Source organism: Silene latifolia, chromosome 2, assembly GCF_048544455.1.
Source record: "Silene latifolia isolate original U9 population chromosome 2, ASM4854445v1, whole genome shotgun sequence".
Taxonomy (NCBI): domain Eukaryota; kingdom Viridiplantae; phylum Streptophyta; class Magnoliopsida; order Caryophyllales; family Caryophyllaceae; genus Silene; species Silene latifolia.
In genome coordinates this window covers 193,606,198-193,668,617 of record NC_133527.1, presented here as the reverse complement: position 1 = coordinate 193,668,617, position 62,420 = coordinate 193,606,198, and the positions used below count along the sequence as shown (strand labels likewise).

Sequence of the window (62,420 nt, the reverse complement as noted above, 5' to 3'; positions counted from 1 at the left end):
CAGGAGGGGGGCGAGTCTCTACGAAGCTATGTGAAGAGGTTCGACGCCAAGGTCCAACAGATTCGGGAGATTAATCCCGAGTTGGCAGCCTTCGCACTGATGAAAGGCCTCCCAAGGGGAGACTTAAAGAACGAGCTCATCAAGTGCGGCGGCCTGAACTTGGATTCCGCCAGAAAATTGGCCGATCAGGCCATTAAGGTGGAAGACTATCACAAGACCTGGGTAGGCCCCAGCGAAGCTGGGCACTCAGAGAAGAAGAGCCACCGGGAGGACAACCCGGATGAAGGACGCCGTGACAATAATAAGTCACCGTCTGACAAGTCTGCCGGGAAACAGATCTCGACGGGCGCCGGGGGGAGTTCGGGACCGTACTACCGAAAGCGGTACAATGATCACACCCCCCTGGTCGTATCTGCCGCCGAGGTCTTCGCCCTGAGCAAAAACGAGGGTCGGGAGTGGGAAAGGCCCCCTCGGCCGAGGAGTGACGGTGACACGAGCCAGTACTGTGAGTACCACGGCCACACCGGCCACTTAACAAACGACTGCCGACATCTAAAAAATGCCATCGAAGAGATGATCCGGAAGGGGAGCCTCGGCAAATACGTTGCCGGAGGCCAAAAAACAGATGCCGACGGCTCAAATAAGAAATCCGTTTTTGAACGGGTAGGAGTAATCAATGTTGTCATCGGGGGCAACGAGAACGGTGGGTCCGCTCATGGGCACAAACGGCACCTGAATGAACTATATCAGGCCATCAACTTTGTGCCCAACACAGCAACCCCCGCTTCCAACATCCCCGATATGACCATTGGGAAGAAGGACTACGAGGGAGTCATCGCTCCTCACAGCGACCCACTTGTAGTTCACCTGGACGTAGCCAACCACTTGGTGAAGAGGTGCCTAATTGACACAGGCGCCTACACAAACATTATGTACAGAGAATGCTTTCTCAGCCTCGGTCTGAAGGTTGAAGACTTGAGCCCCTGCACCAACCCGTTGTACAACTTTTCTGGGGCCGGCCTGGTACCCCTGGGGTCAATCAGGTTGCCGGTGATGTTCGGCGAGGGAAGGGCGGTCAAGAACGTTATGTCTGAGTTCGTGGTCATTGACGGTTCATCTGCCTACAACGTCCTCATAGGCCGAGTCACTCTGAGTGAGGCCGACGCAGTAATGTCCATCCGGGCCCTGACATTGATGTATATCTCGGACCGGGGGAAAGCGCACAAGCTCGTCTCAAAGAACGAGAAGGATGAGGTAGTCAATGTCCAAGTATCTGCCAGAGGGTGCAACATGCAATCCTTCAAAGTGGCGAAGAAATCAGAGAAGGGGAAGAGCCTATCCTTGCAACAGGAGGGCGAACGCATGGAAAACTCCGTCGGCATGGTCGAAGGAGCCGAGACTGAAGAGGTGGAAATTGACCCAGGGCGCACCGTAACTATCGGTGTCAACCTGGAACCAAAATTCAGGGCCGCTCTCCTAGACCTGCCGAGGAAGAACAAAGACGCCTTCGCCTACTCAGCGGCCGAGATGCCAGGCGTGAGCCGGGAGGTAATTATTCACAAGCTGAACGTACTCCCCACCGCTCGCCCTGTCAAGCAAAGGATGAGGAACTCCTCAGCCGAGAAAGATGAGGCCATCAAAGCCGAGGTAGATAAATTACTAGCGGCGGGCTTTATCACGCCTTGTACTTATCCCGAGTGGTTAGCTAATGTTGTGATGGTGAGGAAGTCATCGGGGGCATGGAGAATGTGTGTAGACTTTACCAACCTTAATAAAGCATGCCCCAAAGATTGTTATCCCTTGCCTCGGATAGATAATTTAATTGACGCCACGGCAGGCTACACTATGCTGAGCCTGTTGGACGCCTTCTCGGGGTATCACCAGGTATTCATGGCCGAGGAAGACATGCCAAAATGCGCATTCATCACTGCTAACGGCACATACATGTACAAAATGATGTCGTTTGGTTTGAAGAACGTCGGTGCAACGTACACAAGACTGGTGGACAAAGTGTTCCAAAATCAAAAAGGGCGAAACATTGAGGCTTACGTCGACGATGCCATTGTAAAAAGCAAGTCTGACAGCGAGCAATTGGCCGATTTACACGAGACATTCTGTTCACTAAGGAAATACAAGATGAAGCTCAACCCAATGAAATGCAACTTCGGTGTCCGAGCAGGTAAGTTCCTCGGCGTACTTGTCAGCGCCAGGGGAATTGATGCCAATCCAGACAAAGTCCGAGCGATCCTAGACCTGCCGGAGCCAAGGAATCGAAAAGAGGTTATGATGCTGACCGAGAGGATGACGGCTCTAGCCCGTTTCATCTCTCGGTCAGCCGACAAGAGCACCCCATTCTTCAAAGTGTTGAAGGGGAATAAAGACTTCAGCTGGGGGGAGGAACAGAGCACAGCCTTCAAGCAACTGAAAGCTCATCTTCAGACTCTCCCAACCCTGTCTAGGCCGATGCTGGGGGAGACGCTGTACCTATACATAGCAGTTACCTCGGCCACGGTCAGTGCCGTGATCGTCAGAGAAGAGAACAAGCAGCAGCACCCAATCTACTTTGTCAGCCATACATTGTTGCCCGCCGAAAGAAACTACCCGCTTATTGAAAAAGCGGCCTTTGCTGTCGTCGTTGCCGCAAGGAAGTTAAAACCCTACTTCGACGCCCATCCCGTGACGGTCTTAACCGACCAGCCATTGGAGAAAGCGTTGGAAAAATTTGAGCAATCCGGCAGACTCATCAAGTGGGCAGTAGAGCTATCCGGCTTCGGCATTCAATACAAACCGAGGCCTTCGATAAAGGGGCAAGCACTTGCAGATTTCCTGGCCGAATGTACATATCAAGAAGAGATACACCCCGGTGTATGGGAGGTATTCACCGACGGGTCCTCCACAACGAACAGCGCAGGCGCCGGCATCCTTATCATCAGCCCAAACGGGGACGAGTTTGAATACGCTTTGAAATTCACCACCTCCCCACAGACGGCGCCAATTGTTCCGGGTGTAATTCCGAAGCAAGTATTTGTTACCACCCGTGGCTTGTAGAATGACGTCTTTGCTTGAATCCTCCTTGCGGTCTCCTGAAACGATGAACAAACTGAGGGCTCGGCTTTGGCCGAGCGTACTCACTCCGACGCTCAAGTCAGTAAACTTAGAGGGATAAGTATGTATTGTAGAGAGATAAGGAAGATATTACCATATGAATAGTGATTCTTAGGTTAAATTGTGGATCCTTTCCTCAATGAGGGTTGAGGAGTATTTATAGACTTTCACCTTTTGTCACGTAGTGGCCAAGTGGCCAAGTGGCTAGCAGGCGTAAAGACTGTTCTACCCTCGGCCGAGGGACCAATGGCAGGCCGACGGACCTTGCTCACTTCAAGGGAGAGGTTCCAACGGTTAATTTATTCCGTCGGCTTCACCACCTTCGGCCGTCATTTTCTGGACGCGTCGGATGGTACAGCGTGCAAATGGAGTCGGGTTACGTCTCCGTTGACAAGCTCTCTTCTTGCAAAGGCTGGAAAGATCGGTGGGTGTATGTTGAGGTGCCAAATGACTATCCGCTGCCCCGGTCTTTCCAGCACCAAGTTAATTTGCGGTGCGAGACTAAGGCGGAGCATGACAGATGGGTCACCCGGAAAAAGCTTAAGATAGACGCCAGCAAGGTCCCTCTTAAAGCGGATGAGAAGCTGGCGATGAGGCTTTTTGAGGCGGACAAGAGTGGGGTGCCGAAAAGATGGATTCCCCCAACGCAGATCATTCTTCAGGATGAGCCGCTCTGCCATGTCGGCCTCATACCGGCCCTAGCGCAGGGTGAGTGGGGTCGGTGTGAGGCCCATCTCTGCTCTCAATGTTTCTGTTTTTGGAACCTCGATTTATTTCTTCTACTTAACTCTTGCTTTGTTTCCTTTGCAGATCACTTTGGACCGGACCTGTCTGAGGATATTCTTAAGAGGATGGGGCTGCACAAGGATAAGACCGTTGCTGATTTGCATCCTAAGGCCTTAGCCCGTGACCGCAGAACGTCGCCGAATGATCTCATGGATCAACAGCTGAAAGGCTTGAATATGGAGGCGGCCCAGGCGAAGGTTGCTAGTAACATAGCGCGCCGGACGCGGAAAACAAAATCTTCGGCGGCGACGGCGTCGACACCAATTCCACCTCTCATCCCCTCCGTCCAGAAGGAGACGGTGGAGATCGTTGATATTACTAATGGGGGGGACTCCGATGCGGAGGAACCTCCCCTTGTCCGTAAGAGGAAGGAGCCTGCTCCTGCTACTGCTGAAACTGCTGCCGGCAAGGAAATGCGTCCCCCAGCCAAGAAGGCCAACTATGGTCCTAATAGCCAACGGGTGTAGTTGGGCCACGGCAACGTTCATGGCTCTAATGATGGCCATAACATGTTCATTCAGCGGGAACCGGAGCCCGTACTCCAAATGCCGGATGTATATGCCGGTGCAACCCGGTGGAGGGCAACAAACGGCTTGACCCTCCTCAGGGATAATAATTTTGTATCCCCTGCCAAAGAAGAAATGGCCCTCGAAAAATGTCTCGCCGGAACAACCGGCGAACTTATGGGTCCAAGCACGGTCAAGGCGGACCTTACAGGCGTCGCCGTGATCCATGACGTACTGCCTCCCCTCATTAGGATGAGCCCTTTCAGCATCATCACCGAAATCGTCATCATCATCATCATCATCCTCCCATTCCTCCAAAATTTGAGGATCAACTTCAGGAGAAGGAGACCTAGGCCCCCCAGACCTTATCGGGATGGCGTCTAGCATCTCCTCCTCATCAAGACGCGACGGGGAACCCCCCGGCGCCGGTTTACTAGTCCCGGCATCAGCAGAAGACATGTTTACAACAAAAACTTACAAAATCAAAAAGTTGAGAAAGATTTGTTTATTACCTTGAAGAAAAGCACTAGCCAAAGTAACGACTCTGAAGATTAGAAGAGAAAGAAGCCCTTGAAAGTTTAGAGAGATGAAAATTTTGGAGAAAATGAAATTGGTGGCCAATTTTACGGAATAACTGCCCTATTTATAGGGGAAAGCCCATGAAGAAGGACCAATCAGGGCCCAGCCCATGAAACGTCAGCCAATCAGCGGACAGACACGTGTCAGACATGCAACCACGGAATGTCAATCGTTGTAACAGTTGAATGTCAATCAATGCAACAGTGACCAAGCGTCTTCAACACGCCCCTTCATATCTCTTTGCCTATTCATCTTCCTCAACAAATTCCTAAGTATCTGCTCTCTGTCGGCCACATGATCAACCAAGCTAGGTAGCACCGGCCGGGGGCAATCAAGAACAACCGGCACTCTCAACCCTGGTCTCGGCCAGCGTCACTTTCTTTTCCACATCGGATGCCCTTTACACATCCATGTGGAGGGGGGATATGGTACGGCCTAAGCAGAACCAGGCCGAGGTAGAAGAAGCCGATACAGAAAATTTTTTACAAATTACTTGCGCAGAATATACGCTCAACATACATCGGAGCCCATACCACGGCATAGACTACGCTGGGGGCAAATTGATGGGGCATATTCTGCACCGCTGACCGAGTCAACAAATTGAGCAAGGTCAAAGATATCCACAGCAAGTCAACGACTTGGACAGCCTAGCCGACTCAGCTACGTCGGCCTGTCACTTGGGTCTCGGCCTGGCAACCAGCCAGCCGGGGCACATATCCGCGTACTCATATCCAAGACCCCTCGGCGGCGAGTGAGCAAGGTCCGTCGGCCTGCCATTGGTCCCTCGGCCGAGGGTAGAACAGTCTTTCCGCCTGCTAGCCACTTGGCCACTTGGCCACTACGTGACAAAAGGTGAAAGTCTATAAATACTCCTCAACCCTCATTGAGGAAAGGATCCACAATTTAACCTAAGAATCACTATTCATCTGGTAATATCTTCCTTATCTCTCTACAATACATACTTATCCCTCTAAGTTTACTGACTTGAGCGTCGGAGTGAGTACGCTCGGCCAAAGCCGAGCCCTCAGTTTGTTCATCGTTTCAGGAGACCGCAAGGAGGATTCAAGCAAAGACGTCATTCTACAAGCCACGGGTGGTAACAATACTTGCTTCGGAATTACACCCGGAACAGTATTTTTGGCATATATTATAGATATGAATCATATGAATATATGATGAGTTATAAATATGTTTAATTTTTTAAACGTAAATATTTATAAAATTCAATATTTTATATTCTCCACAAATTAATCTTCAGTATTTTAATTTTATGATAAAGTTCTTTTTAAAAAAAAAATACGATAAAAATTCATTGACATTTTAAGGAGTTGCGGCTAAAAAGTTTTATTAGTAAAAAATTACAAAATAACATCATTATTTTTTCGGTAAAAGAAATTTTTTCATTAAAAATACTCAATTCATAACTTCTTAAGATTTTAATTTAAGTTTTTCAAATAAAAATATAATGATAAGAAACATGAAAAATAAATTGTCAATGTTAAATCTATAAATAATACTCTAAAAAAAAGTAAATATCTATATTTACCGTGCATATATTGCACGGGGTCTATACTAGTTATAAATTAAACCGAATTATGATATGGAGTTAATCATTCCTTTTTTTTACCCATTTCTCTTAAAAACAACTCTATAAACCCTAGAAAATGAACGCATCTCAATATCCATGTTTTTATGACCGTCGTTCTTGATGTCTTCTCTCACTCCCATTGCTCTAATATATAGTCCAACATATCTATTACTTTGTGATCTAAGACATGTCGACATTGTTATCTTTTCTTTAAAATCCAATTACTGGATGACTAACCTAGTAACCTGTACTCCATATTGCACTATGGTGTCATCGACGATCAGTTGCCCAGCAAGCAAATAAACAAATAATAACAAATGTATAAACTATATTCGTCAGTTGTTATTATTAACCATGGCGGTAGATTAAGTTTATTTATTCAATTTGTTATGCAAATTCCTTCTCATGCACATCTTACTTTATCTCTTTAGAATTTACTACGGAGTATATTTATCTCTATCTAAAACAAAATAAACTATACATATTTCCATTTGACAATGGATGGGGTAGTACCAAACTGGTTTTAAAAGTGGTGTGATATTTTTCCATGTTCTCAGTGTTGTTGGAAGTTGTAGCTGAAATTGAGAAAACAAAAAAAATGCTTGAAGCTCTTTTGTCAGCAGGAAGTCAATTTCTTCCGTAAATAAAATTAAGAAATTCTTAACAAAAGACTCGAGGTTATCCATTTAATGAATACTCTATATTATTATTTTCTTACGACGTAAATGGAAATATGCTTTGCGCTATATATTGTTCGAAATCGCACATTCGCTCCATATGGATACTCGAGCTTTCACCTCGCAGTAAACCTCACCGATTTAATTTTGTTGGAAGTTTTTTTCTTTCTGTTTTCGCTTTGTTTTCGTTTTCCTTGTATTTTCGTTTGGGTTTCTACCTGCTTCTTTTCAAAAATAAAATAAAAAATGGAGTAGTATTTCACTTTGGGTTAAATTTAAAGGGCTTAATTACAACAAATAAAATACGGAAATTTTCCATGGTACCCCTTGATTTCGTCAGATTTTCCATGGTACCCCTGTTTTTAAGAATCTGCTTAGTATGCTTGAGATTCCATTTTTGTGCCCATGGTACCCCTAATGTAACGGTCGTTAAATGGAGGTTAAGTTTTGATGATGTGGCGATAAATTAGTAATTAATTTCGTGGTACCCCTTAATTTTATCATATTTCCCATGGTACCCTTGGTTTTCATTTTTATTTCATTTTTATTAATAATTTTTAATTACTAATTCATTGCCACATCATCGCCATTTAACGGCCGTTGCATTAAGTGGTACCATGGCCACAAAAATCTGACAAAATTAAGGATACCATGGAAATTTCCGATATAAGAGACACAATCCCACCATTGAACAAAGTTGTATATTGCATCTTTAATGTCATCAATTATAGTTTCTTTAATTTTGAGAACGTTTTATATCTATCATTTCCATGATCAGTGTATTATGAACTGAGATACATACTCCTCGTTGTTGGGATCATCATATATATTTATTCAATTGTGGAGGTCGATTAAATTATTAAGACGGTATTAATTGAGAATTTGTGGCATGCATTTGTATGTTAAGATGAATCGTTTTATAAATTTTATAAGTTGACTATCCTCATAAAGTACGTGGTCAATTTTTAATATTTGTTAGTGCAATCTATTTGAAACATTGCACTGCAAATTTGTTTAATATTGTATTATATTCACTTATTTTATCTATTGAAGTTATTACTTTATATTTAAACAAATAAGTGTTTTTGTTTTATGAACATCAATATTATGTGTGATAAAACTTGTGTGTTTCAACTTTTTTTTAATAGTGAACAATGGTCGAGAACATTCGTATTCGTTAACACAAAAATTTCGGAGAGACGATCTCTCAATAGCGTTATTGAGAGACCTCTCACATGATGGGGTGAGGGACCCACTGAATTTCTTTTTTCTCTATTATATCTCTCATTATATCTTCAAAAATAACTTTTTTGGATTTATAAGTTGAAGATGAAGTTGCCTTACTTTTTTGGTGCAAATTTCCAATTAAAACTGTGAAAATTGAGATACTTTTATAAAAGATAATAAGATTTATTTGCAAATAAACAATAGCTATCTACTTTATTTTACAATGAATGAAAACAATGACAATTGTAAAATAACATTTATGTTAACTATTTTTATTTATCCCATGTATTTTTTGTCTTCAATATTGAGTCATCATAATATCATTATGCAATTCTTCGATTCTTCAAATGCCACCTGCCATTGAAAATATACGGAGTTAAATTTAATATTTTTTTTTTATATTAAAAGAATGGTAATAATTTAAATTTAGGGAGCATATTTTATCTTTGTAGTCTTGATGAACACTTTAATATGCACATTACAAATGGTTCGGCTTGCATCTTCATCTACATAGAAAATATAAAAAATAAAACAAAACAAAAAGAGCTGTGAGGATTAATTTTCTCTTTATATGATACCTCGATTTGCATTTTTCAACTATTTATATGCAATTTTGTTCAATGCACTAATTACACTAAAGTGTAAATGTGAATCAATTCAAAGAATTACAATGAATAATAGTAATACACTACCCATGAGTAATATACTGCACTACTCGGTCAACACCTATTAATTGCTAACATTTATGGAATAGTTTTCCATTGTATATGGTTAACTAGTTTTGTGACCCGTGAAATTCACGGGTTGTTCTGTTTCTAGTGTAATACTTTAGTGATTTAATACAATAACATACTACGATCAATTCAATTTACGGTTTTCATGTTTTAAGGTTATCATAAATTAAAATTTCATACATTAGATATACTAAGATACCCCTATCAAAACTAAAGTAACTCAATGCAAGCTAAAATGAATTAATAATATAAGTATTCATATAATCAATTTAAACAAAACTATATTATCAAACATAGATCCCCAAAGATAGAGCACCCTCACAAATTAGATATCAAAATTTTATCAAAAATTCTATAAATAACATAAAACACACAATTAGAAATGTTATGACAAAACTAACATTTCATACTCCCCAAAAAATTGAAGCTAATACAATAATAAATTGCGAAACTAAAATTTTTAAAGCAGCAACAACTTGAACAACAATTGGATCATTATTGCCGAATACTTCACCTATTAAACAATGTTATACAACAAATGATATGTCATCCCCTCAAATTTCCACCTTTTAGCCATATATTTCAACAGTAGGTCTGATGAGAGATCGTCTCCCACTAATTTAGTGGGAGACATAATAGGGAAAAAAGAAATTCAGTGGGTCCCTCACCCCATCATGTGAGAGGTCTCTCAATAACGCTATTGAGAGACCGTCTCTCTGGAGTTTTTGTGATATTTCAAAATATATATAATAGATGCTCAAAAAATTATTAATCATCCACGATTCCACGTTGATGTCACCAATCTTTAGTTAGTATGTAAAATATAGTTGTTTAAGCAATCTTAGTATTTTACTTCTCTTTATAATCTTCTTTCTTCAATAAATCATACCTATTATAAAAAAGTAACACAATAATAGTGGAATTTGTTTTATGCAATATTATCGTTATTAACTTAGTTTCACCTTAAGTAATGAAAAAAATGATAATCAATCGTAGAGATGTAAGTATATTTACCTTGGAAGAGCTTAACACAATAAATAATCTTGATAGCACCTAAATGAGAACAAAACAAACACATACGCGAAATTAAAAATGTGATGAACACTTCGATCATAACCCAATGAAACTTCCAATAAAAAAATAAAAAAAAATAGTTAATAATATCGGTGACACATACCATTCTACTAACGATAGAGTCATAGAGATAAGAAATTTTTTGCTTACAAATTTTGCCTTCCACAAAAAATATATAAACAATTGAGGATGCGTTTTATGGCTATTAAATATTATTTTTTCATTATTATCAAATTTAATATAGGTATAAATAAAGATCAAGTTCATGACTTTTGAGCATCCATTTTTCATTATTATGAAGTTTAATATAAACATAAATATGGGAAAATGAGAAATGGTATGTAAAAGGTTTGCATTATTATTATTATTATTATTTTTATTTTTTTTTCTTACAAACTCCACTTTGCATGAAAGCCGTTTAAAAATTTATCTTGTATATGTAATTAAAATATGACATATTGATGATGATAGATATTTTGGTTTTCCTTTTAATTATATTTATAAATTTGTAGATATTAGTAGCTTTATAATCCAAATTATTAGATTTTTTATGTACTACATATCAGACCTTTTAGCTACTATCTTTATGGTTAAGGAGGAGTTAGATGAACAAATTGAATGATTTAAATGATGAGAGTAAATTCTTAATTTATTTTTATAATTTAAATCATGATCTTATGGTTTCCACACAAAAATAAATATTACTAAACCTTATAATGAGTTTTAATAAATTTATTAAAGTAGCCTTAATATTAACAATATATATTAATAGAATTTAATTATGATAATCCTACATGGCAAAAAAATTAAATGTATTAAGTTGCCTTTTAAGTATATAGTTAAAATATGACATATTGATGATGATAGATATTTTGGTTTTCCTTTTAATTATATTTATAAATTTGTAGATATTAGTAGCTTTATAATCCAAATTATTAGATTTTCTATTTACTATATAAGACATTTTAGCTACTATATTTATGGTTAAGGAGGAGTTAAATGAACAAATTGAATGATTTAAATGATGAGACTAAATTCTTAATTTATTTTTATAATTTAAATCATGATCTTATGGTTTACACAAAAAAAAAATATTACTAAACCTTATAATGAATTCTAATAAATTTATTAAAGTAGCCTTAATATTAACAATAAAAATTAATAGAATTTAATTATGATACTCCTACATGGCAAAAAATTAAATGTATTAAGTTGTTTTTTAACTATATAGTATAAATTATATAGTATAAATTATATAGATTTATAGATGTGGCATTGGTAATGCACGAGTGGCTTTTTCTTCGCCTATGTGGCTTTGTCTACGTGGCCTTTTAAGGTTACCCTTTTAATATAGTTTTATAGATTAGTAAATAAATTAAATAGATAATTAAAATGTATAGAAAGTAAATTGATTACTAATCCTATGTGGAATTAAATTAATTGCTAGTGACATGTGGAATTAAATTTATTGCTTTTGCCTAGCCTTTTAATTATATAGTATAGATATATAATGCATTTTGAGATCTTAACCAAGATCATCAAATATTACGTACATATTTAATCATAATGCATGAATTCTATGCATGAATTATTTCATTCAACATAGCCAATTATAAGATGACAAATGTCGAATCCACACGCTTTCAACCCAGTTTTATATATATATATAAGATTTATGCCTCCCCTTAATTACTTTTGATACGGTTTTCGTGCTAGTTTATATCATTTACATGCCTTTTATATTAGAATGTCGATACTTTCGCCTTTTGATGTTTAATGCAGGAATGATGCATTTGAGGAGCAAAAGAATGAAATGGGCATCGCGGAGTGAGCATGAAGGGATACACGAAGCATGACACGAGAATCCATAAGAATGAAGGAAGAGAAGTTAAGAAGAAAACACGAAGAAAAGAGCTTCTTATTACAAGTGCCTACTTTTAAGAGCCATATCTCGAGTTCTACAACAGATTTTCAAGTGATTCGAATTGGAGGTGAAAGCTTATCTTCTTAGCTTTCCAACGCCGCAAAAATCGCTTGTTTCTGACATGTAACGAAGAAATGGCGGCCGTTTGAAGTTCAGTGCGCGAAGCAGGAAATTGGTGCCTCGATCGAGTCAACCTTGGCTCAATCGAGGAACTTCATGCTCGATCGAGTCACTCTAGACTCGATCGAGGAACCAAACTAATAAATAAACTTTGCAATGTCGAGAGTTGGGGTATCTAGGAATTGGTGCCTCGATCGAGTCAACCTTGGCTCGATCGAGGAACCACTAGTTTCCAATATTCCGCAAATTTCCTTAAGTCGGTTATGACTACTATAAATACCAAAACTCGTACTCTAGGTTATTTTATGCTTTATTTTCAGTAGGTTTAATATAGCTACCTTAGAAAACTCTCTCAAATACTTAGTTTAGTTTATTTATTGTTCTTCCTTCCGGATCTATTGCCTTTAATTACGGTATTGTTCTAATCTTTCTTCAATTATTATTTCAATTACTTGTTTATCTTTATCATTGTTCATCATGTTTTCCATTACTATTATTGTTATTCTTTCTATTATGCGTAGATAATTTCCTCATCTAGGATGAAGGGGATCTAGGTTAATTAAAAGGGGAAAATTGATTAATTGCTAGGGAAATCATATAAGTTGTCGTTTGATTATTGTTCTTATTCTAGTTAATTAACTTAGGCCCGAGTTGTTAATTAGTGTAGCGAATTAATCCTTTCACCGACCGGGTTAGAATTAATATAGGCTGCGATAATCAAATAGATTGTATCTAATTATAGCGACCGCATGTTAGAATCGATCTAAAGGGCATAATAGAGTCGACCGATCTTATGACCTTAGACAACTTGGTAGATCTAGCAATTGATTAATAGACCCCATATAATTGACCTAGTGAACCGGAAATCCTAGACTCTTTAATATTATTGTTATTCGTCTTTATTTACTCGTTATTAGTTAATTAGATAACAAACAAAACAAACCCCCAAAATTGGTTACCTTAAGACGGATTTAAATATAAACAAACTAGATAATCACCGCCTCCCTGTGGATTCGACCCTGACTTACCGCTAGCTATTTTGTTAGTAGTAGTTTAGGTTTACTTTGATTAAGGTGATACGACTTTAGCCTTATCACACGATTTCTATTGATCTTATTCACACCATTCTTGAACCGAAACTAACGGCTCAAAAGGCCTGGGAACGCTTGGAAAATCTCTTCCAGGATAATAAAAATTCCCGAGCCGTCTACCTCGAGCATCAATTCACTACAACCAGACTTGAAGATTTTACGTCGGTGGCTGCCTATTGTCAAGAATTGAAGAAACTCGCTGACCAATTGGGCAATGTTGGTGCCACTGTCACTAATCAGCGTCTGGTTTTACAACTCGTGGCTGGGCTCAATGAAAGCTATGACGGAGTTGCTACACTCATCCAACAAAGCTCTCTGTTACCCTCTTTCTACGAAGCTCGAGCTCGTTTAATTCTTGAGGAGACTCGCAAGGCCAAACAGGTGTCTTCCGCTGCCACATCTGACAACTCTGCCTTATATACGGCAGTATCTACCCCATTGGACTCCTCCAAATCCAAAGGGAAGGGTCGCAACAACGACCGCGGCAAGGGAAAAGGCAAAGGCAAAGGCCGCGGCGGTAATAGCAGCAGTAATTCCAACAATCAGGCCAACAATCAGGCTCAACAGGTTGCGTCCTCCAACGTGACATCCTCTGCCGCTGCTCCTGTTTCTGCCGTACCTCAGTGGCCCTCTTACCCACCATGGACGGGATGGAACGCATGGGCACTCCCTCCTTGCCCTTACCCAACGGCTGCCTGGGCAAGGCCACCAGCATCTCGCCAACCCGGCATCCTCGGTCGTGCCCCACACGCATATGTTGCTCAGTCTGCTCCTTCTACTATGCCTACTGGCATTGACCAAGCTATGCACACAATATAATGACACTTAATCCCCCTGACGGACCTTGGTTCATGGATACTGGCGCAACCTCACATATGACCTCCACTCCACGTAATCTCTCGTCTTATTTCAATTTGAGAACAAATCGTAATATCATCGCTGGCAGTGGTCAGGGTATTCCAATTTGAGGCTATGGTCACGCAACTATCCCAAACTCTGACCCACCTCTCAAATTAAATAATATCCTTCACTCCCCTCACCTAATCAAAAACTTAATATCCGTTCGGCGTTTCACTATCGATAATAATGTAACTGTCGAATTTGACCCATTCGGTTTTTCTGTGAAGGATATCCAGACGGGGACTCCAATACTGAGATGTGAAATTCAAGGAGACTTATATCCACTATCCACCAAAGCCACCAACCGTGTGCATCCGCTTGCCTGTTTTACAGCCCTATCACCAACCGTATGGCACAGCCGGTTAGGTCATCCGAGAGAGTCTGTTTTAGCATCCCTTAGGCGTCAAAATTTAATTTCTTGCACTAAATTGTCTAGCTTAGCTAAGTGTCAGTCTTGTGTCTTAGGCAAGCTTGTTAAATTTCCGTTTCATGATTCCAATAATGCTACTCTCTCGCCATTTGCTATAATTCGTTGCGATTTATGGAGTTCTCCGGTTTTGAGTGTTTCGGGTCATAAATATTATATTGTCCTCTTAGATGATTTTTCCAATTTTTTATGGACATTTCCAATTGGTAAAAAATTTGATGTCTACAACGTATTTACTACCTTAAGACTACGGGAAGTTAGCTATATCTAAGAGATATGATAACAATATGATAATAACAACATGATAATATTAACAACTAATTACATTATCTAAGAGTAAATAAGTAGAGGGTAAGTAGTATTAGCCATGATCCTACAATCCTCCCAAATAAGGCAAAGATTATGAAATCAACATAATTAGCAAGACAATCAATCTCCTCCTCAAATCAAGCAATATCAATCATTTTATGATTCTCCATATAATGTAATTATAGTAAATATATATCTATAGGCTTAGCATTCATCTTATATAAATACATAGATCATCACCTTGTATATTCATTCAGTTTTACATTAATAATACACCTTGTTTATATTCATCTTATATAAGTAGAGGGTAAGTTTGCTTTTCGGTTTGAGCTTTGCTTGCGTTGTTATGCTTGTCTTTGAATGACGGTCTTCATGTGGTGTTTAATGCGTGATTATTTATTCCTAAAATTATTTATTTTCGAAACAAATCTTACGTACTCGTGATCGATCGTGTTAGAACATGGAAGTGTGGTTACTCGCAGCTACTTAAGGACATAACCATTATTTCTTAATACAAAAACAGAAATACTGTATTAGTCATTTCGTCTCATTGTAGACGGATATATCCGTCTAAAGATGTAGACGGGTTAAATGTCACCATTTTCATAATAAGACAACCCTCACCATCTCACTTGTTGTTTGTCTTATTATGAAATTGCCTCTAATTGTAACAAGAGAACTTTGTACAAAAAAACGAGTTAACCATTTGGTACTTGCCGTCTAATATCATTTTGTTCTTATTTTTCGGGTGCTATAACTTTCAATGCTAGGTTTTTCTCCCCTCGAAACCTTTTTGCCTATGAGTTGCGATACTTGCAATTATTCCTAGGACGGTAGATTATATCACCTTGTCATATGATGATGCTTGAAAATATTTAGACTATATAATATGCAACTTAATCTATTTACTTTTAACTTGGTAAATTGGTAATATAAACCATTAACCAATGTACTGACCACTATTTGTGATAAATCACTAGACTGGCAGGGTGTCTGAACACATTAGTCAAATATGATATATAAATGTGGTGTGTTCATATTAGTCAACTGAGTCGTTGTAGTATAGTGGTAAGTATTCCCGCCTGTCACGCGGGTGACCCGGGTTCGATCCCCGGCAACGGCGCTTTTTTTTTTTTTTTTTTTTAAACCATCATGTGTGACATTTCCGGTCTTTCTGCTACGTCTGTGCTAACACATGATCTAGCTACTTCAACAGCTTTCCACACGAAGTCATGATTTACATCTCCTCTACTAACCCTGGAATCCAATGTATGTTGTAATTATTTTGAAACATTTCTATAATATTATCGTTGGAGCTTGGTACTTTGCCTGTGATTAGTTGGATCAGAACAACCCCAAAGCTATAAACATCGACTTTCTTGTACATGCATTGTATATTAAATTATACTCTATCCATTTCCAACTAGGCCGAAATTTTGAGTAAGACAGTTTTATTGGATTTTAGTGAAGCTGAAAGTTGAAAACTTACCCCTAAACACGTTTTACCATAAAACCGTCTTAGTGTCTTACTATTATCTGATATAGAATCAAATACATTATCATAAACACTGAAGTAGTTGCAGTGGACAGTGGACAGTGGACTTACTCAGGAGCAGCATATCCAGGGGTACATATGACCCTTGTATCTACAGTGGTAAAACCTTCCGGAAATATTTTAGAGTAGCCAAAATCTGCGACCTTTGCCTGTAGTTTTTCATTTGTTTGATGTAACAGTATATTTGCAGGTTTCCCATCTCTGTGAACTATAGGCGGGTTGCAATGATCGTGCAGGTAAAAACAACAGAACATGCACCAGTTAATTAACAGTACACTGTGTGACTAAGGGCTTGTTTGGATTGAGAGAATATCGCAAGGTGTAATGGAGGGAAAAACAAGGATGAAATGTAGATGTAGAGAATTAATGCTTCAAATGATTTGCATGCTTCTATAGAATAAATTTTCAGAATGAAGCAAGTCAAGCAACTACAGTTGGTCATTGAATCATTGCAATATTACAAATTCTCAGTGACCCGTCACAAGAGAGACCAGTTGTTGCAATATAAGTATACTACTCTTTGTCGGAAATCAACAAGGACTTTGAGTTTATATGATTTATATATCCTACTGAGTAAATATTCCAATAGACTTCTGCTATTCTAATATGCTACTTGTTCACATAAACACTCGTTCAACTGTTGAAGTCGCTCTTTTATTTTCACCTTTATTTTAATCAGGTTTTAATTAAGATCGTTTTAAACAAGAATTGCGAATAAGTTTACCTAAAATGTTTAGTTCGTGGTCTGAATTGCACTACCCAGAAAGTTGACCGAAATATTAATCATTGAGGAAGAATATAAAATAATGAGACTACCTCCAATCCGCCATGTTACTTTGTCATACTTTCCCAGTCTCCCTCTTCCATTTCTCTTGTATTAGTAGTAGTTGTTATTATTGTTTGCTGGACCCTTTTGTAGATCAACTGTTTTATATTTTGAGCGCTCCCAACTATCAACTACGTCGTTGTAGTATAGTGGTAAGTATTCCTGCCTGTCACGCGGGTGACCCGGGTTCGATCCCCGGCAACGGCGTCTTTTTTGCTTTTTATTTTCCCACAAAACTAGGCTACTACTCGTACTTTTTTGAGTGAAAGTTATCACTGCCGAGTGCGGAGTAATGGGGCTTCTCTGCCCTTGAGTCAATTTGTAATCGTATATCGGTCGAACCCAAACACGATGTAGTGCTTGGTTTACATCTATATTCTATTTATACTAGTTTTAAACCCGTGCAAAATTGCACGTGTTTGCATTTAGGACGGTATGAATGTTTTTTGATGAATATTTTATTTTTACATTTCTATTGTAATTATCTAATAGTTCTATATCAGTGATCTACATGTTTAGTGTAGATCGGTGATCTAACTGGAAATGAACATTCTCTACGTAAATAGGATGCGTTAAAACCACAACTATCGGGTGAATGTTCATTTTCAGTTACAGACGGATTAACATCAGTAAGAGTTTCACCATATTCGGCACATAGATCTCTCACTAAGCGCTCAACAACATCGTACTATCTAGTTTTAAAAATTATTTAAGTTAATATAATTTATTCGTAATAATTAATTTCATTAATTTATGTAATATATTCTCATTATATGTAATTCATTCTCGTAATTAAATGTAATTTATTCTCGTAATTATGTAATTTTATTATTAATTATGTAATTCATTCCGATTATATGTAATTTATTTCATTTATTCCGATTTGTAATTCATTCCGATTACATGCAATTAATTTCATTTATTCCGATTGTATGTAATTATTTCATAAATTTTTTTTAAAGACGGAATTGTCGCATGGTTGTATTGGCAAACGATTTGAAGAAATAAATTCTTTGCACACCAACGGGACCCACCATAACCTGAATTTCTCAAAAAAAAAAAATTGTACAAATGACGTGGCGCATTCTTCATTCAGCATTGTCTTCTGAATTAATAAAGATAAAATTGTACTCATTTAACTTTACTGACATGTCGATTTTGACAAATATCTTCTCACTTTATACGAATTACTAACATATTAGTGTTACCGCTAACACGGTGATATGAAACTACTAACATATTAGTGTTACCGCTAACACGGTGATATCTTGTCACTATATCCTATTCTAATGTCTCAAATACCGTTCACTGATCTGTCTTAAGTCTAAGTCATGAATACTGTGAAAGCAGCAGTTGGAGAGAGTCATACATAATATAACAAATGTCATATGAGACGATCTAATAATAATCGAGATAATTAAATGGTGCCCATGATATAAAAACAAGCACCAAGTTAAAAGAGAGTTATCAAATTATAAATTGGTTTCTAACGTTAAAAAGTTCATCAACATCAGAAGGGCTATAAAAAAGAGTTACTACTTCGAAAAAAATGATCTCATATACTCCGTATAATCTTATCACGAGATCTCGGAAATTTGGCTACAGAATATTTGTTTCAGTACCTTGAACCAAATGTTAACACAATTCTTTGCATTAACAACACTACCATAACTGTACATGGGTTGTCATGCCATTAGGCCACACTTGTCCTCCCGCTTCTTTTCGGGGTTGGACAAGTGTTCCGCTGAATTATTAAAAAGGGCAGGTAAATCCAACCCTGCAAATAAGAAGGGCGGTATTGACACCAAGAAAAGCTCATGATCTCAGACCGCTAGTCGGTTATAGACTAATAGCTGAATATTAAACGTCTTGTTGCTAATTGCAGATGACTTTGTAAATCTGGTTCACAGCATGATGTGCCTGTTGCCAGTCACTGGCTAGTGAATGGAAAGCACTGTGCGAAAAGGTAAGCAAATCATATTTACCTGGACCAGTGTTTGGGTTGCAGTTTCACAGTACAGTTTCTGGGCTTCAGCTTTCAACAACAATATAGCCTTATCTCAAGGGAATTAGGGCCGCTTAACATAAATTTGCATTGCTGACACAGGTAGGGGGGAAGAAAACAAAAGAAACGAACACAGTCGAAAAAGGTAAAACAAAGTTAAATTAAATACAGTAAAAAAAAGGGAAAACAATAGAAATGTGGCAAAGTTGAAATCACACCGAAAAGAATTAACATCAGTAACCCGTTTACCAGCAAAGAGTGGCTTACACGAATGGAACTTACCATGGATTCTACTAAGCCGATATTTGGGTATAACAACGGAGAAAAAAGGATGGTAGTTCATTTCCTTTTTGAGAAGAAATGAGAGTTCCGTAAAGCTAGAACCAACAGAAAATCTTTGAAGTGTTGTTATTGAAGTTGATCAAAATAGAACTAAAGTCTTTTGAAGGAAGCTTTATTGAATGTGCATATGCAAACATAAAGACTTGTACTTTTCTACAACTTCCAAAAGCATTAAGTCGACGAAGGCTACCCCTTACTAGAACCACAATCACGAAAACATGAATTCTTATTTCTTAGCATTAAGGTATCAATAAAAGAAGGGAAGATAATGCTGACGTTTCTAATCAGGAAAACATAAATATTAGGGTTGGTCTCATACGTGACACCGCCTCATGCAAGACTCATCGTGCCCTCTTAACCGTAATAGACATGCATAACCTACAAATACAGAATAGCTCTCAATTTAAGTTCACCGAAGTTAGCTGAAAAATGTATTCCTCTCTGCAATAAAGGAAGAACATGCTCATATTTTCTCTCAAACACATGGTACAAATTGGCAAAATACTCCGAGCTTGTAACTTGTTCCCCTAATTCAACTAACTAGAACACGAAAAGAAATTGATGCAGACGGCAGACCGCATTATCTGACAGGCCTCAGCCTCTACTCAATAACTTGTTTATAAACGCAACTTATCCGTAAAAATCATGACATATTCCCTCAAGAACATTTTGAAATGTATGACCCTGACTATCAAAGTGGTTAGCAACTAAACTAAGGTCGAAAATTTAGAATTAAGAGATGAGGTACATTAGTTGGCAGCAGGCTTGGATGCATCATCAATGGAAGTTTTAGTATCAAGTCGATCAACGGAAGGGAATCCGGAAGCTTCAGCTTCCAGGAATCTACTCAACTGTTTATCTTCCAAGTGTTGCTGAGAAAAAAGCAACATACATACATTAAAACCTAACCTATTATCCATTCTTATTATCTTAGTTAATATCGAAATATAAGAATGAAAATCGATGCAGAGAAGAGAACATACAGAAAGACAGGTAGAACAAGTTAAAAAAAAATGAAAACACAGTCGGAATGGTAAAACAAGTTAAATTAACATACAATAAAAGAAAAGGCAAATCAATAGAAATGTGGCAAGTTTGAAATCACACTAAAAAGAATTAGCATCAGTAACCCGTTTACCAGCAAAGAGTGGCTTACACGAACGGAACTTACCATGGATTCTACTAATAAGTCGATAATGGAGTCAGCTTATGGCAAGGATTTGACAGTCAAGTTGACAGTATATTGAAGGACGTTCATTTAAGCGGTGGAGCTATTTGGGTATAACAACGGAGAAACGTAAAGACTTGTACTTTTCTACAACTTCCCAAAGCATATAGGAAGACGAAGGCTATTCCTGACTAGAACCACAAATCACGAATTCACGGTAGCCTAACCTGAATGCTTAGGATTAAGGTATCGCTAAAAGAAGGGAGGATAATGCTGAGTTTTCTAATCAGGAGTACATAAACATCAAGGTTGATCTAATATGTGACACCGCCTCATGCAAGACTGATTGTGCCCTCTTAACCGTGATGGACATGCATCACCTACAAATACATGATAGCTCTCAATTTAAGTTCACAACCCCAGCGGGGTTAGCTGAGAAATATATTCCTTTTTGAAATAAACGTAAGAACATGCTCATATTTTCTCTCAAACACATGGTACATATTGGCAAAATACTCCAAGCTTGTAACTTGTTCCCCTAATTCAACTAACAAGAACACGAAAAGACATGCAGAATCCAGACTACATTATTTGACAGGCCTCTCCTCAGCAACTTGTTTATAAACGCAACTTATCCGTAAAACCCATTAGATATTCCCTAACTATCAAAGTGGTTAGCAACTAAACTAAAGGTCGAAAATTGAGAATTAAAAGATGAGGTACATTAGTTGGCAGCAGGCTTTGATGCATCAAATCGATCAACGGAAGGGAATCCAGAAGCTTCAGCTTCCAGGAACTTACTCAACTGTTTATCTTCCAAGTGTTGCTGACAAAAAAACAACATACCATACATTAAAACCTAACCTATTCTCCAATCTCATTACCTTAACTAACATCGAAAAATAAGAAAAAAGAGAAACATACAGAAAGACAAGTCCTGTATTTCTGCCATTCAGCGACACACTCTTCGTTTTGCCATTGACCCTTGACGAATTTCTCAGAATACCAATTGTTAAAACAGTTATGGTAGGCAGTTCTAAGATGAGCACAAGGAGAAGTTGTTGAACAAGGAGACGACGTTGGAGATTCAGAGGCTTTCTTTTTAAAAATCCCCATTTTCAGATTCTCACTTTTATTTTCCTCCTAAACTTTGATGCTTCAGCAGTTGCAATAAACCCGACCTGGGCGGGTTTCAAACCAGACGGGTAATGAGGTAGTACGGTCCAACTGTGCCCCACAAGTCAATTACTAGCAGCTGCGGGAGTAGTGAAGGTAACAATAATAACAGCGTAAGCTTGATAATTCCAATTGGCAGCAAGATTACTGTTTATAATATGAGAATTGATTCATATTATTGTCATTATTGATTTCTGGTAATCATTGATTCATCCGTAATTATTGCGTGAGACGGTCTTATTCTATGATTTGTGTTGATTCATTGATAATAATTATCAGCCATATTAATTACCCAAATGAAAAAAAAATCAGATCTTTTGAGTAAATTGAAGAAGAAACTACAAAAATAATGAGCATTCAAAGAGTAAAAGGAACGAAAATAATACCAGATAAAGATGGTGGCGATCGTCGGCGGGTGGAAGAAGTAAGGGTGGCTGACGGAGGACGATAAGTCGACGGTGATAATGTGGGTTTCAGTCTGAGAGACTTGAGATACGAGGGAGGAATGTGATTAGGAAGAGTGTCATCTGGTTCGGGTCAGTGAACCGTGGTTTTTGAAAAGCAAAACGGAAACGAATCGGTTTTTGTATAGGCGAGCTGGTTGACTTTTACGGTTTGGTGCACTTAGCCTTAAAAAAATGAACGTTTTTGGTTTTTCGGCCCGGGTTTAATGATTCGGATACGGATGAATAGACCTGACAAACGTGTTATTCGGTTCAATTTTGGATCAGGTTAAATCAGTTCGATTTTATTTGGGTTCTTTTCAGTTAACAACTTTAATTGGTTTTTGCTATTTTGAGTTGGGTATGATCCAAGTTGGGTTTAATTCAGTTCAGTTAAATTTTGGGTCATAGTTTTCTTGAGTTGAGAGTAAAAGATTAGCTTAAATGAGTCTTATTCTTTTCAATTTGAATGTAGTGATTCATAATAGTATTAAATAATAAATAAAAAAATCAATGAAAAAACACCTAAATTTGAGTTTATGAGGAAATAAACATTTTTCATTCAGGTCAATCGGATAAGTTCTTATCGGTTCAGATATATTCAGGTTCGGGTATCATTGGGTTATTATGGAGTTCGATTCAGTTTTGGTTCGATTTGGATTGAGTCGGGTTTCAGGTGTTATTTAATTTATTCATATCGGGTGTTTGATCGGTTATCAATTCAGATATTTTTAATCGATTTTTCGAGTTCGATTTTATTTTACCAGGTCTAAGCATGAAGAGCCCTAACTCCCTAAGGACAAGTCTTGTAGCTGAAATTATTTTGTTCCGAATGACCAAATACTTCAATTGTAATAGAGAATTTTGTACAAAAAACCACTTTGGTACTAGCCGCTTGAAATTATTTTGGTATGGGCGATATTTGTCACAAGCTTGTGACGGGTCAAATAAAACTCACTTGGGTAAATAAAGACAAGTCATTTGTGATCACTAGACACTCTTACTTTTGTCTCATCTACCCAACTGAGTGATACTTGATCCGTCAGAAGCTTGTGACGGATATACCGTTCACAAGGGAGACTTATTGATGTTCCGGTTGATATAATTTTACATAGGTCTTACTAGGGGTGCTAACGAGCCGAACCCGAATTTGGCCTTGCTCGGCTTATGCTCAAGAACTAAAACTCGATCTCCAGCCGATCTCGAGCTTACCCGAGCTTGTAGAAAATGTGCTCGATATCAAGCTTGCGAGCTTAACGTGAGCTCAAGCCAAACTCGAGCTCAAATCGAGCCTATATATAATGGTTAATTTTTTGATTTTTTTTTCTTCCGATATTTTCAATAACAAGGCTCGAAGGTTAAATGTAAAATATTTGGCAAATTTGTGAGACATTTGATATACGTGATACAAATCATGATAATTTTTTTTTTATAAAATATGTGCAATAACTTATATAATCACACAAGTTCGAGCCGCTCACGAGCTTTTCGAGCCGAGCCAGCGTTTGCTCGGCTTGACTCGTTAAGCTCTCGAGCCAAGTCCGAGCTCGAGCCGATCTCGCACGAGCCGAGCTTTGACCGAGCCATTCTCGAGTTGCTCGCGAGCTGTCTCGTTTCATTAAAACCCCTGGGTCTTACCTATTATTAAACCTTAAATTTTGGCTTCGGCGTATGCGGACATGTGTGTGATACAGACCTCTATACAAGGATATAAAAAAGTATTATTGTTCATATTTGCCAACTAAGTCGTTGTAGTATAGTGGTAAGTATTCCCGCCTGTCACGCGGGTGACCCGGGTTCGATCCCCGGCAACGGCGCATTTTTTTCTCTTTTTACCCTGTGGCAGTGCTCTCTATTCTTCAGCACTTTTTCTTGTAGTTTTAAAGGTCAACTGAGTCGTTGTAGTATAGTGGTAAGTATTCCCGCCTGTCACGCGGGTGACCCGGGTTCGATCCCCGGCAACGGCGTTTTTTTTGCTTGACTTAAGGCTGTCAGATTGCTCAGGTACATGTTTTTAACCATTATACTACTAGTCTACTAGTTGCAACTGTGCAGGTATAAATTAGGCAACAGCCTGTTGTTTGATTACTTCATCCTCCTATTCTAATGTCTCATGTACCTTTCACTGTCCGTCTTAGTTCTAAGTCGTATGAATACGATGAAACCATACAGTTGAAGAGTCGTACATAATACTACCAATTTCCTATGAGACGATCTAATAATAATCGATATTAAATTCCTCATTGGCCACTTTCTGATGTTACATTTTTCAAGTGATGCTCATGATGACCTAATATTAAAAAAAGGCATACGTAAAAGAGGCATTATCGATTATAAATTAATTTCTAACAACGTCAAGAAAGTTCATCGACTAAAAACGGTTATTGATCTAATACAGTCATATAGAAAAGTTAAAAACTACTCTGTATTCGTTTTATTACCTTTGATCGGTGATAGGCCGAAACAGCTTAGGACCATGTCAATGGTATCTCAACTTCATGCCAGTTCTTCTAAGGTTGTGATTAAGACAAATTTGAAGTAAACATGTCTTCCAATAAAAGGGTTTTTAATGAATGGCTTAAGTGCATAATCTAACTAAACAAAACACAAGTAACATAAAATAATACAGGAAGAAACATTCTTCTGAATTTCCGATATGAAGTCGAAGAACATTTCTAATCCACCAAACTATAAGGAAGTCAGCCATAAGACAAAAGTCAGTTACCATTATTATTTACACAAAGATGGTTAATATCCAACTGATATTACTCATCTTTTCCTTTAAAATATCATCTACATATGGCGCGACTGCATCGACTAAATCTCATTACATAAGCAACAGCTGCCAGCAGAACAACTTGAGCACCCTCGCGTTCCAAGCTGAACTGAATAGCACCCTTTGGAATCAACTTCTTCCTAAGGCGTCTAATCTTCGCTTTTATAATTTCACCAATGGCACGAGTGAAAATCAAGTTTACGCTCTTTTTTACTGCAAGGGCGATATTGAAACGCGCAGCTGTCAGGGTTGCATTCAGGCTGCTACCAGTAAAATAACAGATTCCTGCAAAAACCAGAAAGAAGGGATTGTCTGGTTCGAGGAATGTACTTTACGATATGCAGACAGAAACATTTTTGGCATTGATGAGGAAAATCCTAACTTTCTATATTACAATTACAGTGGGATTGCGAGCCAAGATCGTCTTGGGTCATATCAAGACAGATTTGATACCACAATGGCTGCCCTAATACAACAGGCAGCTTATAGTAATGAAAAATCTGGCGGTTTTGCAATCAAGGAAATCAATCTATCCTTGTCTGTGAAACTACGCGGTTTTGCTCAATGCACTCCTGATATTATTGGTGACTCGTGTTACAAATGTCTGAAGACTGCTCTCAGGGTAAGGGACACATGGGCTAATACTATGGTTTTCCTTCCAAGTTGTTTTTTAAGGTATGATGTGTATGGAACAGCGGAGCCTCTATCTCCGCCTCCTCCTCCTCCTCCATCTCACAGATCCTTACAAGGTGAAATACTTGTCGTACTGTTGCTTATTTAATTTAGCAGAGTTTTAATATCGTAAACATTCATACTTACGTTCCTGTTACCTTTGACAGCGCGCAGCATTATTCCCATTGTCGTTTGCTCTGTCGTCTTCATTCTACTGGCTGTTATTGGAGGCCTATGGTTATGGAAAAGAAAAAGCCGTAAACAAGGTAAATTTGAACTCTTTTCACCACCTTGGGCACCTTCATTTCTGACAGGATAAAAATATTATTCTGTCCCCGCCTTGTTACAGGAAGCGAACCTGTTATTCCAGATAGCCCTTCTATTGTAAACGAGGAGAAGGTGCAAGGATTCCGAAAGTATAGCCCTCCTATTGTTACCGAGGAGAAGGAGCAGAAGGTGCAAGGATTCCGAAAGTACACCTTTTCTCAATTGCATCAAATGACTAACGGTTTCATGGACCAACTAGGTAAAGGTGCTTTTGGAGTAGTCTACCATGGTTACTTATTAGACGGCTCGAGAGAAGTTGCTGTCAAGGTGCTAAATGAGCGCGATGCTCCTAGGCAATTTCACAATGAGGTTTCATAACTAAAACTAATTCTGAAATTAATGATATATAGTATATACTCCCTCTGTATCAAGTATATTCAAGCAAACCGTATTATTTTTCATGCAGATTGATGTGTTTGGTAAAATTTCTCACAAAAACTTGGTCTCTCTACTTGGGTACTGTGAAGATGGACCTAAATTGGCACTAGTTTACGAGTTCATGAACCAGGGCGACCTGAGAGGTCATTTGTCAGGTGAACTCGGTTTTTATCACTGAACCTCTCACTATCTCGAATCATTGAAAACTAATTCAGATGTCACAATGAATAGCCAATGCAGGTTCTTTAAGCTGGGCAAAACGACTTGAGATAGCTATTGGCACAGCTGAGGGTCTGTCTTATGAAACTCGTTCAGTTTCCGCTTGTTCATCAGAGCGGGTTTTATTAAACCTTTGTATAACTTGAACAATGCATTGCAGGATTACATTATCTGCACGATCACTGTGAAGAACATATAGTGCATAGAGACGTGAAACCCGATAACATACTGTTAACCGGAGAAGGAGAACTCCTACAGGCAAAGGTGGCCGATTTTGGTATAAGTAAAATCTTCCCGGCTGCAGATGTTACCACTTTACAGACGCGGATCATGGGTAGCCATGGTTACACAGCTCCTGAGTAAGTGTTTATGGACTCCACTTTACTGTCAGCTGACGTTTACAGCTTCGGAGGCTTACTGATGTTTCAATTGTATATAGGTACTACACAACAGGCCTGTTGAATGAGAAAGCTGACGTTTACAGCTTTGGAGTTGTTCTACTTGAACTAATCACAGGCATATCGCCACGCTTAGGGTTTAATTTGGTGGCATATTTCGACAAGATGATCAATGCAGGGGATATAGAGAAAATATTGGATACAAGGCTGATGAGAGATCGGGATCTGAATTACAGTTCTGTATGGGGGGCAACAGAACTAGCTAGAACATGTATTGAAGCTGATCAGAACAAAAGGCCAGGCATGGGGGACATCGTCGTTAAACTAAAACAGTGTTTGGATATGCAGATGAAGAATGTTGGGAGTTCTAGCACATGGTCTTCCTCTATGGAGATGATGCCTGTAATGAGTCCATATACTACTACAATGTACCCTCAGCCGCGATAATACGAGTGCTAAATGCATTCATCACTACATCTTCATGGCTTATCTCTTCTTCTATCAAAGTTTGTTCTTGAGTTCTGTTTAAATGCTGTTAACTAACTGCTGGCATGGGTTCTTTTATCATTCTTGTTCCTTCTTCTATTTATACTCTGCTCTTCATAATTTTAAGAAATGAATACAGTTCTAGATTTATAATTCTTATTCGTTAACTATGAGTAGAGAGACCTGGCAAATGGGTTAATCGGGTCAGGTTTGTGTCGAGTCAATTTGGGTCGGGTCAAATTCGGGTTTGCAAGAGTTCAGGTCAGGTAGGATTCGGGTCACTTTCGGGTCAACTATTATCAAATTATTTATGGATAATAATCAGTGTACAACAATATAAACATTTGGATCGGTTTATATTGGGTCACGTCAATTTAGGTTCATGTCAAGCTCGGGTCTTGAATTCGGGTGTCAGATCAGGTCAGTTTTGTCATGTCTATTATGTTCTACTCATACTTAGCCGAAGTGTCAGATGCAAATGTGTGCTGATGTATAAAATTGTACTTTTCTGAAGCAATAAGTCTCTTTTAAGATGAATATATCCATTTAAGATTAAAACGGGTCAAATACATGTCAGTTGCATAAATAAAGACGAGTCTTTTTCTAATATCTAGGCATTTTGTTTTTGTCTTACCTATAAAAATGGTAGCTAATTCAGGTGTGTTAATTAATGTTTATGTTTTGTTGATCAATGCAAACTTTTGACAGAACCGAGTAACAATTCAATTTACTGTAAAATCCAACGAAAAAGGACCCTTTGTACTGTGCTGATCCTAATGATAGAATTTTAGGATGCAAAATTGTTTCCAGTACTATAGAAAACGAATTATACAATTTAAGTTTCAATTTACTGTAAAAACAAAACAAATAAAGTTGGAACATTAAAATACAATTTACAGGTAAAACAATAGGATTGAAAAGAAGAATGGAGACATAACAGTACAATTTGCAGTAAAACAAATCTTACAAAAAAGAGCTTGCAAATTAGAGTACATGACCAAACACGAACCAAGACCCAAGACAAGGTCGCACTGGCCAGAATCAAGCATCCTAGCTTAAAGCCGGATAATATAATTCATACACGATGCTTCAAGCCTAATATACTTGAAATAATACCTTAAGCCAAATGTGTGCAGTGGATGCATAAGCCAGAATACGAAACTAGCAAGTCGTCAGGAGTCGCCTGCTACAAGCTTGATGAAGCATCACACGTCCTACTAAGAAAAGAAGTGCCAGGGATGATCTCCGGGAAGATGCTCCTTAATTTTTTCAAGTCTCTTAAGTATTTCCAAGAAGGAAGGCCTCTGAGTCATGTCAGCGGCCCAGCACTGCTCTATTAACCTATTATATTCATGAAAAAAAAAATCAGTTTCAACAATGCAAAACAATCATTTGCAGTAACTTGATGCTAAATGAAATCTCTAATGACTTTTTTATTTAATTCTTCCTCCTTTATAGTAAGACTACAGCAGGATCCAACCAGTCAAGTGTAACTTTTTTACCGATAGGTTCACCGTTCACCTAGAGAACGATCAAACTTTAGTGCAATGGACAAGAAAGATCGGTAGTCAAGAGTTAAATAAATATCAACTTTAGATGTGAGATTCTACGTAATTAGCATATGCATATATTGGGATAAACATATTCAACTTACTCTTTCAGTTCAGGAACACATCCCTTGGATCTAATATTAGGTCGGTGGCCTTCTGCTACACATTTTGCGGCCTCATATGGTTCATAGGTCGACATTGGGGGATCTCCCTCAAGCATCTGAAATGTATCAAAACAATGAGAAATAAAACGGAAAGACTAACCGCTCAAAACCGTGATTATGCATGAGCTCACCTCATATAATATCATGGCGAAAGAGAAAACATCAACTTTTTTGTCATATTTTCGATGCTTAAATACTTCAGGAGCCATATAACGGTCTGCTTTCACAAACAGTAGTAAATCCAATAATAATGAGTACAGTACAGGTGAAAAATAATATCCCATTTAGTTCTATAGTAAGATGACCACTTACAGCTTCCTGTTTCACCAGTCATTTTGTAAACATCATGAGCATGCTGAACCCGAATAAGCTTGCTAAGTCCAAAGTCACCAACCTTTAAGTGGTCTGCACTTGAGTTGACTAAAAGGACATTCCTGAAATTATTTCCCACAAAACAAGAACAAAGTTGGTCTAAGAGAGTAAGACACATTTACTTTCAAGTTGAAAGCGACTGCAAACATGCAGACCAGCTATATGTAGCATAAATTTGAATTGGTGCATGCAACTCTACCCCCTCGTTTTTTATTTCCTTTGATAAAATATTTAAAAACTATAAAAACAACAACAATGCACTAACCTTGGCTTTAGATCGCGGTGGATGATGACATTCGGTTCATTATGAAGATAAGCCATGCCTCTGAGAAGAAAAAAAATATAAGCACATGATTGGATTAGGTCTGTTGAGGTTAAAAAATAATCTTAGCATCAGATAGAAGAATTAATGATAACCATCAGGTTGAAGAATTAATGACAAATATTAACAACAGCAGCAGCAAACACCAAAGTGCCTCGACAGTTTCTGCCTACGGCCGGGAAGGGAGGTGTATTTATGCAACCTTACAGCATGATATTTAAAGCAAAATCAATAAGTATAACTCTCAGCAAAGTGGACTCCAAAATACCTTGCAATGTCCATCGCAAAATTGATTGCTGTGGCCGGACTAAGAGCTCCCTTTTCCTTCAGGTATTGATGTAGATCACCCTAACATATCAGTGAGAACACTCGGTAAGAATAAAAACCAACCTTAAAGAAGCGGGAGAGAGCACTAAAATTCAGCTGAATACAAAATCGCTATACCCCTCGTAAGTACTCAGTAATCAACATCAAAGGCTTCTTCTCAGTAACAGCTCCAAGGAATTGAACAATGTTAGGGTGACGAAGCTTCACCAGCAAGTTGACTTCATGCCTGAAATCCTGACTGAAAAAGGAAATAATTGGGAGAAAACTCAGCAGGTAGTCTGCACATGTTCACTGATGCTAGCAATTAATTATTACATCACTAGCTGGTCTTTAAAAGAAAACAAAGATTACCACAAAGATAAATATATCCAACTAAGCTACATGAGGTATCTCTTAAGCCTACAGCTTTTTTTTTTTTTTTTTTTTTTTTTTTTTGCAACCTTAGCCTACAACTTAAACACCAAGTATCTACTATTCTACTCTTTTATACAGAGTATTAAATATAGCACAAAACTTCCATTATCATCCTATTGACTGAACATGTCCCCTAACATGTATAAAGCTGATGCATTCTGAAAGTCAATGGCTTTACAATGTTAACTGTTACATATTATATCTCAAGAAGGGAATACTGGAATATAAGGTGATTAAAATAAATAGCTCGCATCCAGAAGTTAACAAGGAAGGTGATATATTTAAGTCTAAAGTTGTGTAGTTGATAGAGACACGGGATCATAGCACTAAGGAAATACGCTACAAATGAAGTTTCATCTTACGTAACCAGTTTATCATCCGTAAGGGATGGGAGTATGCGCTTGACTGCAACTGGAGTTCCCCGCCAAAAGGCTTTCAAAATTTCACCAAAAGACCCCTGCAAACATTGGAGATGTCATCTAAAGCCGGAATTGAACAGAAAAGCTCAAAAACTGTCCACATGATTTACAAAGTCATTTCAGAAGCTACAAAGCGTAGAGCTGCCAAGTAGGAGACACAATCAGAACAGGACTGCAGATATAACCAGAAATTCGGAAAGCTCAGAAAATGGAATTGTTTGCCATACGTGTGCAATCATGTAAAAGGACCCATCGAATAATTTATTACAAGAACTTCTCATAGTCAGGGAGGGCAATTCCTTAAACTCATATTGCTTCCAGGGCATGATCATTCTCATCACTGTGAGGGACTTGGGAAAAGAAACTGGAATTAAACGTGTTTAAATCAGAAATAGTAAGATGTATCACACCTTTCCGATTATTGACGAGTTTGAAAAATCCAGTTCAGATGGCTCTATTTCCCAGTCACATTTGTTTGGCAGAGGAGGGGGCACAGCTCTTGGTTCAAAATGGCTACCATTTTGCCCCTGCAGAAAAAAGTTACTCAGAAAATGTACAAAGCAAAAGTTATTACACTAACAAGATGCAAACACTAACATATCAGAGACAATAACAGGTGCAAGATTGAATCTAGCAGCATACAACAGCACATCTACAGATTCATAACAAGGCTACAGCCTACAGGTGTATGTGTTCGTTCTAAAGAATTGTACTCCGTAGATATATAACTCTCAGAACTTCGCCATAATCTCTTGATTATCAACTTTTGACGTCAGAAGGAAAGGGAAAATTTCATGAAAAAGACTACTAAAAGGCCACATTCATACAATTTGACACAATAAAATGAATGATGTACCTTGTTAACACCGTATTCTTAGTTTCTTACAAGTTATCATATTTTATTATGCTTACAAGTTTAATCTCACCAGTAGATTATGCACAGTAGTCACCAATTATCAGTTATCAGTTGCAATATTTAAGCTATACAGCTAAATATTAGATCACTGATCACCGAAACAACAATAAATCACCCAAAAAAATGAAAAAGAAAAAACATATAGAAACTAGTAGAAACATGGTCCATTTGATTAATGATCACAAAATATAATATGGGCAATAAATCATTGCACAATTCCAGTGAGAAACATGTGTACTAATTGTTGAGAGACAACGAAACGAAGTTACAAACTGAGAATGCTGCCATCAGGGAGAACTTACATAAGACAAGCCACCATATGTCTTTAAAAGTTCAATCATTCCATGTTTTTTTGCTCCTTCTGCATCAGCTAGAGGCTATTACATAGTGAAAGGACATCATCAGTTTTAACCCTGACAGTTGCTCGATGAAACAGTCGCAAAGAAAGGGAACATGAATACCATTGTTACTCCAAATGTAAATGACAAATAAGGCTATAGCAATCAATCAAGGATTTAACCCTAAAAAACAATATAATAGAAGTGTGAATTAATTGTATCTTATGTATAATGAGCTACGAAGCTCCTGTTAGCCACATTATGCTAGAAAGAAACCAGCTCTCCACGATGCTAGAAACACCAGATACTGAAACTGGTCAGCTTACCCTAATTTTTTTTTTCTTCCAACTAAATTAGATGTTTGCTTCACCATGTATAATGCTTTCTATGCCACATAGCAGAAATCTAATAAATATCGATCATCCTAATGTAGAAGTTGGCCATCTCCACTAACAGGAAGCATGAAATTTGCTGAAATTATTTCCCTATTCTTTAAGCCAAATGAAACAATGATCATTAGTTTTGCCTATGTGCGCTCAAGCCGAGGACTATGTCTCAAGATCTGCTATGGAGTATGAACCCACCATATGTGAGACATCATAGAATCTTGAAGGGTCATCTCTCATCTGTTCTCTATCATGTTCATGGCAGAATCTATCATGTTCATAGCAGAATCTATCCAGAGTTAATACCGAAAAAACTAAGTGATATAGCATCAGATCAGTGTCCATGTCATTGCTGATCATCAGCAACACTGGCATTCATTGAAAGAAAGCACAAGACTACACCTTTTCTCAGATTTCAAGCTTTGTTTTCCGAACACATTCATATTTTTTCATAGAATTGATAAAACCATTAAGAAATGAATTTCAGGAAACAATTGAACTCGTTTTCTAAGTGCTAAACATGGTCCTTTCTAATAAAAAGGCATTCAGTCAGACGATTGAATTCACTTGTCATGTATATCCAATCAAGAAAACCAAAACTATCGATAAAAAACCAATCACCTAGCTCTATCAAATAACATCCTGAATTACACATTACAATTTACGTCAATGAGACGAATAGAAGCAAGATTGTTCAATCTGTTAGTCTTAGTCCTATCTACTGTATCTCTTTGGATCAACTCCGCAACTAGCAACAAAATCAACCTTTCTTTGATCGACTCCTCGATACTAATAAACCCTAGCTAACAAAATGATCAAGAAAACACAAGTTTAATCCAACATTAAACTCAACCGAGTTTCCTCCGCTTTCGTCTAGTTCATCAATTCAATAACACTACAATCAATCAACAAGTATGAAAATTGAACACATATAATCATAACAAAATCACTAGAAACAACAATTAACATCATAATATCATATCAAATCAAAAATTAACACAAAAAAAAAAAAGAGAATTACAGTGTTTCTCCAGCGATCTTGAGCGTTAACATCCGCACCGAACTCAATCAAACATTTAGCAACGTTAATCCAACCGTGAAGCGAAGCAACGTGAAGCGGAGTGCGATTATCGTAATCCCTAGCATTGACTAAACTCGGATCTTCCTCAAGAAGCTTCCGGACTGCAACGGCGTCGTTTTGATGCGAGTGCCATAGAATCGCTGACGTTTTGCTCACTCTCGCCTTCTCCTTCTGCTTATCCGCCTTTTTAGTCGCAGTTGCGGTTTCATCAATGGCGGAATTCTCCGTCGAGCTGTCTCCGGTATCACTCATTATCACAATCAATCAATCAATCAAAACAATTGAATCGAATCGAATCGGATGGAACTGAATTGTGAATTATAGATTGAGGGAGTGATATGAAAGAGGAAGAAGGCGCGGAGGAAAGAGGGTGTGGGGAAGTTTGTTATTCCGTTTGTTTGTTGGTTTGTTCGATTTACGTTAAATGAGACACAAGTTCGGTACAATATAGTAGGACGGAAATTTGAAATACGTCTGCTATTCATGATATCTCAGTTAAATGAGTTATAAGGCGGTGTCTATTATTCAGAATACTTCCGTCTAAGTCAATTAGTTAAAGAAGGTTCGGTTAATAATATTAGTCAGCAGAATTGCATTCTGAATTTGTGATGCAGTATGAGTTGTTATTGAGCTGTGTACTGAATGTGGAAAGTGTTGGTTGACTGAGTGTGCAGAGAATGTGAGAAAATGGAAAAGTAGATTGTGTGAACTGTGAAGGATACTTGTTTTGGCTGATTTATGGTTGTTGAATTGGATGTATACTCATGTATAGATGGATGGAATAATTACGTAGTAGTTGTTATATTCCTTACATTTATTACTATGTTACACACATTTTATTCTTTATTATTCTATAACTATTTTTTATCTTAAAATTAAATTAAAAAAAATTCTCCCTCTCACACCGACACACCCTAAACAATTCATCAATAGTTCGACAATTATTGATCTTAATTCGCACATATCATCACAAGTAACTTCCCGTTCATCAACAATTTTATTAATACGTGTTTTGTAATTGATTGAATGAGTGTATTTTTATTTTATTTTTATTTTAAAAAAAAATTACAATTAGGGTTTGGATTTTGGTGTACATAATTTTACATCATCAGCCATAATTTTTTACATGATTTGGTTTCTCGGGTGAAAAATAATAATTTCGATAAAATATTCATAAAAAAATTTATCGAAATTATTTTAAACTCGAAGTTTTTACTGCGAATTCTTTTGAATATAAATTATGAATGGCCTTAGATTTCATTTTTTAAACCAAACTTGTAATCAAGAATAGTCAATTTCCTCGTACACGTAAACTCGTAAAGCCAATGCTTATGCAAAGGCAGTACCGTATTCAACCCACTAGAGGCTAGAGCCATTGATCTACAACCACCTTCAACCGAAACACCGTGATAGAATACCATTAAATCTCAACACCACCAAACACAAAAACCAGGATACATTATCGAGCACAAGGCTTAACCCAACAACTAGGTGGGGGGAAGGCATCAGACGGTGACAACGTGGATGAGGAGGGCGTAGTCGCGTAGAGCATATAATTAGAAAAGGCTCTAATATAGGAAAGGTATGTCGGCTTTTTCCTCTATACAATTGTCTAATTTGCATAAAAACATCGGTCATAAAATTCGTGTTCAAAACAACCGAGAAAAACTACCAAATTGACGTACATTCATAACTAGTAGGAATCACTTCTAATACACCTCAAACTACAAAAGCCGACAAACAAGGGCACAAATTATCGGGTAAAACTTTGTATTTCAAGTTGATTAAGAACAAACATCATCAACTCATTAAGAATTCTTTCTCCGCTTCATTCTTTCCAAAGCTCCAAGACGAGATTGAACCCCATTGGTCTCCTCTCCATCTTCACCAATTCCGGGCTCCTCCCGTTTCTTGCCTAAGCCACCAAAAACAGCATCCGGTACATCTTTTTGAGAAATCTCGACCTGTTCATCATCTTCGTCTTCACCGTCACTCTCGTCAGGTAACTCAATTTCCTCCTGGTTTATATTTTTCCTCCCGACATCACTTTGAGACTCGAGTCCAGCACTCACAAAGCCAACTGTCCTAGACTTATCTTTAACCGAGACATCTTCAACTGGAGGAGGAGCAAGCTGTTTTTCCAAAGCAGCCATTTCATCTACTCCGACTTCTCCATCTTCAGCCTTGTTGGCCTTTTCAGTATTTGCCTTCAGGTGGTCAGGAAGGATGAAATGTGTCTGCATGGTGAATTAGAGTCAGCACCAGCAAAGAAAATTGCAGATATAGAAACTGAACTATTAAAAACAATGAGAAAGAAAAGGGGTGCATTGATTTTGTTTTTGTTTGACAATCTAAATTTTTACTTCTAAATTATGGAAACTGGCACAAATGTTTTGAAATTGGGATTTTGTAGGACTTACATACATAAAGACTCAAGATGGAGAAAAAGAAACATGAATAAAAAGAAACATCTTCCCAAATTACACTCGAGTTATAGGTAAGGGTCGGGTCAAGGGTGTACAATTTACAATTTGCCAAATGAAAAGTATTCTGAGCAAGGTAAAGGTTCAGGATGCACTATATCATTCTTGGACTCATATGGGATGAGACAGTTCTTAAAATTTACAGCGGAAGTTGAAAGAACCAATATAGTACCTGACTGAAGGATGCAGCAACAGTTCTCCTAATACGGAGCATTTCTCTGAACGTATCCTCGTTTCCATGCTGAACCTCAAATTCATTCCACTTGTTCCAAAAATCAGGATCCGTCCTAGGATCTGCGAACTGCGAGGCATAAGTGTATATAGCCCGAGAGCGATCAATCTCTCCAAGACTCTTCTCAAGCTCAGCATACTTCATGCACATCGCCTTCACATCCTTGTCTGGGAGACCAGATGAAATAGCTTGCTCATATATTTCCCTGGTTTGTGGCACTCCAAATATTTCCGCTGCACGGGCTATGTAGATTTCGTACATGCTTAGCTTCTCATTAGCTGGAACAGCTTTTGTAGCCCTATCATAGACATTCATTGCCCGCTTAGCTAAGCCATAGTTCTCCTCCAACTTAGCATATTGCAGGAACAATTGCTTCACACACTCTGCAGGAGCCTAATAAACACAAGAATGATAGATGCTTAAACTTCAGTAAATACCGTATGTTCATATTTCAAAAGATACAAACCCAGCATTTATAGTCATGTTCATGTAGATGTTGCATAATAACTCATAAGTCAAAAAAATTGTTGTAGAACAGCAGATATAAGCCTTTTCCAAGCAATAATATGGTAAGAATTAATGTACTGTTCATTTCAGTGTGAGTCAGTCATAACTAATATCACCGACCTTAAAGGCATAAAGTTAAAGCCACACTATCTTTCTGTAACGGGACAATTAAACCATGATGCTTGACCATAGACGAAAGGATAATCAACAAATTTAAGGTGAACACATAAAACTATTGGAGAGATGCAAGTTCAGACAGAAATGTTAAATCAACAATGAATCAATATTGATAAGAGTGGAATTGGGACATACCGTTTCAACAGCATTGTCAAAGAGCTCTCTAGCTCGTTCTAACTTAGAGCTTTTATATCTCTTCACAAACTTTGACAGATAGGTAACCCATATATCTTTTACATGTGGGTATTTAAAAATCTTCACACCTCTTTCATACACCCTAAAAGCATCTTCAAAATATTTGTGCTCCTGTAGAAACAAAGAAAAAAAAATTATGAGTTTGTCAAACAATAGCATATAACACAGCACAGGTTTAAAGTTTGTAACATAAAAGGTACCTCCAGAAGCATTGCATAGTTTATAATAATTTGAGGAGTGGCAATCCTCAAGTCCAATATCCTCTCATACACAGCACGTGTGGAATCCAAATTGCCAAGGCTTTCCTCCAAATCTACATAAAATGTCCATAACTTCAATGACTTATGCACCTTCATCTGCACGAGTTCCTGACCATCAGCGGCAACTGCGTAAAAGAGAAATTGCAAAAGTTAGTGGTGTCAGTGATTTGTGAATAGCACGGCAGCCTTAAGGCCCTTAACCCCCATAACGATGTAGAGTAAATAGCTTGTTCTAAAAGATAGTCTGAATAACAGGAAACGCCCCAAAAGATATTTCTTTGGTACTAGAGTGTGGTATGACCAAAATCTAATCCAAAGAAGAAATCACTTTAAGCAAGTGAAACAAAGTTATTTATTCGCAAAATTATGTGTAACTTCACCTTTATATTTAATTTGATGCTATTTTCATAGGTGATTATGATGAAAACATCACGTTTACATTAACATTGCTGTGAAGTTTTACAGGTTAGTTAAAGAAGCAGAAGCTAACTCATTTAAGCTTTTTTAGTCATGCCAGGTTTTGAAGAATGGGAGTGATAGGATCATGCTAAGTTGCTAAAATGACTGAAATACACAATTAGCATGAAATATGAATAGAAACACAGGCGGTCTGATCAAATGTATACATTGCTACAACAACAAAATAAAAACTAGGGCAAGACATACCTCGCCTCTTAACTTCAACAGATGGCTCAGCGGTCGCACGACGCATAAGGTCAAGGGATCCTTTAAAGTTCTTGTGCTTTAGCTCCATCTCAGCCCACTCACACCATACACTGGCCAAATGATCAACGGCCTTATAGTTTACTTGCACAGCTTTGTCAAATATGACTCTCGCATTAGCAAGATCATTATGATGCTCATAAAGTTTAGCAAACGCTACCCATAAAGTATGAGGCTTTCCCACGGCCTTCATTGGGTCCACGGTCCTCACAGCCTCCGTGTAAGTCAGAATTTGTCGGGTAGGATTTCCCTCAAAGAGCTTTACTCGCCTATGCCACTGCTCCACGTTGTGAGGATTCTGTCGGAGTAAAACACTATTGGCAAGCTCCGGCCTTCTGTCCATTAAATACTCCAACCTAGCCAATCTCATATCAACGTCATTGTCATCGTGCAACCAAAAGCCCTTGAAAATCTTCTTCTCGAACTTTGAGATTGAAAGATCAAAGTCCAACCTCACATCCTCCTCACTCTCGTCGTCTTCGCCCTCCTTCTCCTCCTCACTTTCTTCTAAATCCATATTCTCCATTTTCAACGCCAACATACTCTCCTCAAATTGTGAATACGCATCAAAAATCACGCTAAAATCTCTAACTGTTACAACAGTCATCATCCCTTCCTCAAACACGTCCCTAGCCTTCTCCGGTAACCTCCTCCTAATATAATAATCCGCAAGAGATGTCCACAATCGACCAACCTCATCCGTAAACTTCCTAATTCCACCCCTAATAATGGCATCAACATTCAACCCCTCCACTTCAGTTGCATGTTTAGTCAACAAATCACACAACTCCAACCACAGCCTATGCTTCGATTTTCCCTTAATCGAGAAAAACCCGTTATCATTCAACACCCCTGCCAACCTCTCAGCCGCCTCCTGCCACCTCTCCGAACTAACCAAAAACTCAATAAAATCCTCAATATGATTCGGGTCATAGGTCAAATACCTCCTATACACCCTCAATGACGTCTCAATCGGAATCCCCTTTTGACTCACAAACCCCAAGTAAATATCCCAAATTCTTTCATGCTGTGTAACCGGCAACGAACAAAGCGCCCTATCAAAACACCTCCTAGTTCTACTAATCCACTTCTGATTAACTAAGATTTGCAAATACATAACCCAAATCCTCGGCATTTTATGCATTGTAACAAGCGCTCTTTCAAATGTATTATTTAGGGTTTCATACTGAGAATGATTAATTGGCAAATTACGAACTAATTCTAATCGTTCTCGAAGATATGCATACCATAGTTTATAGCTTCCGGGTAAGGCTTTGAGTGCTCTCTCGTAAATGATTGCGCGCTTCTTGAAAGGCGCGTCTGTGCGTGCGACTAAATAACGCCACCATAGCCGTAAGCTGAAGGGATTGCGGAGGATTTCTTCCTCATATAAGAGGTCGTCTGCTGAAGGGTAGAGATCCATCGCCATTATCGCCATTGTTGAAAGGAGAAGCTTCTCAAGGGTTATGTGTTTAATTTTCGAGTGTAGCGGGGGTTTTTTTTTTTTTCGGGGGAATTGATTAATGATGATGAGAGGCGTAATAAAATTTACAAAATTCTTATTTATGATGGATATATATATATCCTTTTCCGTCTCATAGTAAGATTCATATTTCCATATCTTGTTTAAAAATTGAGTTTTTAAAAAAAAAAAATTACCTAATATTTTATTTCAATAAGTATAACCTAAATTTTTAAATTTTATTACAAAAGGTTACCTAATATTTTTTTAATTTTTGTCGAACTACCAAATTGAAATTTATGAGCAAATTCGACAAAATGTTTGCTAAATTAAATAAAATTTCGACAAATAAGTCAAAATGCCAACCAAATTGGTCATAATTTCGTCCAAATGAGCCACAATCTCAGCCAAACTTGTCAAAATTGTAGTAAAAAAATGAAGTAAAGGAGTTATTAGGTAATCAAGACAGTTGACGGTGGTTAAGTATAGTAAAGAATGTATGCACAGTGTCAAAAATTTAAAACTTTAAGTGGGAGCTGTAATGGCGAATTTGTCGCTGGCGGAATTTGAACTCAGGTTATGAATACAACCTTCGTAATTTTACCAAATATGCTATTTGACATTTGTCGTCTAGTTAACTTGTAATGATAATGAACTTGTATAATATTGTTTGCCGAATTTGAAGGTACAATTGTTTCTTTTCGTGTAATAAATAGTTATCTGAATATTGGTAAGTAATTCGTTTGGAGGGTTGGAGTGTTTTGTGTATATAGTTATACTCCGTATGTAGGATCGATGAATCATAGATTTTATATTTTAGATTTAAATTTTAATTGAAATATTTTGCCAAATAATTGGGGAATTCTAAGATATTATTGAAAATTATATTTTGTTGGGATTGTCAAGTTTGTAATAATAAATCCAAGGATAAAATTAATTTAATATTTTTCATTAATAATACACACTCTATTTGTTAAGATAAACTTGTAAGAAGTCTTCAAAATTAACTCGTATTCAGCTCCTAGAAAGAGAGTGATCAATCTATCAACAGACAATACTCCTTGAAACAATATTACTCCGTATATATAAGCAGAATAACATTCCCGATTAACTTGCATTTTTCATTCTAGATTACAAAAAGAAAATGCCATCGAATTTGTTTATTCCCAAATTCCAATAACATAAACTGAAAATTCAAATTTCAATATATAAAAGAAAAACTTTGCGATTTAAGACAAACAAAAAGGAAAAAATCTAGTCCATGGCCAATGACTTCATTGACTGTGCAATTGTAAGTCTGTAAAACACTGCCATAGAAACATGAATGCAAAACCGGCAAGACAGTACATCGCAGTATCGCACTACTACCTAAGTAGCTTACAACAGTGGTCTCGGAGCTACAGACTGAGCTATTTCATTGTTTGTTTCGCTAAACTATTAATATCATGGACGATTCCTTTAATATTGGTAGAAATCTTATCTTCTCCAGCCACCTGCAATATCAGATTCAGATAATCGGAATAAAGGTCAATATGAAGATGACCTTGCTTGATAGCCCAATCAAGCGTTTCTTTTAACAGCACTTGCTTCAGCTTGCAATGGAGTTGGCCAAAATTTTCCACTTCTTGGGGATCGGGAGTTGCCAAAGCTTTTTCCTGAAAAATGCCGAGTTTTTTTTCATAAGACCACGTTCACCACCTTGGTAGAGGAGCTTAATATGTCGAGAGGGGACCCGACCCCTCAATCATTTAAGTCCGTATATATTTCAGTGAATAATTGATTAACTACTCCGAATTTACCAACAATCTAACACTAACTCATGCTGTCATAGCCTCAAAGTTAGTGGGTTCACGTTTAGTTCAAATTGTTAAAACATCCTTGGGATTCATAACCTTTAAATTTTAGAGTCAGATGGCCATGAAAACGGCTCATGGAGTTCGCTGACATGAATCGTGTTATAGAATCATCATTCGGCAAACACCAGCTCACATCCAACAATTCAACATACCAGTTTAGAAAAGTTCAAATAATAGCTAGAGATAACGATATTTACCTTGATAGACGTATGTATGCTTGTTGCCATGACAACATGGCTCCTCGAGTGTAGATAATATCAAGATTTGTTGCCACCACCATATCCTCCCAACTGAGCAAGACAAAAGGCGACCTTAGAGCCAATAATGGCATTATTTTTCACAAGAGCAATGTCTATAAATAGGTGAAGGGAAGTACAAGAAGAATAACACGCAGATTAGAGACTCGAATAAAAAAGCTGCACAATAGAACACGAATCGACAGAAGAAAAGTTGCATCCTTTTTTTTTTTTTTTTGAAAAGTACTACGGAGTACATTATTAAAGGCAGTAGTAAAAGCATTTTACAAATTGATCGGATTTTTAGAAAGAAAAGATCAACTGAGTCTGAAGAGTAGTTGAAATTGATTCACATCATACAAGTTTAGTGCACTGACACTTAAGTACACTCAAATGCAAATATCAGTCAGTCATCCTACCTGATAAACTGGTAAAGTAATTCAATATTCTTCAAGACTTCTGAAGACATGGATATTGTGATTGCAACTCCTTTTACACTAAGAAATAGGGACCCTTGAGATTATAAACATGAAAATAAAAATTGGACAAGAAAAGGCAGGAAGAAGAAATGAGAAGATTGCAACTTTTTAAGGTGTCAAAGAAAGGATACTAGAAGCCAATGAAGCTCCTCCAGTTAATTCACACATATATAAGCTTAAATCAAGTAGACACGTCAACGTCAACGTCAACATTAACCCAGTGCCTCGATGGACAACACCTGTGGTAGGGTGAGATGGGGTCAGTTGTACTGTTGTACACATCCCTTGATCCACTACCCACAAAGGTTGACCCTGGGTGATTCATGACGAGAAATGCATCTTAAAATGCATGGACACTTCATTATCTCACGATACAAAAGGGTTACCTAAATAAAAAGGATCATAAGAAACAACTAAATGGCCAAAGTTTACTAGCTTAGAGGCCCATACCGTTCTTCCTACGAACATATATGGGCTGACTTCACTTTCTAAGTAAACTGGTTTTACAGTAAAGGAAGCTGAAAAGTTTCAAGAAATCGACCCAAAAGCAGAAATTGGAAGGTTCAGAATTAAGAGGCCCATAACATCCCTAATTTCTTACTGAAACATTAAAAAAAAAAAAACCTAGATATTTTACTAATTACTCACATGATCAAAATTTAAATTATTTTAAAATAACTAGGAACAATCAAGAAGATTCCACATCTCTATTACTCAGGAAACAAGATTTTGACTACAACTAGGGTTTTTGAAGACAGATTCATAATTCTTCAAGCTAGGTTTCACTATAAATAGCCTCCTACCCCCCTCCATTCATTCATTCATTCAATCCTTACTTCCTTCATTCATTCATTCAAAGAAATTCTACCATGGCTCGCACCAAACAAACCGCCCGCAAATCAACCATGATGAAGGCCTCTAAGAAGCTGGCCTACAAGGTAACACGTAAGTCTGTCCCCGGCACAGGTGGAGTGAAGAAGCCCCATCGATACAGACCCGGTACCGTCGCACTCCGTGAAATTCGAAAGTATCAAAAGAGTACTGAGCTGTTGATCAGGAAACTCCCCTTCCAAAGGCTTGTTCGTGAAGTTGCTCAAAACTTCAAGTCTGATCTTCGCTTTCAGACCCATGCCGTCTTAGCCCTTCAAGAAGCTGCTGAGGCTTTCCTTGTTGGTTTGTTCGAAGACACCAACCTTTGTGCCATTCATGCTAAGCGCGTCACAATTATGCCAAAGGATATCCAGCTGGCAAGGAGGATCAGGTGTGAACGTGCTTAAGCATGAAGTCTAGGTTCAGTTTGTTATATGATATATTATCTAATCTATATAAATAAGCCGTTGAAGGCATATTAGGGTAACTGTTGAGTCTGAAAGACAGACATCAAACAGGTTTATGCTTCTAAACTATTATAGCTTGTAAGCGTTTATTAATTCGTTTCATATATTTAAGCAATGAATGAAATTGGTATTTAGAGTACATATAGTACAAAAGGTTGCATCATCAAACATCATCACAGATGATTTTAAATCACATCGCAACTTTTGAGTTTGTTTATGTACTTTTTTAAATAAGTTTAATCATAAGTTTTCAGGATAGCCTCGTAGGAACAAATCATAATAGAGAACACAGTATTCTTAAAGGTATCATATCATCCAAAATCAGGACAGGTAACAACCCAAAAGGCATACAGCTAGCACTCTTCATACATAGAAAATAGTTGCAAGGAAGAAAACAGATGAATTTGCAAATAGACTCCATGATCCCAAAACCCTATTCCCAAAATAGAGGAACAGTAATACAGAAAAGATGAATTCAACATCACGTTAAGGGTAGACACCAGTTCACCACCGGAGTTTGAAACTATTTTCTCATAGCTAAATCTTTACATATTTAATTTTTGAAGTTAAGAAAAACTACTATGAGAGAGAAGTGGCCATTAGACACCATTATACAACTTTCTTTGGGGAGGTGGAGGGCTTTACAGTGATCTTTATTTACAAAAGCATGCAATTTGAAACAAAATATAGACAGAACACATTCTAAATTTCAGTCATAAAGATGAGGTGAAGGTAAGCAATGATGGTAAAAGCCAAATAATTATGATCACTTACTACAGCAACTATGTCGCATTGAGCAGTTTTTCGGATTTGGGCTCCAAACTTTGCAAGCCACTCCAACTCCTCGATGTGAAGACCTAGCCATTAAAGTGAGTAGGTCATTAGGAGAACAAGCAATGGACTTGGAAGTATTGTCCAGGTTTAATTGAATATGATATGAAGTCACAATTTCATCATTTACGAGGAACATACATGATTGTTAATGATCTTGCTTTCTTTATCTCTTCACTCTTTATATGAGACCATTAAGCATGCAAAACTCGATCACCAGTGGTGACAATTCAGGGGTAAGAATGCAGAAATCCAATGCCCTACAAATGTAGTCAACATCTAGCAAACAAAGGTTCCACTAGATCTGCAGTCTACTGATTAAAATGCTTTCAATTTCAAAAAATATTACTAACAAAGTTGGATTTTTTACTAATACAGACCTAAATGAATATTGTCATCAAGTTATTTTTTGAGAAGGTATTGCCAACAATTTATGTTGAACGTGATCACAGATTCTTGTGATTTCAGAAGTTAGTATGATATCAAAGAAAGTGCTTCAAAATAAAACTGAAGAAATCATAATGTCCAAACTCCAAAGTGACCAGTCGTACTCATATTACAATAGGTCAAAGGGAACGAATTTGAGCACCTATGTATGGGACTCCATCCAGTATGGCAATGGTTGCCGGAACAGCTCCATTTTTGTCTTATTATTCCTTCAATCTCCTTGGCGGTTTCCAAATTCTGAGGAGAAGGCATTAGTAAATGTCATAAAACAATGGAATGAATGATTATGAAAAAATGACTGGAATAGATCTCAATTTTCAATTTAGGATGTCTAGGAGATGAAGGCCCATTGGTGCTCTTTCGGGATGGTTTAAGGTCCCTTATTAGAAGGATGTGAAGCATAGAGTTATGATGACTAAGACACCTAACCACATTGCTCTCACAACTAAGCACATTGCTTTCTTCCCGGAGTGTGTATGGAAAACTTGAAGGTATAGCTTTAACTAAAATACTTTTGATTAAAATTTGTTTACCTTTGATTAAAGTACTCCTCACAAAAGAATATAAAAGGTAAACAAACGATTGGGGCAGAGAGAATACAAATCTAGCTATTTCAACACAATATCATCTGTAACAGCAGGTTGAAACAAATTTTCAGGTCCTGGTTCCGCTATAATTTGACTATAGACCATGATTTGGAGGAAGGTAAATAAACTTTGCAAATAGTACTTCCCACACTTTCAAATGATTGCAGCATTATAAATTGTTTATGCTTCAAAAATGTATCTTCACAAATAGACAACGAGAACATGATGCTGAGAAGAGAAATTAATTAATACAACAGTAATGAACTCCAGATCTTACCTTCGTTGTCTGCTCTGAACTCATCCTAAAGTACCAAGATGCACGTTTTTCAAGCTCAATCATACTCAAAGATAAGCCAATAAGGATACTTCAGTTTTGCTTGTTTCTTAGCCTCTGTAAGATGTTGTCACCAATTTGCGAGCAATTGAGGTCCCTATTCACAAGCACCAACCAACTTAAACATAAAAGTACAAAGAAAGCTATAAAAAAAAAATTGCCGCTAACATAGCAACTCGTTATTTATGTCGGCATAATTTCTGCACAGAAAGCTATTATTATCCAGAATATAGAATGAAACCTCCATCATCAATCCAAGCAAACTATTAGTTTGGAGATAACTAGTTTGCAGCATTTCTGATTGAATGCATGGATTTCTCCATGAACTGAACTCTTAATGCTCGAAATTCAAATTCCACGTCCATAATTTGTAGATCTCGCAGTTGCATTAATATTTTACTTTTATTTTATTCCACAGAAATTCCATTCAAGGGACAATCTAATCACTAATTACTAATATCTTCTTTAAAGACAGGTTTCACTGGTCCAAATCAAGTTTCAGAGATTGTCTAGTGTAGGCTCTTCAATAAAAGTCAATAATATATGTGGTATAAGTATTTCCTTACAAGCCTAAGGTCTAAGGACACTAAGAATCAGACAAAAAGCCAGCGAAACAACGCATAAATACCTTGCTAGGTTGCTGCAGCATTTTGATACGTCTAGCTTCTTGAACCTCCCTTCTTGAACCTCCTATATTAATGCCACAGTCCTGAAGATATGTAAAACAATTGGTGAGTTATACAAGTAAACCAAGTATTAAACCACCTTTGGTAATGACTAAACCCGGTTGATACCCCAATAATGTATTAGCTTAAAAAAGATCTAAATAAGATCAGCTTGACATAAAAGGTACTTGATAGTTAGACTTCAAATACAAAATAAATAGGCCTAATATCACCAAAACATGCAATTATCACTCTGAACTTCAAAAGACGAGATGGAATGAAGTCGAATAACATGCCCTAATAATGACTCCTATTGAACTCGAATTGATCCGACTCGAAGAAGACTTCTTATGAAATGTGACATTAACACAGTAAACCCAAATTTCCGATACGGCCTAAACCACATTGATTCTAACCTATGACTCAGTGACCCCAATTGCCATCTCTACTCCATTCTAGTCTAATTTTAAAAAAAAAAAACTCTTAAATGAACCACACAAACTAAAAAGTCAGTGAATAGCTTATGAAGGCGAAGAAGGATAATCTTTCATGAACTATACAGTGGGAAAATAATATACATGACTTTCATCACATGGTACAAAGAAGGAAAGTGTCAAACGAATATGATAAAGACGAGAAAGTTTGAAAGAATACAGCCTAAATAAGACAAATCAATTAAAAACCAACAGAGGGTCAGATGTTTGCCGCCTCAGTTTTCTTTACGGTTGAACTCGGTGTAGAAAACACATAGAAACTGTTTCCGAATAACCCATAATGAATATTGCATTGATCGCATTACCCAGTTCCTAGTTTACAAAATATTTTACAAAATAAGAATCGCAAATAAAACAGGGGGTACAATAAACATCCGTAGATTCTAAAACAAATAGGACTTGTCCTCTATGGCTCTACATGTGTAGCATATCTTTTAAAACATGAATCATGAATGTCCTTACTGAATAGAAATCTAATACATATTTGTTGGATCTGACGATATCCACCAAGCTCAGCTTTGGGAATTTCATGGACAACTCAAAATATTATCAAGATCACACCTAAGTTGGACATAAAACCAAATGTGTCCCTACAAATTACCCGAATGGATATGATTTAGCAAAGCTGTCCACAATCTAACGCTTGATCTTGTGTGGAGGTGGCCTAACAATTCAAGACAAGCAGATAAACTATTTCCTCTTTTCCAGCAAACCCACACGAATATATTTTGTAAAATGGAAGTAGTAATATTACTAGTCTATTTTCACGGTCAGGCTCATTGGTTACCGGGTGGCTAACTTATACTCCCTCCTAGTCGTTATAAACTTCCTCTTTGTCTTTGGCACGATACTTAAGGAATACTATTAAAAATGAATAAAGGACATTGGTGGGGTTGGTGATAGGAGAGAGGGATGGATTATTAGAAGTTAAATAAGGAGTTGTGGCGCCAAAACATTAAGGAAAGTAATAAAATAGGAGTAAAAGAGTTGTGTGGGGTTTGGTGATAGGAGAGAGGGATGAATAAAATAAGAGTAAAAGTTACCAAAAATAGAAAGGGAGTATATCTTTATGTGCAGACTATCATGTAATTACGTATACCCTTTGAGTTCCTTTGTGCGCGCTGAAGGTAATGCTGCAAATACCCACATCCTTCCAAAAAAAAAATTATAGTAGTGATAGAAATGCTTTCTCTGTTACCTCAGAAAAAAGAAGTAATGCTTTCTCTAATGCTTTGAAAGATTGCAATAAAAAAGGATGGGAGACTTTTAGGAATTAAAGTAGATCACAATATTATCCTTCCACTTCTCTCTTACCCTTCCTTAACCACTTCCTCCTCCCCATCTCTATTCCACTACCTGATCAGCATTGACCCCTTCTTTGCTTTCCCAGTCTAGCTAGATCAGGTCAAACTCACGGACAACCTCCTCAACCCCCACCCTCTTCTTTGCTTTCCAATCTTCCCTTCTTCCTTCCCTTATCTCATCATATCTTCTTTCCTGCCATAACCTCACCATGATCCTGAACTACTCGACCTCCTCAACCCCCTTCCTCTTTTAACCTCTCTAAACGCCCCTCACAAATTTATGCGAGGAAGCTCGATTGATGGGGTTAAGTAGTCATCTAAGATCGGGTGGGTCGACTGGTGGAGGATGGTGGTGGGATTGAGTAGTGCAGGCTAGTAATGTGATAAGTGTCAAAGTGTTGGTATTGCATGGTATTAAATCAAGGCCCTGACATCAAAACGTGACCATTTTGTTTTGGTTCTGAGGATTACCAATTTACCACGACCACATTTTAAGACAATACATGGCAGCGATATCCCTAATGCCAAACACCTAGACATGGACCGTGATCCAAAACTGAGATTTAACACTCTGGCTAGTATTGAGTCTGGTGAGGCCAAGCAGTGAAGGCAGGTGGGGATTCCAATGGTGTTGTATGGTTATGTTAGGTAGTGGAGGTTAGTTGTAGGCTTTTAGTGGTGGTGTTGGCTATGGTGAAGAAAGACAGAGTTAGGTGTGTGGGTAGTGTGGTCAGTCTGGTCACTTCAGTGAGGGGAAGGAGAGCAACGAGGGGGTGTGAGTATGTGGACGTTTACCATGAAAATAGTGGTAAGTCTCTTAAGAGATGGTCTTACACTACATCAACATGAAACCAATTTACACCTGATGTAACTTGGTCACTAAAAGCTGAAAATGGTCACTGTTGATATAAAATGGTTCACTGAATAAAAAGGATCATAAGAAACCATTAAATGGCCAAAATTTACTAGCTTAAAGGCCCATACCGTTCTTTCTACGAACATATATGGGGTGACTTCACTTTCTAAGTAAACTGGTTTTACAGTCAAGACAACTGAAAAGTTTCAAGAAATCGACCCAAAAGGAGAAATTGGAAGGTTCAGAATTAAGAGACCCAAAACATCCATATTTTTTACTGAAACACACAAAAAAAAAAAAAAAAAAAAAAAAAAAAAAAAAAAAAAGATATTTTGCTAATTACTCTCACATGATCAAATTTTAAATTATTTTAAAATTACTAGGAACAATCAAGAAGATTTCCAAATCTCTATTACTCAGGAAACAAGATTTTGACTACAACTAGGGTTTTTGAAGACAGATTCATAATTCTTCAAGCTAGGTTTCACTATAAATAGCCTCCTATCCCCCTCCATTCATTCATTCATTCAATCCTTACTTCCTTCCTTCATTCATTCAAAGAAATTCTACCATGGCTCGCACCAAACAAACCGCCCGCAAATCCACCATGATGAAGGCCCCTAAGAAGCTGGCCTACAAGGCAACACGTAAGTCTGTCCCCGGCACAGGTGGAGTGAAGAAGCCCCATCGATACAGACCCGGTACCGTCGCACTCCGTGAAATTCGAAAGTATCAAAAGAGTACTGAGCTGTTGATCAGGAAACTCCCCTTCCAAAGGCTTGTTCGTGAAGTTGCTCAGAACTTCAAGTCTGATCTTCGCTTTCAGACCCATGCCGTCTTAGCCCTTCAAGAAGCTGCTGAGGCTTTCCTTGTTGGTTTGTTCGAAGACACCAACCTTTGTGCCATTCATGCTAAGCGCGTCACAATTATGCCAAAGGATATCCAGCTGGCAAGGAGGATCAGGTGTGAACGTGCTTAAGCATGAAGTCTAGGTTCAGTTTGTTATATGATATATTATCTAATCTATATAAATAAGCCGTTGAAGGCATATTAGGTTAACTGTTGAGTCTGAAAGACAGACATCAAACAGGTTTATGCTTCTAAACTATTATAGCTTGTAAGCGTTTATTAATTCGTTTTATATATTTGAGCAATGAATGAAATTAGTATTTGAAGTACCTATAGCATAAAAGGTATATATCCTCATCAAACATCATCACAGATGATTTTAAATCACACCGTAACTTTCAGTTTGTTTATGTACTTTCTTAAGCAAGTTTAATCATAAGTTTTCAGGATAGCCTCGTAGGAACAAATCATAATAGAGAACGAATGGTTGATTCAGTATTCTTAAAGGTATCGTATCATCAAAAATCAGGAGAGGTAACAACCCAAAAGGCATAAAGCTAGCACTCTTCATACATAGAAAATAGTTGCAAGGAGGAAAACAGATGAGTTTGCAAATAGATTCCATGATCCCAAACCCTACTCCCAAAATAGAAGAACAGTAATACAGAAAAGATGAAGTCAACATCACTTTAATCGTAGACACCAGTTAACCGGAGTTTGAAACTATTTTCTCGTAGCTAAATCTTTACATATTTAATTTTTGAATTTAAGAAAACCTACTATGAGAAAAAAAAAAAAAAAAAAAAAAAAAAAAGCGGCCATAAACACCATTATACAACTTTCTTTGGGGAGGTGGAGGGATTTACAGTGATCATTATTTACAAAAGCACACACTTTGAAACAAAATATAGACAGAACACATTCTAAATTTCACTCATAATGAGGTGAAGGTATGATGGTAAAGCCAAATAATTATAATCACTTACAACAGCGGCTATGTAGCGACGAGCAGTTTTTCGGATTAGGGCTCCAAACTTTGCAAGCCCCTCCAACTCCTCAATGTGAAGACCTAGCCATTGAAGTGGGTAGGTCATTAGGAGAACAAGCAATGGACTTGGAAGTATTGTCCAGGTTTAATCTAATATAAAGTCACAATTTCATCAATTCATGATTTACGAGGAACATACATGATTGTTAATGATTTTGCTTTCTTTATCCCTTCACTCTTTTCTATGAGCCCGTTAAGCATGCAAAGCTCAATGACCAGTGGTGAAAATTTACGGGTAAGAATGCAGAGATTCAATGTCCTACAAAAGTACAAAGGTAGTCAACATCTAACAAATAAAGGTCCCATTAGATCCGCATCACTGAGAGTCTACTGATTCATAGGCTTTCAATTTGAAAACTTACTAATGAAGTTGGATTTATGTGATGCTCAGACTCGGACCCAAGGATCCGACTCGGACACGGATCCGAGTGTCCGATCCTTGAAATCTTAAAATCAAGGACTCGGGTACGAGGATCCGTGAGTTATTTTGGACACGGCATTTTTCTGAAATAATAAAAATATATATAAATATTTTAATATTTATTTATGAACTATAAAAATATCTATGCATATTATGAATCTAGTTTTTTTAACCTATAAAAATAAAAAATAAAATAAAACCCTTAGATAAGACCTGCTTCAATTTTCTATGCAAAATCATTTACTCCTTGAGTCTAAAGTCTAAACGGCTAAACCTTACACTTAAACTCCTTCAACTTCATTGACCCACAACAGCTATCTTCTTCATCCTTTAACCTCTGCTTTCTCCTTCATCTTCAAGTCATCAACAAAACTATTATTTCTTTTATTATTCACTGGCTCCCTCTCAACCAAAAAAAGAAGGGTCCGATTTCACACTTTAGGGTCGGATACGAAATCCATGTCCGGATCCGTGACCGAGTCGGGTCCGCCGGATCCTCAAGGGCAACTGAAGAGTCCGAGCATCAGTAAATGGATATTTTACTAATGCGGACCTAAATAAGTATAGTCATCTAGTTATTTTCTTGCGAAGGTATTGCCATCAATTTATGTTGAATGTGATCACAGATGCTCGTGATTTCAGAATTTAATATGACATCAAACAAAGTTCTACAAAATAAAACAAAAGAAATCGTAATGTCCAGAGTGACCAGTCGTACTCGACACTCGTATTGCAATAGTTCAAAGGGAAGGAATTTGAGTACCTATGGGTGGGATTCCATCCAGTATGGCAATGGTTGCCACAAGTCCACAACAGCTCCATTTTGTCTTATTATTCCTTCAATCTCCTTGGCGGTTTCCAGATTCTGAGGATAAGGCATTCGTAAATGTCATAAACAATGAAATGAGTGATTATGAAAACATGACTATAACAGTGCATCCCAGCAGCTATATTACACACGCCCATCATCGAAACCCATAGTACATTATGAATAAACTATGTCATTTGGACAAAGCCGTCTATCATCTCAAATCATTCTGTAACAATCTTCTTGTTGTTGTCAGTGACACTTGACAAACCTCAAGTCCTCCTTAATCAAATACAAGTCCGACACTTTCCAATAAACACATGAAGGCCTTGACATTGTAGCAATGGTCATACTTATATTTCATTTTGACATTTTCTACTCCTATCCTTTCTTTTGTTTGTTCTCTTCTCAAAGTACTCAAGACTAGCCCTACTGTTGTCTAGAAAACAATTCAAGACATTCCTTTGACCAATACTCCATTGTACCACAATCTTTCAGTCAAGTATAACACATTTTTACAGAAGCCTCGTGTTCTCAGATCCTCAATCACATCCAATTCATCTCTCTAAAGTAGCTAAAAGTTAGTACCGATTCCACGTAACAACAAATATTGATCCTAAATTCCTATCTTCCCCAATCCCCAATTAACTTCCACAAAACATACGAGCAGGCCAGTAGCCAATTTGGACGCCCCTAATTAATAAATGCTAAACATCATTATACTGTCTAACTCACATCAATGCTGGAACTTCGTATGCATTTTCCTTCGAGCCCTCATATCCCTATTCCCTTCTGATTACACTGATTGCACAGCTGCAAGACTCGCATTGTTCAGTCCAACACTAGCTTAAATTCCAAATTTAGAGCTCACCCCTACTTCAATTAAATTAAATCTAATGATTCCCGAGATCAGTTTTGCTAATTCCATTTCTTCCGGGATTAAGCTTCCATTGGTCAAGATAACTACAACTCGGTACAAATAACAACCCACAATGCGCAATCCCATTCAATTAGACTCACACTAAAGCAAATGCAAAGCCCAATTTGACTAACAACTAAGCAAATCAAACACCGAAATAGTCCAAAAAGTAGGCCAATTCAAAGCCAAATATAATATCATGTTAAAAATCAATTATTGGGCTAACTAGTAAGCAAATTCAAGGCCATATATAAGTTTATATTAAAATGGATATACCATCGCAAATAATTGTCGATTCTAGGCTTATTTTGATCAACCCACCCAACATTGAAACCCAATATTTCAAACTTTCATCAACAACTCCTTCAAATTGTTCATCAACCCATTAAAGTGACAGTAGATAAGCACATGAAACCATCACAACTAGGCATACAAAGATACAACAACATTCCCCTAGCGCCTCAATCGCTCCCGCAAATTGCAGGCTAAGAGGGGTCGGATCTATGCAGCCTTACCATTATGCTAGCAACACAAATAAGCTGTTTCCGAATAATACAAGATACAACCATGAAAATTAATGGAGAAAATAAGATGCCCACAAAATTGCTCATCAAATCATTAAAACTAACAGTACATAAACTCATGAAACCATCACAATTAAGAATAAAGCTATGAAAATTAATGAGACAAATATGATGGGCACAAAAATTAAGCAAAATAGAACAAAACCCAGCAAAATTATTGAAAAAATTTAATTAGGGTAAGTAACTGCAATACCTTGGAGTGATTAGATGAACAAGGTTGAGGATTTTAGATGCTTTTGCTGACTCCATTGAAGTTGCTAAAGAAATTTGAGAACTGGGATTGAACCCTGTTGAACCCTCGAAGGACCCTTTGATGGTTTATTGATGGGTAAATGGTCTAGTCGGTTGATTAAGCTACGTTTGTTTTATTTTTTCGGGTTCGTAAACGGGTTGTCCATCATTGATAAAAGTGAGTAATTTTTTCGGCCTGGGCTACTCGAGAGAGGTAAACGGTTCTTGGATATAATGCCGAGAGATTAAAGTTTGCATCAACATTTAATCATGGGTTATCGAATTTAAAATTAAGTGAATTAGTTAAGAGTAGTACACTTTATTTTATAAGAGGTGTTAATTTGGTTTATATTTTTGTTATTTGTGAGTTGTTTTGCGGAAATAGTCTTTTTGTGTTGCTAACATAAGGGTACAGTTGCGTATATCTGACTCCCCTTACCCCGTAATTTGCGGGAGCCATTGGGGTAATGTTGTTGTTTGTTTGTTTATGAGTCGTTCTGTTAGCTGAATTCAAGAGGACTTGCGAATAGGTCTAGTGGGGAAGATTAAAAAGAAGTTGAGTTGAGTTGAGAAAATATATAGATTATGGAGTTAATTAATGTCTAAAATCTTTACGTTTTATAATTAATATTCCAACATATTTTCTAATTTTTTAATTAGTGACAAGTATTCACTATTCACGGGAAAGTAGTACAATATTTTAGGAGGGGTGTTATTAATTTGGTTTATCTGTTTGCTATTTGTGAATCGTTTTATGATGATTTTAAGAGAGCTTGGTGGAATAGATCTAGTGGAACTGTGGAAGAGATTCAAAATAAGTTGGGTCAAGTTGCGTGAATATATGGAGTTAACTTTTTTAATTGGTGAAAAAGAGCTTTCTACGTTTTATAATTATTATTCCACATATTTTCAAATTTTTAATTTGTTACTGTCTTCTTTGAAGATAGGAGGTGAACGAAGTGGGGACAAGATGTCGAATTGCTCGAGAATGAAAGAATCATCATCAACGAGCTCAGTGGTGGAAAATACGTCATCAATGTTTGTAAGAACATGTGCAACCAGTTGGTGGTGAAAGAGTTCTATTTTGCGGAAGTAGAGGAGGCTTATCAGTCAATGTGGAGAAGGAACTAGCAGTATATTAAACGACAACATACACCTTGATACTACTCCCTTGAAAATTATAAATAACGTGGGTGGTTGCTTCCGTTGCTATTGGTCTTGCAATTATACAAATTGTTTAGGGTGCCCTTCGGTATATTATCAAGCTAAATGATTAAGAATACTCTATTTCATTGATGTTTTATAAACAAGCTAAGTTTATGAAAAAGCAGCACACAAACAAATGAATCGTAGAATGTTGCAAAAATAAGCATAGTACAATTACGTAACTAAATATCTTTATTTGGTAATTCACTCATTCTATAATTGTTAGTCTTTCTTCGTCGATGGCATACAGTAAGTGCATGAATTAGTGAGTTGGCGTACGAGGCAATGTACGGGTGGTGATGTTTTTTTTTTGACAACAGTTGGTGGTGATGTTGTTTGAGTGATTTATGGAGAAGATGTCGATGTTTGTGTTAATTAGTACCGAGTAATATTCTTCGATTTTGGAGTTGTGTTTTAATGTAAGTTCCGTGAGTTACGTTTCTAAAACGGTAAGCGACAAATGATTCGAAAACTTGACTTACATTATGGTCCTCTTTTTTATGTTGAAATAGAAATAAAAATATAAAATGAATTCAACTTAATAAGATCAAACCCTATTTGGTAAACTGTCTTTTAAGTGTTTAGAGGACATTTTTCCCAAGGACACAACTTTTCCAATCCAAAAATGAATATAATATTTATTCATGCATAAATTATTTGATACTCTAAAAAGCGCTATTCCACTCATATCCAAAAATGAATATTGGTACATAACCGTAAAGAAGTGTTAAAGAAGGAACTGAACTTACAAATGTAGTTTGTTATCCCCTTTATTATTTTTTATTCGTTGTTTTAGAAGATTTCACAAAAATTGAGGAATTATTGAAAAAAAAAGTTCCATTAACAATTAAGTGAAATAAATAATCTTTGGAAATAGTATAAATAACTTTTAAACCAATCAAATAACTTAAAAACATCATTTTTCCTTAGTAAATGTTTTTGGGAAATGTAAAAGATATGTAAAAAGAAATTTATGATACTTTTTAAAACAACTAATAAAATGAAACAAAAGGAGTAACTTCTAATTCTGGCAAGTTCAATTAGTTTATATAGGAATAAGAATGAAAATATATACAGTAATTTATTACATTTGTTTCAGTCATTTGTTTATCGATATCTTAGTCAAAGGTAAATAAATAATTAGAACATAAGGAGCATTGATTATTTTTTATTGTAAATAATCAACTTTTCATTTTCTATATTTTCGTCTTTTGAGTGTACGACCACCCATGGACGATTCTAAAGGATGATTCATGTCAATCGGCCCTAATCATTTTGGGATTAAGGCTCCGTTGTTGTTGTTGTTGTTACACTTTGTTTGTAAATTTATAAGTTCCATTATTCTTTTACCCTTATTTTTATAACCTACTTTATTATAAAGTTCAGAAACTACATAACTAGTAGTAGTACATCAAATGATGTATAATCTACTTATTGGTCTGATTTTGATAATAATATTGTTTTTATTTTAGTATGGTTAGTCTGATCTGGAAAACACATTAGTAAAAGATTAAATTAGAAACTACTTCATTTGAAAATTAAGTTTTCTAAAATTCCCTTATAAAACTATTTTTGGAACAACACTTTTTTGGAAAAAAAAAACTCTATATTTGTAGTGATTAGATACACGGATACAAAGTGTAACATTTACAGTATTTCTCATATTTAGCAAACAAAATTAATTCCTAAAAGTTTATAAACAATTCCGTGAATTTTCACGGGTGTTATACTAGTTGAGATTAAAGATAACCGAGTAACCGAGTGACAAAAGGAAAGCGTAGTAGTCGGTAATCATCATCATCATCATCATCATCATCATCATCATCATCATCATCATATTCATTAAAAGAACAACCACAGAGCTGATGTGTCAGCCTGTGGTTGAAAGTCAATATGTCAAAGACAACTTTTTGATTCCTTATTTTTAGGCCCACGTTCCATATATGAATTAATTAGACATCAATTTTTGTTCAATTCCAAGTGCATCAGCTTCAAATCTTCAATTTAATTAACATATAATATTGGCATCTATAATAAATATACAATTTGTATCGCAAAAAATAATAATAATAATAATATACATTTTCACATATTATATAAATATATATTCCAAATTTAAATTTACTTCTGCATTTTTTAATTTCGAGTATTGAATCAATGAAGCGGGTAAAGAACCGGGTCAAATTATATATCCAAATTTACAATTACCGGAAAAAAAAACTATTAAATTTATAATTATAAATTTACATAAATTAAAAATCCAGAAAAATAGTTTATAATTATTAATTTACAAAAACTATTAAATTTATAATTATGGGACATAAATTCTAAATAGTAAATACAATTTCACTTAAATGATTGTAATTTAAGTGATGAACTTAAAGAAATGGGCTATTAAATACAAGGATATATAAATTCGAGTCTTTTTACATAAATTAAAAAATCTTCATATTATGGGACAGAAATTCATAAATATTCGAAAAATTAGTTTTTTTTTTACGTTTTAAAAGAAAATTAATTTAACATGAAAATCAAACCAAAAATTACAGATCTACTTCCAAGTTTACAATCATGGGAAAAAAATCACAATTATTAAATAAAATTAAAGAAACGGATAGTAAATGTTAATTATTAAATTCGTGCAAATTTTATAAATAAAAAAAAAAATCTTGACAAAATCCATAAAAATACAGAAATTAATAAAAAAGGAACATAAAAAAAATCAAAAATAAAAGAAAACTTAATTAAATTACAGAAATAAATTTAACAAGTATCTTTACCAAGTAAAAATGCTTAAACTTACTTGATAAATAGGTGCTTTTTTAATGTGGTAAAACAAAACAAACAAACAAATGTTACATGAAAGAGATGGAAAGAAATGCATAATTTGGAGAGGAAGAAGAGAAATAGATGAAAGCTGGAATTGTAAGCGGCGAAAGTGAGGTAGGTTTTATGAGGGTTTCTAAGAAAATGATTATATATATATGTGAGGCATCAAGAGGTTAAGTTCTTAGTGTTGGCAGTAGGTCTCATGAGAGACCGCTTGTAACACCCGCGAATTTCTCATTTTGACATTTAAAATTTATTTAACCATTTAATTACTTTATTTTATATTTTTGAATTATTTAATTTAATTGGATTTATTTTTAAACAAGATTTTTATAAAAGTAATATTTAAAGCTTAATTTATATAAAAATACGTGTTTTAGTCGGATAGTAATAATAATAATAATAATAATAATAGCGATTTTAATAATAAAATTCCGTCTGAAATTATAGTAGGTTTAAGATGAACCTCCGTCTAGCAAAGAACCGTCACATGCTCACATGTGAGACTAAACTTATCTACTCTCGACCTATCGCGTGTCGACAACACGCCCCTCAATTTTGGCACCCAATTAATATAATAATGATAAATTTACTCTCTCACTCTCCTCACCCAATTATACCCCGCCAACCCCTTCCCTTTATTTTCGAAAACCCTGTGACTTCAACAAAACGACACCTGCAAACAACAATTCCGCAGCTCAAAAACGCAAACCAGAACAAGCTCAAAAACCCATTAATGGCGGTCCTAAAATCCTAGATTTCTCGCTCAATTTTCGACCAAACTCAATAATTCTTGCACCATTCTTCTCCTTATCTCTTCCTTCATCTTTTGAGGTAAGAAAGACCTAGTCTTGTGGAGTTTTCGTCTCGACCCGTCTCATGAATGTTGCGTTTTAAGCTAATCTCGGCTGATTATTACGGTTTCTAGGTGAAGACTTTGAGGACCCAGAAGGAAACTCGTTCATAATAGACCATTCTCTCGAAGATTGAAGAAAATTAAGGTAACGGTGATAGGTTACTCGACAAATGTCGAAATTCCGTCTTGTAATCGTTTTACATGCTCTTGTTTAGTAAAGTTTAGTCCTTTTTGGTCTTCCTCTTGTATGTGGTTGAATTTGTGGTGCTACTGGTTATTTTACTTGACTATTTGGATAGTTTTTGACTCGTTTTCTACTGTATTCGGTTATGGAGGAGGGCGTCATTGGGTTCCCTGCAAATGTCCTGTTATGTGCAGCGGCCTGGCTTGTTTTTGTTCCTTTTTTTTGAGTTTCTTGGATGAAATATGTATTGGTTATTTGTACTCTAAGCGTGCTTGTTTCCGTCTTACCTTTGTCTTCAATTCCCGTCTTGATTTTGGACAAAAATGGCGGCCGGAACTTTGTTTTGTACCGTGACTGGTACTGCTTTTCTTCTCTGTTTTGGGACGGAAAATCCGAGTTTTGCCTGGACGATATTCGGTGGTCTTGTTCTTGGATTGTCGTCTTTAGTTAGCCCGAGTCGATAGTCAGCTGCTTCTTTTTGTTGTCGTTTCTCTTCCTCGACCATTCTCTAGAGGAGAGTTAAAACCTTTGCCTTAGATAGGTGATTATTCAATATAGACATTCAACTATGCATATGGAAATAAGGAGCATGTTAGGATGTTTAGGAGAGTTTATCAACGGTAGTGTTGACTTAGGTGGTTTGTAGGTATCACAAAATGTTCTGATTTTGGCAGGGTTGATATTTGATAGAATCATACACAATTAAGTGCCATTAGCCTTAGCCAATTCCTTATCTAATTAAATTGTGTATCTTACTGAGGTAAACAACAAAGGCCTGTAATGTCAGAGGCATTTACCTTTTTCTGCTCATGGAGTTGAATGGCAAGAAATGTGATTTTGGGACTGTTCTTGCGACGATTATGGACTGTTTTTGGGGCTGTTTTCGGATAGCCTAGTTGCGGCTGCATTTAGACGGGACTAGGCGGTTTCCATGGTGAGTTTGGGTTGTTTGTGGGTGGTAGTGAGTTGTAAAAAGGGGTGTGCCATTGAGCCGTGGTATGAGGACTCTTGGCGCAAAGTTCGGTTTATTTGAAATAATTAAATATCCGTCTCGTATTTTATATAACGTAAATCGTTAATATCGTCTTTCACATGTTTAGTTGTTGGGCTCATTTGATTGTGGTAAATGGACTTTTTATGCCCTATTAGTTGGACTAGTCATGTATTACGAGTTGGATTTGTTAGATTTTATCAATTGGGCTTGAAATGTTCACTTGTTCGGGCTTAGGATGGTTCACATATTGGGCTCATGAATGAGCCATATGGGCTTAGTCACATTTTATTCCGTAATTTCATATAACGTAATTCATTCATTATCATTTATTATATTTTATTTAACCGACGTGTTAAATTAGAAAATGGAATATCTGTTAATATAAGACAAGTATGAGTTATCTTTATCAAATAGTTATTTGTGAAGAGTCATAATCTGGATAATGCCGTGTATTGTCCTGTTGTGAGAGTCTTGGTCCTATCGGATACTAGGGGTGAGCTATAAGCCCTCTAGTTGCGATGTGATCGTCGGGATTGATGTTCCCATCCGTACTCATGGTGAGATGCAAGCCATGAGTATGAATGTGACATTAAAGATCCCGTGTCATATGATGTTTGCATGATTATTCTTACTCCTATTGTGACTCAAGTGTGACGTTTTACATTGTGTGACTACTTGACATTCCTTATTTACCCTTTTCGGACCTTTGGTTACGAGTGTGTGCCATGTTTCCGGATTGGGTTATCTTGAAGGAAATGTAGATTCATATACATACTAACATACTCTTATATGTCAAAATTAATTTGTCATAAAATTAAATGTGGATTTTATGCATGCAAACAATATAATAAAAGAGAAGAAATCATATCCTTACATTGAAATTTCGGTTCAAATGGGCACAAAAGAAATCTCCTTTTCTTTTGTTCTTGAGCTTTCCAAATGGAAGAACAAGGATTCAAGTGTAGAATCCCTCCCAAAAGCATATACCCAAGGAATACAACTTAATAAACCAATACTATTTAGATCTAGTAATAATAATGGTTTTACAATAAAATTGATACAATATAAATTGTATTTTCACTCTTGAAATTTCGGTCAAGAGGTGGTGATATTGTGAGTTTATTTCTCTAGAATTCTCATAAATTGTAGAGAGTTTTTCTTTGATTTTCTTACACTAGAAAAATAAGATAGGAGGAATGAATGATCTAAAAGAGAAGAGCCTTTCTCTCTTTTCTTGTTGGTGGCCGAAAAAGGGGGCATTGGGTAGTATGCCCAATGCCTTTTGTTTTTGCTCTTCACAAGAGACTAGGCATGCAAGCCTACTAACTAGTGTCATGATTGTGTTTTTATTTAAAAATAAATAACACAATATATACTAAACACTCACCCATATTTCGGTTTTAAGTATAAAATGGAGAATCCATTTTATTTTGTCATTTGTCACATGTAACATGTTATATGACATGTTACGATGCAATGTATTTTTATCATATTAAAAATCAACATACTCATAAAATATGTCATTTACAAAATCGACTAGTAATTCGTAATTACTTGTACCAAAAATTTCACCAATTTATAAATCGTATTTATAATAATTCATTCAATTTAATTGTTTCTTTAAACAATAATTTCATCCGAGTAATGATACAATTCGATTACTCGGACCGTATCTCATTTAATTACATTTCAATTTGATACGTAAATTATACTCACAAAATCATCCGTCAATTTTAAGCAATTTAATTAACTCGATCGGTATACGATTAATTAAATAATCAATTAAGAGTATTTCCCTATAGGTATGACCTAAGGGGATCAATCGATCACCACCGCCGCACGACAAGAATGTCAAACTCTAGTCGCCAATCATTACCGATATGTGTGGACCAGATTGATCGTAAAATATTACATCCCAC

General features: G+C 36.8%; 7 protein-coding genes and 4 non-coding genes across 22 annotated transcripts; 7 read left to right on the top strand and 4 right to left on the bottom strand.

The window, feature by feature from the left end:
* The first annotated feature begins 16,098 nt into the window (after positions 1-16,098).
* On the top strand, positions 16,099-16,170 carry TRNAD-GUC (transfer RNA aspartic acid (anticodon GUC)). The gene has a single exon. It is a non-coding gene; the product is annotated as a tRNA-Asp (tRNA).
* Positions 16,171-17,563: 1,393 nt separating this feature from the next.
* On the top strand, positions 17,564-17,635 carry TRNAD-GUC (transfer RNA aspartic acid (anticodon GUC)). Its single transcript has one exon. It is a non-coding gene; the product is annotated as a tRNA-Asp (tRNA).
* A 2,563-nt stretch (positions 17,636-20,198) lies between these two features.
* Positions 20,199-22,682, bottom strand: LOC141644134 (uncharacterized protein At4g33100). 4 transcript variants are annotated; one of them, XM_074453596.1, is made up of 4 exons: positions 22,506-22,679; positions 21,868-22,198; positions 21,667-21,769; positions 20,199-20,647 (listed from the first exon to the last, which is right to left on the bottom strand). In XM_074453596.1, exons 2-3 carry the CDS (start codon positions 22,057-22,059, stop codon positions 21,668-21,670), a joined length of 294 nt encoding a protein of 97 aa, XP_074309697.1. In that variant the 5' UTR covers positions 22,060-22,198; positions 22,506-22,679; the 3' UTR covers positions 20,199-20,647; position 21,667. The 4 variants fall into 4 exon arrangements, with proteins under 4 accessions (XP_074309697.1, XP_074309699.1, XP_074309700.1 ...); XM_074453598.1 differs by having other exon boundaries at positions 21,868-22,124; XM_074453599.1 differs by lacking the exon at positions 21,667-21,769 and having other exon boundaries at positions 22,506-22,682.
* Positions 22,683-24,307: 1,625 nt separating this feature from the next.
* TRNAD-GUC (transfer RNA aspartic acid (anticodon GUC)) lies at positions 24,308-24,379 on the top strand. The gene has a single exon. It is a non-coding gene; the product is annotated as a tRNA-Asp (tRNA).
* A 78-nt stretch (positions 24,380-24,457) lies between these two features.
* Positions 24,458-24,529, top strand: TRNAD-GUC (transfer RNA aspartic acid (anticodon GUC)). The gene has a single exon. It is a non-coding gene; the product is annotated as a tRNA-Asp (tRNA).
* Positions 24,530-25,306: 777 nt separating this feature from the next.
* LOC141641874 (cysteine-rich receptor-like protein kinase 19) lies at positions 25,307-27,779 on the top strand. The gene is made up of 7 exons (XM_074450516.1): positions 25,307-26,087; positions 26,178-26,276; positions 26,360-26,646; positions 26,744-26,870; positions 26,956-27,006; positions 27,095-27,293; positions 27,374-27,779. Exons 1-7 carry the CDS (start codon positions 25,307-25,309, stop codon positions 27,777-27,779), a joined length of 1,950 nt encoding a protein of 649 aa, XP_074306617.1.
* An 824-nt stretch (positions 27,780-28,603) lies between these two features.
* LOC141644133 (serine/threonine-protein kinase VIK-like) lies at positions 28,604-34,580 on the bottom strand. Its single transcript, XM_074453595.1, has 11 exons — positions 34,048-34,580; positions 32,605-32,679; positions 31,797-31,913; positions 31,330-31,424; positions 30,671-30,791; positions 30,495-30,574; positions 30,170-30,229; positions 29,845-29,966; positions 29,664-29,749; positions 29,473-29,588; positions 28,604-29,159 (listed from the first exon to the last, which is right to left on the bottom strand). Exons 1-11 carry the CDS (start codon positions 34,357-34,359, stop codon positions 29,036-29,038), a joined length of 1,308 nt encoding a protein of 435 aa, XP_074309696.1. The 5' UTR covers positions 34,360-34,580; the 3' UTR covers positions 28,604-29,035.
* A 1,101-nt stretch (positions 34,581-35,681) lies between these two features.
* On the bottom strand, positions 35,682-40,230 carry LOC141644132 (uncharacterized). The gene is made up of 5 exons (XM_074453594.1): positions 38,628-40,230; positions 37,902-38,086; positions 37,642-37,812; positions 36,763-37,215; positions 35,682-36,344 (listed from the first exon to the last, which is right to left on the bottom strand). Exons 1-5 carry the CDS (start codon positions 40,120-40,122, stop codon positions 35,916-35,918), a joined length of 2,733 nt encoding a protein of 910 aa, XP_074309695.1. The 5' UTR covers positions 40,123-40,230; the 3' UTR covers positions 35,682-35,915.
* Positions 40,231-41,357: 1,127 nt separating this feature from the next.
* On the bottom strand, positions 41,358-54,563 carry LOC141644130 (uncharacterized). 9 transcript variants are annotated; one of them, XM_074453589.1, is made up of 12 exons: positions 54,395-54,563; positions 52,654-52,755; positions 51,832-51,973; positions 51,609-51,728; positions 51,408-51,490; positions 46,882-46,962; positions 46,197-46,350; positions 45,475-45,569; positions 44,829-44,911; positions 42,658-42,727; positions 42,200-42,292; positions 41,358-41,801 (listed from the first exon to the last, which is right to left on the bottom strand). In XM_074453589.1, the coding sequence occupies exons 7-12, from the start codon at positions 46,257-46,259 to the stop codon at positions 41,735-41,737; spliced, it is 471 nt and encodes a 156-aa protein (XP_074309690.1). In that variant the 5' UTR covers positions 46,260-46,350; positions 46,882-46,962; positions 51,408-51,490; positions 51,609-51,728; positions 51,832-51,973; positions 52,654-52,755; positions 54,395-54,563; the 3' UTR covers positions 41,358-41,734. The 9 variants fall into 9 exon arrangements, 5 of the variants coding, with proteins under 5 accessions (XP_074309690.1, XP_074309689.1, XP_074309691.1 ...); XR_012543897.1 differs by lacking the exon at positions 51,832-51,973 and having other exon boundaries at positions 42,658-42,735; positions 45,027-45,569; positions 54,395-54,555; XR_012543898.1 differs by lacking the exons at positions 42,658-42,727; positions 51,832-51,973 and adding an exon at positions 45,027-45,145 and having other exon boundaries at positions 54,395-54,544.
* On the top strand, positions 42,742-44,350 carry LOC141644131 (histone H3.3-like). The gene has a single exon (XM_074453593.1). The coding sequence runs from the start codon at positions 43,587-43,589 to the stop codon at positions 43,992-43,994; it is 408 nt and encodes a 135-aa protein (XP_074309694.1). The 5' UTR covers positions 42,742-43,586; the 3' UTR covers positions 43,995-44,350.
* LOC141632244 (histone H3.3-like) lies at positions 49,955-50,831 on the top strand. Its single transcript, XM_074444807.1, has one exon. The coding sequence runs from the start codon at positions 50,144-50,146 to the stop codon at positions 50,549-50,551; it is 408 nt and encodes a 135-aa protein (XP_074300908.1). The 5' UTR covers positions 49,955-50,143; the 3' UTR covers positions 50,552-50,831.
* Positions 54,564-62,420: the final 7,857 nt, after the last annotated feature.

Bases quoted from the DNA above. Each gene is read 5' to 3' on its own strand.
- LOC141644130 (XM_074453589.1), bottom strand. From the start codon at position 46,259: ATGATTGAGCTTGAAAAACGTGCATCTTGGTACTTTAGGATGAGTTCA. The intron at 45,570-46,196 runs GTAAGATCTGGA...CCTTCTCCTCAG, and splicing joins GTTCAGAGCAGACAACGAAG to AATTTGGAAACCGCCAAGGA. The intron at 42,293-42,657 runs GTAGGATGACTG...TGTCTTGCTCAG, and splicing joins TTACTTTACCAGTTTATCAG to TTGGGAGGATATGGTGGTGG.
- LOC141644133 (XM_074453595.1), bottom strand. From the start codon at position 34,359: ATGAGTGATACCGGAGACAGCTCGACGGAGAATTCCGCCATTGATGAA. The intron at 30,575-30,670 runs GTATAGCGATTT...CTGATATGTTAG, and splicing joins TTACTGAGTACTTACGAGGG to GGTGATCTACATCAATACCT. The intron at 29,967-30,169 runs GTTAGTGCATTG...AAATAATTTCAG, and splicing joins CACCGCGATCTAAAGCCAAG to GAATGTCCTTTTAGTCAACT.
- LOC141644132 (XM_074453594.1), bottom strand. From the start codon at position 40,122: ATGGCGATAATGGCGATGGATCTCTACCCTTCAGCAGACGACCTCTTA. The intron at 37,813-37,901 runs GTACCTTTTATG...TTGTTTCTACAG, and splicing joins ACTATGCAATGCTTCTGGAG to GAGCACAAATATTTTGAAGA. The intron at 36,345-36,762 runs GTACTATATTGG...TTCACCATGCAG, and splicing joins TTGCTGCATCCTTCAGTCAG to ACACATTTCATCCTTCCTGA.
- LOC141641874 (XM_074450516.1), top strand. From the start codon at position 25,307: ATGGTTAATATCCAACTGATATTACTCATCTTTTCCTTTAAAATATCA. The intron at 26,088-26,177 runs GTGAAATACTTG...TACCTTTGACAG, and splicing joins ATCTCACAGATCCTTACAAG to CGCGCAGCATTATTCCCATT. The intron at 27,007-27,094 runs GTCTGTCTTATG...AATGCATTGCAG, and splicing joins AGCTATTGGCACAGCTGAGG to GATTACATTATCTGCACGAT.
- LOC141644134 (XM_074453599.1), bottom strand. From the start codon at position 22,059: ATGGGGATTTTTAAAAAGAAAGCCTCTGAATCTCCAACGTCGTCTCCT. The intron at 20,648-21,867 runs GTATGTTTCTCT...CTTTTTTCTCAG, and splicing joins AATACAGGACTTGTCTTTCT to CAACACTTGGAAGATAAACA.
- LOC141632244 (XM_074444807.1), top strand. From the start codon at position 50,144: ATGGCTCGCACCAAACAAACCGCCCGCAAATCCACCATGATGAAGGCC.
- LOC141644131 (XM_074453593.1), top strand. From the start codon at position 43,587: ATGGCTCGCACCAAACAAACCGCCCGCAAATCAACCATGATGAAGGCC.